Here is a 72,089-nt window from a genome sequence, read left to right on the forward strand (position 1 = left end):
CCTCAAGAAAGTGCTATGGAAGCAAAAATAAGCAAATGGAATTACATCAAACTGCAAAGCTTTGGCACAGGGAAGGAAACCAACAACAAAATTAAAAAGGCAACTTATTGAATGGGAGAAGATATTTGAAAATGATACATCCAATAAAGATTTAAACAAAATATATAAAGGACTCATAAAATTCAATATAAAATTTTAATAACAAAATATATAAAGAACTAGTAAAATTCAATATAAAAATGTTTAAACCTGATTTAAAAATGGGAAGAGGACGTTAATATACATCATTCCAAAAAAGACATGCATGTTCAACAGGCACATGAATAGATACTCAGCATCACTAATCATCAGGGAAATGAAAATGAAATCTCCAATGAAATATCAACTCAAACCTGTCAGAATGGCTATTAGCAAACAGACAAGAAACAGGCAGGAATGTGGAGAACAGGACACCCTCATGAACTGTTGTTGGGTATGTAAATTGGTGGAGCCACTATGGTAAAGCAGCATGGAAGTTCCTCACAAAGCTAAAAAATAGAACTAGCATACAACCCAGCAATTCCACTTCTGGGCATTTATCTGAAGAAAATAAAAACACCAATTCAAGAAGATTTATGTACCCCTATGTTCTTTGCTGCATTATTTACAATAGCCATGATATCAAAGCAACCTAAATATTCATTGATAGATGAATAGATAAAGAAGATGTGGTGCATATATGTACAATAAAATATTACTTAGCCATTAAAAAAAGTATGAAAGGTAGCCATTTGTGGCAACATGGATGGATCTAGAGGATATTATGCTAAGATAAATAAATAAGACAGACAAAAACAGACTCCACACAATTTCACTTATATGTGGAATCTAGGAAACAAAATAAATGAACCAACAAAACAAAACAGAAATACACTCAAGGATACAGAGAATAAATTGGTGGTTGCCAGAGAAAATGGGGGTTGGTGGGGCATGAATAAAACAGGTGAAGAGAATTACACATACAAACACCCAAATATAAAATAAATAAGTTAGACAGAGGGTTCAAGATGGCAGAGTGGAAGGATGTGCTCTCACTGCCTCTTGCAAGGGCACTGGAATCACAAATAACTGATTGAACAATCATTAACAGGAAGACAATGGAACTCACCAAAAAAGGCACCCCACATTCAGAGACAAAGGAGAAGCCACCATGAAACACCAGGAGGGGCACGATCATGAAAAAGCAAATCCCATAACCAATGTGTTGGTGACAGACAAACTGCAGAACACATACCACAGAAGTCCACCCACTGGACTGAGGGTTCTGAGCCTCACTTCAGGTTTTTCAACCTGGGGGTCCTTTATCAGCAGGAGGAAACACAGAGAATCAGACTTTGAAGGCCAATAGGATTTGATTGCAGGACTTCCACAAGATTGAGTGAACCAGGGACTCCACTTGTGGAGGGCACACAAAAAGTAGTGTGTGCACCAGGACCCATGGGGAAGGAGCAGTGACCCCATGGGAGAATGAAACAGACCTACCTGCTGGCATTGGAGTGTTGCCTGCAGAGGTGAGGTTGGCTGTGGCTCACTGGGGGAAAGGGACACTGATGGCTGGGAAGTGGTCATTGGCATGAGCCTTCCCTGAGCCCATAATTAGCCCTGCCAAAGAGCCTGTAAGATCCAGTGCTTGGTCACCTCAGGCCAACCTCCAACAGGGTAGAAATGTAGCCCTACCCATCAGCATACAAGCAGATGAAAGTTTTACTGAGCTACATCCTCCAAAGGAACACCCAGCCCTACCCACCAGAGGTCCCTCCCATTAGGAAGCACACAGGAGGTTGTTAGATAGCCTCATTCACTAGAGGGCAGACATCAGTAGCAAGAGCTATACTTCTGTAGCCTGGACAACAAAAACCACAGCCACAGAAAGATAGAGAAAATGAAAAGGCAGAGGACTTTGAGCTACATGAAGGAACAAGACAAAACCCCAGAAAAACAATTAAGTGAAGTGGAGATGTGCAACCTTCCAGAAAAACAATTCAGAATAATGATAGTGAAGATGATCCAGGACTTTTAAAAAAAGACCAGATGCAAAGATTGAAAAGATGCAAAAAAAAGTTAACAAAGACCTAGAAGAATTAAAGAACAAACAAACAGATAAGCAATAACTGAAATGAAAAATACATTAGAAGGAACTAATAACAGAAAAACTGAGGCAGAAGAATGGGTAAGTTACTTGGAAGACAGAATGGTGAAAATCACTGACACAGAAAAGAATAAAGAAAAAAGAATGAAAAGAAATGAAAACAGCCTAAGAGACTGCTGGGTCAACATTAAACACACCAACTTTTGCATTATAAGGTTTCCAGATGGAGAAGTTAGAGAGCAAGTACCCAAGAAACTATTGGATCACAAATCAAGCCTTGGGTCACAAATCAAGCCTTGGTAAATTTAAGAAAATTGAAATCATCTCAAGCACCTTTTTTGACCACAATGCTATGAGATTAGAAAACAATTACAGAAAGAAAAAAAAAACACCTGGAAAAAAAAAATACATGGAGGGTAAACAGTAAGGTACTAAATAACCAAGAGGTCACTGAAGAAATCAAAGGGGAAATCAAAAAATACCTGGAGATAAGTGACAATGAAAACTTACTGATCCAAAACCTATTAGATGGAGTCCCTCCCATCAGGAAACACCCATGAGCCTCCTAGACAGCTTCCTCCACAAGAGGGCAGACAGCAGAAATAAGCAGTATCAGCAGTACTTTGTCTTTGGAACTGAAAATCAGAGCCACAGAAAAACAGAGAAAATGAAAAGGCAAAAGACTTTGTACCAGATGAAGGGACAGGATAAAACACCAGATAAACAACAAAATGAAAAGGAGATAGGCACTCTTCCGGAAAAAGAATTCAGAATAATGATGGGGAAGATGACCCAGGACTTTGAAAAAAGATTGGATGCAAAGATCGAAAAGTTGCAAGAAAAGTTTACCAAAGACCTAGAAGAATTGAAGAACAAACAAACAGAGATGTGCAACACAATCACTGAAATGAAAAATACACTAGGAGGAACAAATAGCAGATTAACAGAGGCAGAAGGGAGAATAAGTGAGCTGGAAGACAGAATGGTGATAATCACTGATGTGGAAAAGAATAAAGAAAAATGAATGAAAAGAACTGAAGACAGACTAAGAGATCTCTGGGACAACGTTAAAAGCACCAACATTTGCATTATACGGTCCCAGAAGGAGACAAGAGAGAGAAAGGAGCTGAGAAAATACTGGAAGAGATTATAGTTGAAAATTTCCCTAACATGGGAAAGGAAATAGCTACCCAAGTCCAGGAAGCACAGAGAGTCCCAGGCAGGATAAACCCAAGGAGAAACATCTCAAGACATATAGTAGTCAAATTGACAAAACTTAAAGACAGAGAAATGTTATCAAAAGCAACAAGGGAAAAACGACAAATAACATATAAGGCAACTCCCATCAGGTTAACAGCTGATTTCTCAGCAGAAACTCTGCAAGCCAGAAGGCAGTGGAACGATATATTTCAAGTGATGAAAGGGAAGAACCTACAACCAAGAATACTCTACCCAGCAAGGATCTCATTCAGATTCGATGGAGAAATCAAAAGCTTTACAGACAAGCAACAGCTAAGAGAATTCAACACCACCAAACCAGCCTTACAACAAATGCTAAAGGAACTTCACTAAGCAGGAAACATAAGAGAAGAAAAGGACCTACAGAAACAAAAACAAAACAATTAAGAAAATGGTAATAGGAACATACATGTCAATAATTACCTTGAATGTAAATGGACTAAATTCTCCAACCAAAAGACACAGACTGGCTGAATGCATACAAAAACAAGACCCATATATATGCTGTCTACAAGAGACCCACTTCAGACCTAGGGACACATACAGACAGAAAGTGAGGGGATGGAAAAAGATATTCCATGCAAATGGAAATCAAAAGAAAGCTGGAGTAGTGATAGTCATATCAGATAAAATAGACTTTAAAATAAAAAATGTTACAAGAGACAAGAAAGGACACTACATAAAAATCGAGGGATCAATCCAAGAAGAAGAGATAACAATTATAAATATATATGCACCCAGTATAGGAGCACCTCAATACATAAGGCAAATGCTAACAACTATGAAAGAGGAAATTGACAGTAACACAATCATAGTGGGGGACTTTAACACCCCACTTACACCAATGGACAGAACACCCAAAAAGAAAATTAATAAGGAAACACAAGCTTTAAATGACACAAAAAAGCAGCTGGATTTAATAAGTATCTATAGGACATTACATGCAAAAACAACAGATTACACATTCTTCTCAAGTGCACATGGAACATTCTCCAGGATAGATCACATTTTGGGTCATAAATCAAGCCTTGGTAAATTCAAGAAAATTGAAATTGTATCAAGCATCTTTTCTGACCACAATGCTATGAGATTAGAAATCAATTACAGGAAAAAACCTGTAAAAAACACAAACCCATGGAGGCTAAACAATACACTACTAAATAACCAACAGATTACTGAAGAAATGAAAGAGGAAATCAAAAAATACCTAGAGACAAATGACAATGAAAACACAATGATCCAAAACCTATGGGATGCAGCAAAGGCAGTTCTAAGAGGGAAGTTTATAGTGATACAATCCTACCTCAAGAAACAAGAAAAATCCCAAATAAACAATCTAACTTTACACCTAAAGAAACTAGAGAAAGAAGAGAAATCAAAACCCAAAGTGAGTAGATGGAGAGAAATCATAAAAATCAGAGCAGAAATAAATGAAATAGAGACAAAGAAAACTATAGCAAAAATCAATAAAACTGGAGAGAAAAGATGTCGGCGAAGTAGAGAGACGTGGAGTGCATCCCTCTCCACAGATGCATTGGGAATGCAGGGAAGGACACAGTAATTCCCATAGAGAACCAGCTGAACACCAGCAGATGGCCTCGGACACCAGAAAGGACTGCAAGGAGCCCAACATAGCTGGTAGGGAGGCATCTATGAAGGCTCAAAGAGGGTGAAGCGGCGGAGCTGTGGCAGACGGGAGGGAGTGAGAAACATACGGAGGGTCCACAGCGTAGCTCAGCATTGCTGGACTGAGACATCAATCCGCGGCTGAACGGAGGGTCCAGGAGCAGGAGCGTGGGAACTGGAGAGCTGGTTCAGGGTGAGAAACATTGTTGCCGGTAGGGTGACGGACCGAGAGGACAGGAGGGAGGAGGTCTGCAGAGAGGAGTGCCCATCCCAGAGAGCTGCCCGGCCATGATGGCAGCTGGAGGCTGCAGGCTCATGGACGGGGTGGAGGAGCCATGCGCGTATCCTCTCTCTCTCTTTCGGCACCTCTGCAACAGGCAGTGGAGAGACGCCCATGGGCCACCTAAGGCGCTCAGGGATAACAAGCACCCTCAGGTGCTCGGGTGGGGCTAGATTAAAACCCCTTGCAATGCCAGCAGCAGGGAGGCTGCCAAGAGAAAAAAAAACAACAACAACAGCAACAACAACAAAAAAAACCCGAGAGAGGCCCAACTCTAAGACTTTCTGTTTACACCTGAGCCACCGGCGTCCCTCTGCAACAGACACCTCCAAGCCTGACTGAAACAACAGTGCGCCACTGCTCACTCACTCCCAGGGGAAGGAGCCACTATTGTACCCTCTCCCTCCCCACACACCAACGCTGACAGACGAACAATAAAGGAACCTCTGCTGTTCACAGAATAATGCAAAAAAACCCAAGGCAAGGAGAAGGACACTTACAGCTGAGACGCTAAGGAAACAGAAATAGTAGTATCAATACATATTGAACTGGTCCATTCTGGGATCAGTTCTGGATTTGTTTTTCTCTCTTTTTCTCTCTCTCTCTCTTTTTTTTCTTTATTAAATATGATCTTCGCCCTAATGGATCTACAAATTTTATAACATAATTTTTAAATGATATTTTTTATTCTTTTTTTTTTTGCCTTTTTATATACTTCTATATCTAGCTAAGTTTTTGGTAGTATGGAAAATATATCTCTCATACTTTTCTTTCATCCCTATCTTTTATATATTTCTATTCCTTTCTTTTTATTTGCATATTTCCAACCACATTATGCTCTTCTGTTCCCCTTTCTTCCAGCCATTTTAAGTTTATTTTACCTTAACGTACTTATAAGCAACACTATCGGTCTGCTCAGACTCCTTGCTCTATTCTCCAGATGATGCACTGCCTTGGTATTTAATATTAGGCCTTTGTCTTTATCTTAGTTCTTAGTAAAGTTGTCTAATTACATTCTGAGAATCTTCATTCTCTCTGGTGGTACTCTGGCTCATTTCTATATTTGATCCTAGCTTACAAAATCTGCCTGGATTAATGTTTGTATGTGTAAGGTGTTATTTGTTTGTTTGTTTGCTTTTGCTTTTGTCTCTGATTTGTTCTCTTTCAGTTGTCAATTTCTGCAGGGTTTCTCTTTGAATATCTGAGAGCACACTGGCGTTCTGTCAGGTCTTTCTAGAGCCTTATGTCCTAATGGATTCAGTAATTGTGTGTCTTATACATGTATGTGTTTCCTAGACTTAATATTCGTTTAATCCAATATTTGGACATTAGTCTGAGGCTTGGACAGTCTTCTATAAACACCTCTATCGCCAGGACAAGCAACCCCAAAAGTTTGGACAACCATGAGGAAACAAAGAAATACCATGCAGGCAAAGAAGCAGGAAAAAAACCCACAATACCAAATAAATGAGGTGGAAATAGGAAAAATGCCTGAAAAAGAATTTAGAGTAATGATAGTAAAAAGATACAAAATCTTGATAACAAAATAGAGAAAGTACAAGAAACAGTTCATAAGAACTCAGAAAAACAAACAGCAATGGATAACAAAAGAACTGAAATTAAAAATACTCTAGATGCTATAACCAGCAGAATGACTGAGGCAGAAGAAAGAATAAGTGAGTTGGAAGATAGAATGGGGGAAATAAACGCCACAGAGCAGGAAAAAGAAAAAAGAAGAAAAAGAATAGAAGACAGTCTCAGAGACCTCAGTGATAACATTAAGCATACCAACATTCGAATTATAGGCATTCCAGAAGAAGAAAAAAAGAAAGGGTCTGAGAAAATATTTGAAGAGGTTATAGTGGAAAACTTCCCCAACATGGGAAAGGAAATAATTCACCAAGTCCAAGAAGCACAGAGAGTCCCATACAGAATAAACCCAAGGAGAAATACACCAAGACACATATTAATCAAACTAACGACAATTCAACACAAAGAAAAAATATTAAATGCAGCAAGAGAAAAGCAACAAACAACATATAAGGGAAAACCCATAAGGATAACAGCTGACCTTTCTACAGAAACTCTGCAGGCCAGAAGGGAATGGCAGGATATACTGAAAGTCCTGAAAGAGAGAAACCTACAGCCAAGAATACTCTACCCAGCAAGAATCTCATTCAGATTTCAAGGAGAAATCAAAAGCTTTCCAGACAAGCAAAAGTTAAGAGAATTCAGCACCACCAAACCAGCCTTACAAAAAGTGCTAAAGGAACTTCTCTAAGAAGGAAACACAAGAAAAGGAAAACACCTACAAATACAAACCCAAAACAATTAAGAAAATGGTCATTGGAACACACATGTCAATAATCACTTTAAATGTAAATGGATTAAATGCTCCAACCAAAAGACACAGACTGGCTGAATGGATACAAAAACAAGACCCTTCTATATGCTGCCTACAAGAAACCCACTTCAGACCAAGGCATACATATGGACTGAAAGGAAAGGGATGGAAAAAGATATTCCATGCAAATGGAAGTCAAAAGAAAGCTGGAGTAGCAATACTTATATCAGACAAATTAGACTTGAAAGTAAAGACTATTACAAGAGACAAGGAAGGACACTACATAATGATCAAGGGATCCATTCAAGAAGAACATATCACAATGGTAAATATCTATGCTCCCAACATAGGAGCACCTCAATACATAAGGCAAATGCTAACAGCTGTAAAAGGGGACATCGACAGTAACACAATAATAGTGGAAGACTTGAACACCCCACTTACATCAGCGGACAGATCATCCAAACAGAAAATAAATAAAGACACACAAGCTTTAAATGACACATTAGACCATCTTGACTTAATTGATATTTATAGGACATTCCATCCAAAAACAACAGACTACACTTTCTTGTCAAGTGCACACGGAACATTTTCCAGGATAGATCACATCTTGGGTCACAAATCAAACATCGGCAAATTCAAGAAAATTGAAATCATATCATTCATCTTCTCAGACCACAACGCCATGAGACTAGATATCAATTACAGGAAAAAAACTGCAAAAAATACAAACACATGGAGGCTAAACAATTCACTCTTAAACAACCAAGAAATCACTAAAGAAATCAAAGAGGAAATCAAAAAATATCTAGAAACAAATGACAATGAAAACACAACAACCCAAAACCTATGGGATGCATCAAAAGCAGTTCTAAGAGAGAAGTTTATAGCAATACAGTCCTACCTTAAAAAACAAGAAAATGATCGAATAAACAACCTAACCTTACACCTAAAACAATTAGAAAAAGAAGAACAAAGAAACCCCAAAGTGAGCAGAAGGAAAGAAATCATAAAGATCAGAGCAGAAATAAATGAAAAAGAAAGGAAAGAAACCATAAGAAAAATAAATAAAACTAAAAGCTGGTTCTTTGAGAAGATTAACAAAATTGATAAACCATTAGCCAGACTCATCAAGAAAAAAAGGGAGAAGATGCAAATCAACAGAATTAGAAATGAAAAAGAAGTCACAACGGACACCTCAGAAATACAAAACATCATGAGAGACTACTACAAGCAACTATATGCCAATCAATTGGATAACCTGGAAGAAATGGATACATTCTTAGAAAAATGCAATCTTCAAAGACGGAACCAGGAAGAAATAGAAACCATGAACAGACCAATCACAGGTATGGAAATTGAGGCAGTGATTAAAAATCTCCCAACACACAAAAGCCCAGGACCAGATGGGTTCACAGGCGAATTCTATCAAACATTTCGAGAAGAGTTAACACCTATCCTTCTCAAAGTCTTCCAAAATATTGCAGAAGGTGGAACACTCCGAAACTCATTCTACGAGGCTACCATCACCCTAATACCAAAACCAGGCAAAGATGTCACAAAAAAAGAAAACTACAGACCAATATCACTGATGAATATAGATGCAAAAATCCTCAACAAAATACTAGCTAACAGACTGCAACAGCACATTAAAAAAATCATACACCATGATCAAGTGGGGTTTATCCCTGGGATGCAAGAATTCTTCAATATACGCAAATCAATCAACGTGATACATCATATCAACATATTGAAGAATAAAAACCATACGATTATTTCAATAGATGCAGCAAAAGCTTTTGACAAAGTTCAACATCCATTTATGATAAAAGCTCTCCAGAAAATGGGCATAGAAGGAAATTATCTCAACATAATAAAAGCCATATATGAAAAATCAAAAGTCAACATCATTCTCAATGGGGAAAAACTGGAAGAATTCCCTCTAAGAACAGGAACAAGACAAGGGTGTCCACTCTCACCACTATTATTCAACATAGTTTTGGAAGTGTTAGCCACAGCAATCAGAGAAGAAAAAGAAATTAAAGGAATCCAAATTGGAAAAGAAGAAGTAAAATTGTCACTCTTTGCAGATGACATGATATTATATATAGAAAACCCTAAAGACTCTACCAGAAAACTGCTAGCACTCATTGATGAGTTTAGTAAAGTAGCAGGATACAAAATTAATGCACAGAAATCTCTTGCATTCCTATACACTAACAACGGAAGAGCAGAAAGAGAAATTAAGGAAACTCTCCCATTCACTATTGCAACAAAAAGAATAAAATACCTAGGAATAAACCTGCCTAAGGAGGCAAAAGATCTCTATGCAGAAAACTTTAAGACATTGATGAAAGAAATCAAAGACGACGCAAACAGATGGAGGGACATACCATGTTCTTGGATTGGAAGAATCAACATCGTGAAAATGACTGTACTACCCAAAGCAATTTACAGATTTAATGCAATCCCGATCAAATTACCAATGGCATTTTTCACAGAACTAGAGCAAGAAATCTTACGATTTGTATGGAAACGCAAAAGACCCCGAATAGCCAAAGCAATCTTGAGAAGGAAAAATGGAGTTGGTGGAATCAGGCTTCCTGACTTCAAACTATACTACAAGGCCATAGTGATCAAGACAGTATGGTACTGGCACAAAAATAGAAAGGAAGATCAATGGAATAGAATAGAGAGCTCAGAAGTAAGCCCAAACACATATGGGCACCTTATCTTTGACAAAGGAGGCACGAATATACAATGGAAAAAAGACAGCCTCTTCAATTAATGGTGCTGGGAAAATTGGACAGCTACATGTAAAAGAATGAAATTAGAACACATCCTAACACCATACACAAAAATAAACTGAAAATGGATGAAAGACCTACATGTAAGGCCAGACACTATAAAACTCCTAGAGGAAAACATAGGCAGAACACTCTATGACATCCATCAAAGCAAGATCCTTTTGGACCCACCTCCTAGAATCATGGAAATAAAATCAAGAATAAACAAATGGGACCTCATGAAACTTCAAAGCTTTTGCACAGCAAAAGAAACCATAAACAAGACTAAAAGGCAACCCTCAGAATGGGAAAAAATAATTGCCTATGAAACAATGGACAAAGGATTAACCTCCAAAATATACAAGCAGCTCATGCAGCTTCATACCAAAAAAGGAAATAACCCAATCCACAAATGGGCGGAAGACCTAAATAGACACTTCTCCAAAGAAGACATACAGATGGCCAACAAACACATGAAAAGATGCTCAACATCACTAATCATCAGAGAAATGCGAGTCAAAGCCACAATGAGGTATCACCTCACACCGATCAGAATGGCCATCATCACAAAATCTGGAAACAACAAATGTTGGAGAGGGTGTGGAGAAAAGGGAACTCTCCTGCACTGTTGGTGGGAATGTAAGTTGGTACAGCCACTATGGAAAACAATTTGGAGGTTCTTAAAAAACTACAAATAGAACTACCATATGATCCAGTAATCCCACTCCTGGGCATATACCCAAAGAAAACCATAATCCCAAAAGAAACATGTACCATAATGTTTATTGCAGCACTATTTACAATAGCCAGGACATGGAAGCAACCTAAATGCCCATCAACAAATGAATGGATAAAGAAGATGTGGCATATATATACCATGGAATATTACTCAGCTATAAAAAGGGATGAGATGGATCTATATGTAATGAGGTGGATAGAACTACAATCTGTCATACAGAGTGAAGTAAGTCAGAAAGTGAAGGACAAATATTGTATGCTAACTCACATATACGGAATCTAAAAATGGTACTGCTGAACTCAGTGACAAGAACAAGGACGCAGATACAGAGAATGGACTGGAGAACTCGAGGTATGGGAGGGGGTGGGGGTGAAGGGGAAACTGAGATGAAGCGAGAGAGTAGCACAGACATATATATACTACCAACTGTAAAATAGTCAGTGGGAAGTTGTTGTATAACAAAGGGAGTCCAACTCGAGGATGGAGGATGCCTTAGAGGACTGGGGCGGGGAGGGTGGAGGGGACTCGAGGGGGAGGGGAGTCAAGGAAGGGAGGGAATACGGGGATATGTGTATAAAAACAGATGATTGAACCTGGTGTACCCCCAAAAAAATAATTAAAAAAAAAAGAAACAATTGTCCAGAGGGGATATGGGGATATATGTATAAATACAGCTGATTCACTTTGTTGTACAGCAGAAACTGGCACAACGGTGTAAAGCAATTATACTCCAATAAAGAGCTTAAAAAAATCAATAAAACTAAAAGCTGTTTCTTTGAGAAGATAAATAAAATTGATAAACCTCTAGCAAGACTCATCAAGAAAAAGAGGAAGAGGACTCAAAATAGTAAAATTAGAAATGAAACAGGAGAAGTTAAAAAAGACACCACAGAAATAAAAAGCACCATAAGAGAATACTACAAGCAACTATATGCCAATAAAATGGACAACCTGGATAAAATGGACAGATTCTTAGAAAGGTATAACCTTCCAAGACTGAATCAGGAAGACACAGAAAATATGAACAGACCAAACACAAGTAATAAAATTGAAAATGTGATTAAAAATCTCCCAACAAACAAAGTCTAGGACCCGATGGATTCACAAGTGAATTTTATCAAACATTTAGAGAAGAGCTAACAACCATCCTCCTCAAACTCTTGCCAAACATTGCAGAGGAAGGAACACTCCCAAACTCATTTTATGAAGTCACCATCACCCTGATACCAAAACCAGACAAAGATACTACAAAAAAAGAAAATGACAGACCAATATCACTGATGAATTGAGATGCAAAAATCCTCAACAAAATACTAGCCAACAGAATCCAACAACACATTAAAAGGATCATACACCATGATCAAGTGGGGTTCATCCCTGGAACGCAAGGATTCTTCAATAAATGCAAATGAATCAATCTGATACACCATTTTAACACACTGAAGGATAAAAACCACATGATCATCTCAATAGATACAAAAAAAGCTTTTGACAAAATTCAACACCCATTTATGATAAAAACTCTCCAGAAGGTGGGCATAGAGGGAAGCTACCTCAACATAATAAAGGCCATATATGACAAACCCACAGCAAACATCATTCTCAATGGTGAAAAACTGCGAGCATTCCCTCTAAGATCAGGAACAAGACAAGGATGTCCACTCTCGCCACTACTATTCAACATAGTTTTGGAAGTCCTTGCCACAGCAATCAGAGAAGAAAGAGGAATAAAAGGAATCCAAGTTAGAAAAGAAGAAGTAAAACTGTCACTGTTTGCAGATGACATGATATTATACATAGAAAATCCTAAAGATGCCACCAGAAAACTACTCGAGCTAATCAATGAATTTGGTAAAATTGCAGGATACAAAATTAATGCACAGAAATCTCTTGCATTTCTATGCACCAACAATGAAAGATCAGAATGAGAAATTAAGGAAACAATCCCATTCACCATTGCAACACAAATAATAAAATACCCAGGAATAAACCTAACCAAGGAGGTAAAAGACATGTACTCAGAAAACTATAAGACACTAATGAAAGAAATCAAAGAAGACACAAACAGATGGAGGGACATACTATGTTCTTGGATTGGATGAATCAACATTGTGAAAATGACTATATTACCAAAAGCAATTCACAAATTCAATGCAATCCCGATCAAATTACCAATAGCATTTTTCATAGAAATAGAACAAGAAAGTTTACGATTTGTATGGAAATGCAAAAGACCCCGAAAAGCCAAAGCAATCTTGAGAAGGAAAGATGGAGTTGGTGGAATCATGCTTCCCGACTTCAGGCAATACTACAAGCCTACAGTGATCAAGAGAGTATGGTACTGGCACGAAAACAGAAATATAGATCTATAGAACAGGATAGAAAGCCCAGAGATAACTATGGTCAACTCATTTATGACAAAGGAAGCAAGGATATACAATGGAGAAAAGGCAGCCTCTTCCATAAGTGGTGCTTGGAAAACTGGACAGCAACATGTAAAAGAATGAAATTAGAATACTTCCTAACACCATACACAAAAATAAACTGAAAATGGAATATAGCCCTAAATGTAAGGCCAGACACTATAAAACTCCTAGAGGAAAACAAAGGAAGAACACTCTTCGATGTAAATAACAGCAAGATCTTTTCTGATCCACCCCCTAGAATAATGGAAATAAAAACAAAAATAAATAAGTGATACCTAATGAAGCTTCAAAGCTTCTGCACAGTGAAGGAAACTATAAGCAAGACGAAAAGACAATCCTCAGAATGGAAAAAATATTTGCAAACTTATCAACAGACAAAGGACTAATCTCCAAAATATATAAACAGTTTACCCAGCTCAATATGAAAAAAACAAACAACCCAATCAAAAAATGGGCAGAAGACCTAAATAGGCATTTCTCCAAGGAAGACATATGAATGGCCAAGAGGCACATGAAAAGCTGCTCAACATCACTAATTATTAGAGAAATGCAAATCAAAACTACAGTGAGGTATCACCTCACACTGGTTAGAATGGGCATCATCAGAAAATCTACAAACAGTAAATGCTGGAGAGGGTGTGAAGCAAAAGGAACACTCTTACATTGCTGGTGGGAATGTAAATTGATACAGCCACTATGGAAAACAGTATGGAGGTTCCTTGCAAAACTAAAAACAGAAATACCATATGACCCAGCAATCCCACTCCTGGGCATATACCCAGAGAACACCATCATTCAAAAAACACATGCACTCCAGTGTTCATTGCAGCACTATTTACAATAGCCAGGACATGGAAGCAACCTAAATGTCCATCAACAGATGAATGGATAAAGATGTGGTACATACATACAATGCAATATTATTTACCTGTAAAAAGCAATGAAACTGGGACATTTTTAGAGACATGGATGGACCTAGAGACTATCATACAGAGTGAAGTGAGTCAGAAAGAGAAAAACAAATATTGTATATTAACATATATATGTGGAAAATAGAAAAATGGTACAAATCAACTGGTTTGCAAGGCAGAAATAGAGACACAGATGAAGAGAACAAACATATGGACACCAGGTGGGGAAAGCGGGGAGGGTTTGGGGGGGATTAATTGGGATATTGGGATACTAAATTGTACACTCTAAATATATGCAGTTTATTGTAAAAAAAATACAAAAATAAAAAGTTAAAGAAAAACATAAAAAAATGTTGGTGATGGAGAATGGAAGGGAAGGTAGGAAAGTTCAAAAGACATTGTAGTTAACTTTGGGTATGTGGAATGAAGGAAAGAGAGGAAATTCAAGATGACATGAGGAATGATGGCAAGAGATGACAAGAGCTTCAAGATGACAGAGAAGGAAGTGAGAGGAGAAAAATGGGGGCAGGGGGGCAGTGTCAGGGACACTGTCCTATTTGTGTCTTTCCCAGGTCCCTTGTAAATTTGTGTAAAGAAGGACTCACCTGTCTACTGGCTAGATCCATCTAGAGCAGAAAAGTTTAGGACAGGCTTTTCAAATTTTCATGTGCATAGACATAACTTGGAGAAAAATGCAGATTCTGATTCAGTACGCTTGGGGTGGGGTGTGAGATTCTGTGTCCTAGGGGTGTTGATGCTCTGGACCACACCTTGCACAGCCAGAGCTTAGGGTATTTCTCTGCAGATAAACCAGGTCTTTTGCCCATGGTTGTGAGGTTGTGAAAGAGAAACCACAACAAACCATTTCTTTCTCATCCCTAGGGATCATCTTCATGCCAGGGACAACCCAGATGAAGGCCAAGGACATTCTCAACTGACTCTGTCTAAAGCCAAGGGCATCATGACCACAGATACTCCTGCCTCAGAAGTGGATTCTGTGGCTTCTGAGTATCCTGCTCTGCAAACCAAGCTCCTGTTATCTGACCACAGCTGTAAGAGGTGGCTGGACTTCTGATCACTGATTGAGTTTCTTGTCTGATGAATGTGCTTTCTGAGGAATGGCAGGAGAAGACCACTCACTCCCAAGTGCTGGCAGAGAAGCAGTCAGTGGGAGGAAGCTCACCAGGTCTGAGCTTCTCTTCCCAGTTATGTCGCTGATTTGCTGTGGGACCCTAGGTTAGTTCCTTCTCCTCTTTTGGCTGCAATTGTTTTATCTATAAAATAAGGAAATTGAACTTCTTTGCTTCTCTCACTAAAATAGAATCACCCCTGCACAAAGGAGATGTGTAAAGTCAGAGGGGTATTGTGTTGCATTTTCTTTGTAGGTGGGGAATCTGAAATATTTATATAAAAATTAACACTTAAAGAAGTTGAATGAAAGTTTAAGGTGAATTTATTTTTTAGCTCTTTGTTGGAGTATAATTACTTTACACTGTTGTGCCAGTTTTTGTTGCACAACAAAGTAAATCAACTGTATTTATACATATCTCCCCATATGCCCTCCCTCCCATGACTCCCTCCCACTCTCCCTATCCTGGCCTTCTAAGTCATCACCCATCATCGAGTTGATCTCCCTGTGTTATGCAGCAGCTTCCCACTAGCTATCTATTTTACATTTGTTAGTGTATGTGTTCTCTCACTTCATCCCATCTTCCCCTTCGCCTCCCACCCTACGTCCTTAAGTCTGTCCTGTACGTCTGCATCCTTATTCTTGCCTTGCCACTGGATTCATTGGTACCATTTTTTTAAGATTCCACATATATATGTTACCATAAGGTATTTGTTTTTCTCTTTCTGGCTAACTTCACTCTGTATGACAGACTCTAGTTCCATCCACCTCACTACACATAACTCAGTTTCATTCCTTTTTATGGCTGACTAATATATGCACTGAGAAAACTATACACACAAATGATATGTGTACCACATGCTCACTGCAGCACTATTTACAATAGCCAGGACATTGAAACAACCTAAATGCCCATCAACAGATGAATGGATAAAGAAGATGTGTCACATATATACAATGGAATATTACTCAGCAATAAAAAAAATGAATTTTAAGGTGAAATTTGAGACTGAGAGAAAAATGACAGGCAGCCTCGGGAGCAAACACTTTCCATCCCCTAGGGGGTGGGTGCCTATAGGGACACCTTGAAGGGAAAGTTAGAGAAGGGTTGGAGGTAAGAAAGAACTGCTCCACCTCCAAAACTCTGATTCTGCAAGCCTTCAGGCATTTTTCATATCACACACAAACCATGCTAGATTTGTTTTCTTAAAGTAACTCCACTGTTTTTAAAACTCTTTACTTCAACCCCAAAAGGCAATTATTAGTGAAATCACATCTGATGCTAGATTCTAAAGTCAGAGAATTAAATGAAAATAGCTTAAGCAAGTAATACTCATGAAAAGTCCCCTGAATTGCCTAGAGTCAGTATAGGGTCATTTCTCAACAAGAAGCAGTGCTTCGCCCAGTATTGGAATTGCTTGCAGTCTCTCTGACTGAACTCTATAGGAATCTTGCATTTAAAATCATTATAGGCTCAAGAAGGAGGCCCTCAGTCTAGGAGAAGCTCTCCAGCAATCAAGGCAGACAGGGAACTACGGATTCTACCTACCACCTCAAGCTCATACCAGGGCAGACGTGTACATACATTTCCTTCGTTCTCATTCACCCAGCTTTCTCTTTCCCACCCCTCAACATCAAGTTTGTGAGGTTAAATTCCCATAAAGCTAGTCTGTGTATAAACAATGTTAGCAGTGTGACTAAAAGCATATTGTATGGGTCAGGTCATCTGAGTTTGAATCCTGGCTCTGCAACTTGCTAGCTATATGTCTTCAGGTAAGTTACCTAACCTCTCTGAGCCTCAGTTTCCTCATCTGTTAAATGGGCATAAAAGTAGTATTTACCTCTTAGGGTTGCTCTGAAGATTGAATGACTTCCTATTTGTAAATCATTTAGAGCATTTTCTGGAATCATAGGAAATACCATTCCAATGTTTGTTAAATTCAAAAAAATACAACATATTTCCTCATTTCTTACAATGAAGAAATGCCAATCCAGCTATCCAAGTCACCCATAAACTTTATTTAATGCCTAATAATGGGAGCTGCAAACCCCAATTTTCTGACTCCAAGACTCATGTTATTTCTTTTGCTTCCCTAGAGGATGGAAAAACAGGAAACATGACTTCTGTCTTTTGTATTGAATTCCTTTGCAGATCAGCATCCCAAATCACACCTGTATTAAATCAAAAGCCCTGGACCCAATGGTCATCTTATTCACCAGTGGGACCACAGGCTTCCCGAAAATGGCAAAGCACAGCCATGGACTTCAATTGTGATCCTTCTTCCGTTCGTGGAAAGAAAGAGGGCACCAACGTAGAAGCTGGGCCACAGATCTGGGATTGAGTGTGTGCATGTATGTGTATGTGCTGGGAAAGGAGCTGCTGGTGGAATTGACCCCATCCTGTTTATCCCTGCTGCTCTCTTTGGTTCAGACCCCTAGGTGTGTGAGAAGTATAGGCTTTCTTTGAGTGTTTGCTGACAGAGGCATCTGAATGACAAAGGAGGCACATTCGGGTCCTGCCTGAGCACTTTCATAGGAGATATGGAGGAGATGTGGGTGAAAACACCAGGCATTCTGCAAACCACACAAATGACAATCCCCTGTGTCCCTGTCAGTTCCAGCATTTGGTGGGGAAAGATAAAATGCTCCAGGAATGTGACCTCATGGACAGATCCTCTCCTCTCCTCGATTGTGCACAGATCAGGCATGGGATTTCCTAATCCTGAGCTGTTATGGAATAATAATACCTGGAACCAAGCCACACCAAGCCACTGCCTTAACCTGGAACAAACATACAGACTAAGGCTAGGTTAACCATTTAAACAATTTTATACCAAACTCTTCTCCCTTCTCTGCCTCTCCCAACCAGTAATATTCAAACCAGCCCACGTTGAAATAGTTTCTAACTTACTAACCAGACCAAGGGGCAGAGAAGACTTCTTGTAGACAGCTGGTTTCTGTGCTAAAGAAAACAACTGAGTAGCCAAACCCCGAGGGAACAGGGGTGGAGAGAAGGGTAGGATAGTACAGCAGTTAGAATAGTATCTGACACCCACCCTATTTTGGAGTTAGCTGGAAATTACTGCAGCTGAAGATGTCTGATACCTTCTGGTGCCTGTCAGACACAGGATGAGTTGTGGCTATCCTGGCATCCCTTTTTGAACCATGGACCACAGGGTCTACAGTCTTTGTCCACCATCTGCCCCAGTTTGACCCCAAGGTCACTGTACAGGTAAGAAGACTAAAATTTCAATATCAACAAACTCCCAGAAGAAACTCATTTTGAGCTCAAAATCTGGACCCAACTGAGAAATACTTTAGCCTCTTAGCATACCCTGGCTCTGGGTTTCTCAAAGTGTGAAGCACTGAATCAGTCATTGCATCAGAATTATATCAAGATGTAACCTTGAAGAGAACACATGTTCCAAACCTGTCCCTAGACCTGTGGATGAGACTCTGTGGACCTGGGAAGCAGAATATACATTTGAAGAAATGAAAGCAACCAGAATAAGTTCAGGTCTCCTGGACCCTGGATCCTGGCTCTACCAGGGCCAGGTACCTGGTGTGTAAATGTGTGTCTGTAAATGGGTGTGTGTCTGTTAATGTGTGTTTAAATGTGCATGCAAATATGTGTGTATAAATGTGCGTGTAATTGTGTGTGTCTGTAAATGTGTGTGTGTGGCTGCTCAATTAAATGACATGTTAGAAACAGAGGCCTTGGAATATGACAGGTATAGTTTCTTATCCCATGTTTGAGTTTATTAGTCATTTACTTACAACTCTGAGCTTCAGTTTCCTTATCTGTAAAATGGGAGTCAATGCTTACTATCTCCCCAAAATGGCTGGGAATATTAATGTGTTGATACAGGAAAGGTGTGTAAAGTGATTAGCCCTGAAACAGGCACATAGAAAATAAGCAATGAGTGGTAGCTGTTGCTGGCATGCATAGATCATGATGATAACTGGTCACCAGCGTGAACTCCTTCCATGTATTGCATTTGTCTTCACCTGAAAATTGTCTTTGGGTGTCTGCTCACTCCCCTGCTTTCTTTCCCAGAGGCAGACCTGCCCCTTCACCTCTCAAAGACCAGCTCCCTCCTGACAGCTGCTGCTGATCCTGTTCTTGTCCCTGCCCTTCTGTCTGGAGCCCCTCTCTATTAATCTCTAACTCATTAAACTTTTTCTCCTCTATTTTCAATCTCTTACTTTTCATTAGCTTTACTCACTCAGTGCACAAACATATTCAAATTTCCTCCTCCTAAAATACCTTCCCTTTACCCTGATACACATTGAACTAGCCCTGTCTTTGCTCCATTAAGGTCAAATTGCTCCATAGAAACTTCTCCACTTGCTACAGTCACCTCCTCTTCCCCACAGCTTGCTGCTCAACACGGTAGTCCTCCAAAGTTCTGTCCTCCATTTTCCCTCCCTTTTAAGCAATTTCCTTCACTTCCATTTCTCTAGCAGGCACATCCACTGAGGTTGCTCTCAGAACTGTCCAGTCTTCACTCTCTGAGCTAGTTCTCCCACATTTTTCTGCTGGTTGGTTAAGTTCATCTCTTCATCCCTCCAGCACCTGAAACTGTACCTCCCATTTGTCATTCCCTGCCCCATATCAATACCTGCCTCTCCATCATTATTTACTGCATGCATCCTGCCAATCTCTGAGGCATAAAGCTGCGCAAACAACACTGAATCCACCTTTCACCTTTCCCCACCAGGTTTAATTCTCTTTCCCCTACAAGGGGGGGCCCCAAAGTCTCAGTGCATTTTAGACTTGAAATATTTCAAAGTATTAATTCTACAGCTTTACCCCAAACCCTGCATTTGAAAGTTTGTTTAATTTGTTTTATACTTATTTCTTTTGTGAATTTTTATTAAACTTTTTAATTTCTTTAGTTTCATTCTCTCTTACTAAAGATGGGAGATAGTAACTAAAACCAAAATGCTCAACTAAAAATTTACTATTTAAATTCACAAAATAAAACTTTCCCTTCATTCCCTCTCTGCCCACTCCCTCAACTTAGATTTTCTTGTGTTTCCCCAATAGTACCTGACACATGCCATGTAGGAAATTCATGCTCAACTTAGGCAGACTGAAAGAACTAACAAATGAATAAATGGGCTCTCCTAGAGGAGAGATCAGAATTAAAATAATAATAACATATCCGTATTGTAAATCTTAATTGTAAACTAAAATTTCTTCTCTCCTCACATTCTAGACATTCTTCAAATACCCTATCACCCAATGCCTTGCTTCACCCTCTGTATTTTGAATGGTTCTGCAGCAGAATTTCACCAGGTATGCAGAGGGGGCTGGGGCAGATAACAAGAATCTCTGGGTAGAACTTTAACTACCTAATGCACTGCGGTCTGACTGTTTTTAACTAGGGTTCTTTGAGGATATTCTCTGTGTGTGCCTGTGTGTATGTGTGTGTGTGTGTGAGAGAGAGAGAGAGAGAGAGGGGTGGGTAAGTGTTGGTGATTTTAATTAGCAGCCAGTCCAACTGGTTCTTTAAACAGGACTCAGAGAACAAAATGAAACACTCAGGGAGCCTTGCATAACTGTGGATTAGATTTTTAAACATTTGTGTTGTGAAATAAGCCTACAGAAAAGTACATAAGATACACATTTACAGATTACTGAATTGTTGAAAACAAAACACCTATGTAATCGCTCACCCGAGTCACAGAATAGGACACTGCCAGCACCCCAGAGACCAGACCATGCCTCTCCATCTCCACTAAAAGAATCCATTATCTTTGATTTTATGGTGTTCATTTCTTACTTTCCCTCATAATTTACCTCCTAAAGTAATATCCCTAGACAAGTTACTCTATTTTACTTGCTTTGGAAGTTCATGTAAGCATGCATTATTCTGTAATATATGGCTTCTTTTTTCAACATTATGTTTCTAAGATGTGTCCGTGTTGTAACATAATGCCATAGTTGATTTTCATTGCTGGATAATAATACATTTTATGAAAGTACCACATTTATAATCAGTTATATTAAAGGGCATTTGGGTAGCTTTCAATTTGGGGCTATTGATGATTAATGCTGCAATGAATCCTTGCACATGTACAAAAACACATAAACACACATTTCTGTGGAACTTCTCTGGGACAGGATCTGCTGGGTCACACCGACTTTGCACCTACCACCTTATTTTCCAAAGTCTTGAACCAATGTATGCTCCCACTAGCAGGGTAGGAGAATTCCCATTTTTCCACATCTTTGGCAATATTTGTTTTTGTCAAAGTTTTTTTTTTTTTTGCCCATCTAATGGGTATGTAGTATCATAATGTAATTTTAGTTTTGCATTTCCCCATGTTTCCAGATTAATTTTTAACTAACCTGAAATCTGCCCTTTGAACCTTACGGTTGTTTACCTGTCTTTTAGCAACTCTGAAATTGAAATGGCTACTTCAAAATCAGAGCTAACATGTTTTAGACATAAGAGTTACGGTATAAAGGAGTTCAGTGTACGAAGATAACTGAAATACAACTTGATTGCATTAAAGAACCCTCAATCTGGCTGAATTTTTATGTTTCCAGCTGTATTTCAAAGCTCATAGTACAGCCACTTTTTGGAACACCCCTGAGATGGTGACGAAAGCCAGTAGACATTCAACCAGGGCATAACTCCTGACTCTGTTGGAGACTCTGCCTATTTTATGTACTTTGGATTAAGCTCAAGAATGAGGAACATACCCTCAATGAAACCAGCCCTCCTGTCCATCACTACTGGCTCTGTATGTACCAGGAAAAGGTGACAAGGGAGCCTGCCACCTCCTTCATCCCTAAGAGCTGGCCCAGCTCAGCCCCATGCAGGCTGGTACTAAGACCTCAATCAATTCCACCCATTTCCGTCAAGGAATCCATCATTATTTGGTGACAGTTTTTGTAATATTTATGGAAATTTCCATGTGGAAAATAGATGAGAGGATTTTCCTCCCCCAACATACCTACCAAACTATGGCAAATGTTCACAGCAGACTTTTCTGTTCTCTCCAAAATACCTTCTCTCAGGGCTGTTACCTGTGATCTTATTTTCCTACATGAAGCCTAATCTTCCTTGATGTCCTGAGCAATTCATTTCCAACAACTAATTTGCATTCACCAGGCAGACACAAAAGCCTTTCAGTTCACAAAGTCCACTCTCCACATCAGATGGTACGGTTCTATTACCACCCTCACATATCCTTGATGTCTTATCCATCAGTCATTATGGTTTATAAAAATGTTCCTCTTAGTCACATAGAATGGTGAAAGCATGTTCTAAGCACACTTTTCTCCCTCTTTTTACATCAACATCCAAATTCAATCCTGATCTCCCTGATTTAACCCATTAGCCTCACAACCACCACCACCTTCCCCTGCGAACAGTGTCAACAAGGACCAATACAAAGTGAGTGACTTCCAGTAGGACTTGACCATCAGTAAAATGCCCAGAAGGCAAGTAAGAAAGTAAAGAAGCAGAAGGATGAATGATTCAATTGACAATGTTATGAGCCCCAACCCTGGGCCTGGGGCAGAGCACTGATCCCAGTCTGAAGCTTTGTTGACACCTTGCCTTCCCCTCAGTCTCCGGTTCCCCACTCTGCAGCACTGCATATCTAGTGGGGAAGCCCTGAAGCCTGAGGATCAAGAATAGTGGAGAAGACAGACAGGGCTTCTGCTCCACGAGGCCTATGGACAGTCAGAAATGGTAGGTAAACCATCCCTTCTGAGCCAGTCAGGATGCCCCATCCACTGAGCCCAGTAGATGAGCTGAATCATGCTATGAGTGTGTGCAGAGGCCCTACTGTGTGCACAGCATTGCTCAAAGCCAATGGGAGGCTCCAGAGCTCTAGGCTAATTTCTCCCAAATAAATTTGCAGAGAAGACAATTCATAGTTCATCAACTTATCAAAAGTCCAATGTGCTCAAAACTATTGAACAAAACCTTACAGAGCAGTCTAAGGACGTGGTGCCACTGTGATAATTAGCTTCAGGTAGACCAGCAAAGGCTGTGGGATAGAAGGCACTCTCCAGAAACATGGAGGTCACCACAACAAGTCCTGTACACTTCACCATCACTTCCTCAGCAGCCGTCACAGGGGCAGGCAGGAGCTGGCCCCAGAAGTTCACTGGTTCACTTCCGAGTGTTTAGGAGGAGAGCACACAGTTTGACTGTGAGACACTTAGCAGGCAGTGCAGAGGGAACAACCCAAACAATCTTAATAACCTCAGTACAGCTCTGAGAAGTAGATGAGGCAGCTCCAAGTACATGTTTGTTAAATGGACTCATGGCCCTGCCCTGGCAAATCGACACATGTCCGGCATACAGTGGGCACCCCAAAGCCTATGCTACATGCTCACAGCCATGGGCTCACCCCTCTGCCCCTTCTTGGCCACTCCCACTGGACTCCATAGCCCCAGCACTGGGCTCAGAACCAGCCCATGTCAGGTGCAGTGAATGTCTGCTGACTAGAGTTGGGTCAATACCTCCTAGCTTCCCCTCAAGAGCTCTTCTCACAGCATCAAATGACCTCTGTAAGCAAGGATGCAGTGTTTGACTCTCACTGCTTTGTGATTAGCCTGAACTCTTGGCCAACCCCAGGTCTCCTCTTTTGTGAACAGGGAACAACTTGTGGCACTTTCTGGGGGATGAATGTCAAGCCGGGTTCCATGGGGAAGGCCATCCCACCCTATGACATTCAGGTCCAGTGCTGAAGACATAGGCAGAGAGCAGTTAGTTCTCAGCTGGGGTTGGACCCTTGTGTGAAATGAGGTGACAGAACCAGCCATGCCTCCCAGTTGTCCTTCCTCCTCTCTGCAGACTTTTCCTCCAATTTCCTGGGGAGTTTTCAGTTGAGAACTGCAATGTCCTGGGCATGAGTGAAGCTTGCCAGGACTGCCAGGGAACTCACACACTGAGCCTTTCACCATTCTTGAGCATACTATTCAGTAGCATTGAGTAAACTTTACAATATTGCACAGCCATCACTGCTGGGCACCTGCAGAAAGTGTTCACCATCCCCAGAAGAAATTCTGTTCCCGTTAAACAATAGCTCCCTAGTCCCCACCTCTCCAGCACCTGGTAACCTCTAATGGTACTTTTGTCTTTAAGAACCTGCCTGTTTAGTTGCCTCATATACGTCGAATTATACAACATTTGCCTTTTTGTGTCTGGCTTAGTTCACTTAGCACACTGTTTTCAAGCTTCATTCATGTTGTAGCAAAATGTCATTTTTGATACTGAATAATATTCCACTGTATATATATACACCAAGTTTTGTATACTCATGAATCTCTTGATGGACATTGGGCTGTTTCCACTTTTTTGACTGCTGTGAATAATGCTGCTGTGAACACTGGTTGTGCAAATAACTGTTTGTGTCCCTGCTTTCACTTCTCTTGGTGGAAGTGGAATTGCTACATTATATGGTAATTCTGTTTAACTTTTGGAGGAACTGCCAGACTGTTTTCCACATTCCCATTAGCAATGAACAAGGGTTTTGGTTTCCACATATCCTTACATATGCTTGCTATTTTCAGTTTATTTTTAATAACAGCCATCTTAATGGGTGTGAAGTGGTAACTCATTGTGGTTTTGATTTACAGTTCCTTAATGACTAGCACCTTTTCATGTTCTTATTGGCAATTTGTATATCTTCTGAGAATTTTCTTTTCAAGTTCTTTGCCGATTTTCAAAAATTGGGTTTTTCATTTGTTGTTATTGTTGTTGCTAAGTTGTAAGAGTTCTTTACATAATCTGGCTATTAATACCTTATCAGATATGCAAATACATGTTTTGCAAATATATTCCTCCATTCAATGTGTTGTTTTTTCTCTTTCTTAATAGTATCCTTTGACACACAAAGTCTTTAAATTTAATGCAGAACATTTTATCTATTCAATACTTTTTATTTTCTTTCCTGTGCTTTTGGTGTCATATTCAAGAAATCACTGCCAAATCCAAAGGTAAGAAGAATTTCCTTTTTTTTTCTTCAAAGAGTTTTACAAGCTCTGCTCTTACATTTAAGTTTTTTAATCCTTTTTGAATTAGTTTTTGCGTATGATATATGGTAACTGCATTCTTTTGCATGTGGACATCAAGTTTCCCAGAACCATTTGTTAAAAACTGTCCTTTCAAAATGGATTAAAGACCTACATGTAAGGCCAGACACTATAAATCTCTTAGAGGAAAACATAGGCAGAACACACTATGACATACATAAAAGCAAGATCCTTTTGGACCCACCTCCTAGAATCATGGAAATAAAATCAAGAAAAAACAAATGGGACCTCATGAAACTTAAAAGCTTTTGCACAGCGAAAGAAACCATAAACAAGACTAGAAGGCAACCCTCAGAATGGGAAAAAATAGTTGCCAATGAAGCTACGGACAAAGGATTCATCTCCAAAATATACAAGCAGCTCATACAGCTTCATACCAAAAAAGCAAATAACCCAATCCACAAATGGGCGGAAGACCTAAATAGACATTTCTTCAAAGAAGACATACACATGGCCAACAAACACATGAAAAGATGCTTGACATCACTAATCATTAGAGAAATGCAAGTCAAAGCCACAATGTGGTATCACCTCACACCAATCAGAATGGCCATCATCAACAAATCTGGAAACAACAAATGTTGGAGAGGGTGTGGAGAAAAGGGAACTCTCCTGCACTGTTGGTGGGAATGTAAATGGGTACAGCCACTATGGGAAACATTCTGGTGGTTCCTTAAAAAACTAAAAATAGAACTACCATAAGATCCAGTAATCCCACTACTGGGCATATACCCGAGAAAAGCATAATCCAAAAAGAAACTTGTACCTTAATGTTTATTGCAGCTCTATTTACAATAGCCAGGACATAGATTCAGCCTAAATGCCCATCAACAGATGAATGGATAAAGAAGATGTGGCATATATATACAATGGAATATTACCCAGCCATAAAAAAGAATGAAATGGAGCTACATGTAATGAGGTGGATAGACCTAGAGTCTGTCATACAGAGTGAAGTAAGCCAGAAAGAGGAAAACAAATACTGTATGCTAACTTATATATACAGAATCCAAGAAAAAAAATTAGAATGATACTGAGGAACTCAGTGACAGGGCAAGAATAAGGATGCAGATGCAGAGAATGGACTGGAGGACATGGGGTTGGGGGGTGGGGGGCAAAGGGGAAGCTGAGACGAAGTGACAGAGTAGCATAGACATATATACCCTACCAACTATAAAATAGATAGCTAGTGGGAAGTTGCTGTATAACAAAGGAAGATCAACTCAATGATGGGTGATGCCTTAGAGGGCCAGGAGAGGGAGAGTGGGAGGGAGTCACGGGAGGGAAGGGATATGGGGATATATGTCTAAATACAGCTGATTCACTTTGGTGTACCTCAAAAACTGGTATAAGAGTGTAAAGCAATTATTTTCCAATGAAGAGCTTAAAAAATGAGAGCAGAAAACAATCAAATGGAGACTTACAAGACAATAAAACAGATCAATGAAAGAAAGTGCTGGTTCTTTGAAAGATAAACAAAATCAACACACCTTTAGCTAGATTCACAGAATAAAATAAAGAAGGCACTGATAAATACAATAAAAAACAAAAGAGGAGTATTAACAGTGGATACCACAGAAATACCAAGGATTGTGAGACTATTATGAACAAAAAAATGGAGAAACTAGAAAAAATGGAAATATTTTTAGAATCATATAACTTCCTACCAAAGAATCATGAAGAAATAGAAAATCTGGATAGACTGATCAACATTAAGGAGATTGAAACAATAATCAAAAACCTCCCAGTAAGCAAAAGTCCAGGACAACATGGCTTCACTGGTGAATTCTACCAAACATTTAAATAAGGTTTGATACCTATCATGTTCAAACTATTCCAAAAAGGTGAAGAGGAAGGACTGTTTCCAAACTACTTTTACAAGGCCATCATTAGACTGATACCAAATTAAGACAAGGATAACACATGCATAAAGAAAATTGTATGCCAATATTTCTGATGAACATAGATGCTGAAGTTATCAACAAAATACTAATATTAGCAAACCTAATATGACAATACATTAAAAGGATCATACACCATGATCAAGTGGGACTTATTACAGGGATCCAAGTATGGCTCAACATATGCAAATCAAGCAGCATGATACACCACATTAACAAAACAAAGAAAAAATTTCATTTGTTATTTCTACCAATGCAGAAAAATCATTTCAGCAAATTTAACATCCATTTATGTTTTAAAAAATGCTCTGGATAAAATGGGGATGGAAGGAATATACTTCAACACAATAAAGCTCATTTTTGACAAACCCACAGCTAAAACCATACTCTACAGTGAGACACTGAAGGCCATCCCTCTAAAATCAGGAACAAGACAAGGATGCCCATTCTTGCCCCTCTTCTTCAACAGAGTATTAGAAGTTCTAACCACAGAAAATAGGCAAGAGAAGGAAATAAAAGGCACCCAGGTTGGAAAGGTGACAAGTTTTACTTGTCACTATTTGCAGATGATACGATTTTATATGAGAAAATGCTACATTTTTTGATGCAAGTACCATAATCTAGAGTTTTCTCATATAAAATCACACAGGGTTGGGGGGGTGGGGTGAAGGGGAAGCTGGGACAAAGTGAGAAAGTAGCATTGACATAAATGCACTACCAAATGTAAAATAGATAGCTAGTGGGAAGTTCCTAAATAACATAGGGAGATAAACTCAATGATGGGTGATGACTTAGAGGGCCAGGTTAGGGAGGGTGGGAGGGAGTCTTGGGAGGGAGAGGAAATGGGGATATATGTATAAATATAGTTTATTCACTTTGGTGTACCTCAAAAACTGTCACAAGAGTGAAAAGCAATTTTATTCCAATAAAGAGCTTAAAAATAAAAAAAAAATTTAGAAAAAATTTTAAAAAGTTAAAAAATAAAAAAAGAGAAAACCCTAAAGACTCCACCAAAAAACTATTAGAAGTAATAAATGAAAAGAGTAAAATTGCAGGGTAGAAAATCAGTATACAAAAATCTGTTGCATTTATATACAATAACAATGAACTAGCAGAACAATAAATTAATTAAAAATTTTCTATTTATAATCACAAGAAAAAGATTAAAATCCTAAGGAATAAATTTAACTAAGGAGGTGGAAGATCTGTACACTGAACAATAGAAGACATTGTTGAAAGAAGTTGAAGAAGAATCAAGAAATGGAAAAATATTTCATGCTCGTGCATTGGAGGATTCACATGGTTAAAATATTCACTTCACCTAAAGTAATCTTCATATTCATTGCAATCCATATCAAAATCCCAGTAAAATTTTTCTCAGAAGTAGAAAAAAAATTCTAAACTTTTCTGGAACCACAAAGACCCCATGTAGCCAAAGCAATCCTGACTGAGAAAACAGAACGAAGTGGGAGCTATCACACTTGCTGATTTCAAATTATACTGCAAAGTTATACTATTCAAAGTAATACTGGCCGAAAAACAGACACATAGATCAATGAGACATTTGAGAGCTCAGAAATGAATTCATGCATATACAAACAACTAATTTATGACACAGTAACCAAGAATCTACAGTGGAGAAAAGAAAGTCTCTTTAATAAATGGTGTTGGGAAAGCTGGATAGCCACAGGCAAAAAGAGTGAAACTAGACACTATCTTACTTCATACACAAAAATTAACTCAAAATGGATTAAAAACTTGAATGTAAGACCCAAAACCATAAAAATCCTAGGAGAAAACATAGTGTGCTCTTTGACACTGGTCTTAGCAATAGATTTTTTGGAAATGTCTCCTCAGGCAAGGGCAACAGAATCAAAAATAAACAACCGGAACTACATCAAATTAAACTGCTTTTGCACAGCAAAGGGAACCAACAAGAAAGCAGAGAAGGACAAATACCATGATATTTCAATATTACATGAACATTAAAATACACAACAAACCAAAAAAAATCAAATGCATAGATACGGAGAACATATTGATGACTATCAGAGGTGATGGGGGCTGGAGAGCAAAATGGGTAAGGTGGGTCAATTGCACGGTAGAAGATGAAAACTAGACTTTTGGTGGTGAGCACACTCTAGTGTATAAAGAAGTCAAATTATAAGGTACACATTCAACATATAATGTCATAAACCAATGTTACCTCATTAAAAAGAATTTAAGCAGTAAAAGAAGCAAAGCCTAAATATCTCTAGTTCTATAGAGCTTTGTCCCCTCCTTCTATTACTGATCTTATAAGTTACATCTTTATACATTGTGTACTCAATAATATAGATTTACAATTCTTTTTTAGTAAATTTTTCTTTTAAATACTATAGAAAATTAAAAGTGAATCACAAATCCAAATTACTTTAGTATTGGCTTTTATACTTGCCCACACACCTACCTTTTCCTAAGATATCCTTATATGGATTTGACACAGGTCTAGCATCTTTTCATTTTAGCATGTAGGAACCCCTTTACCAATTCTTGTAGGGAAGGTCTGGTGGTAATGAACTCCCCCTGCTTTTATCTGAAAATATCTTCATTTCTCTCTATTTTTTAAGGAGAGTTCTGAAGGCAGGATATAGAATTTTCAATTGACAGCTTTTTCTTTCAACACTCTAAATATGTAATCTCACCACCTCTGGCCTTGAGGTTTCCTGTGAAAATCAGCTGATAATCTTATTGAGGATCCTTGTATGTGATGAGTCACATCTCTTGCTGCTTTCAAGATTCTATTTGGCTTCCAACATTCTGATTATTATGTGTGCTGGTGTGGGTCTCTTGGGATAATCTCATTGGATTTCTTTGAACTTCTTGTATTTGTGAATTCATGTGTTTCATTACATTTGAGAAGATTTTGCCCATTATACCTTCAAATAACATTCCTGTCCATTTCTCTATTTCATTTCCTTCTCTGATAATGCACATGTTGGTCTGCTCGATGGTGTCATGCAAGCTCATTAGGCTCTGTTTGCTCGTCTTCATTTTTTTCTGTTTTGCTCCACAGACCCAGTACATTCTATTGTTCTGTCTTTGATTCTCTGATTCTTTCTTATTCTTGTTTTAATCTGCTGCCAAACACTTTAGTGAATGATTTGTTTTAGTTATTGTACTTTTGTAGAACATCTGTTGGGTTCCTTTTTATAATGTCTATCTCTTTGGTGCTATTCTCACTTTGTCCATGTGTCATTTTTCTGACTTCTTTAAGTGCTTTATCCATTTCTTTCCTTACCCCTTTGACCACATTGAACACACTTGATTTAAACTATTTGTCTAGTAACTCTTGTGTCTGAGCTTCCTCAGGGTGATTTCTGTCAATTAATTTCATTCCTTTCAATGAATCATGATTTCTGTTTCATTGTATGTCATGTAAGTTTTAGTTGGAAATTGGGCCTCTCACTATTACAATGTGGTAACTCTGGAAATCAGATTCTCCAGCTTCTGTGGAAGTTGGGGTTTCTGTGGTTCTGTTGTTGTTACTGGTTTGTTTGTTTGTTTTTGTATTTTTGTTGACCTTTGAAGCATATAATAGTACTTTTGAGAATTCTCCAATTGTTTTTCCAAAGGACAATTATTTCCACATGACAATGTGTGATCACACTGAAGTTTCTGATCATTTTGTTTGTGTTCAGCTAAAGCTTTGGCAGAGACTCTCTTGAGTGCCAAGAGCTCAAACAAACAAAAATGCCAATAACAACAAAAAAGAGAGAACAACAACTGTACAAGTTGGGTGTGTGCTGGGGTATCCATCACTGCTTACCTATGCTTGCTCTGAGCCTAGAGATACATCTGAAGTGAAAGCTTCAGGTCTTCTTAGGAATTTTGTGAGCACACATCTTGCTCAGGTATGTGAATGGTTTTCTAAATTCTGCCATGTACACAGTTGTCTTGAATATCCTAATTTCTCAAAAGAATCTCACCCCAGCTTTTCCTCCAGAACTTGATGGTCTATTGTATACCTCCACCGGTAATTTCCTACCTCAGGCATCTTTCAATTTTCTAGTCTTCCTGGTAGCTTCTAGGAACAGTGCCTGTTGATTTTCCCACCTATATTCTGAGGTATGTGAACTGGGTGCCTTACAGCAGTCCTCCAATTATCCCCCAGACAGGTTAGAAGAGGTGCATACAATAATTTGCAAATAAGAGCTTCTTTGGCCTCTCTGGTTGGAGCAGGGTGACTGGGAACTGGGCTGCCATCTGCTCAAGACCAAAACTGCCATGCAGGAGAAAGGGTAGGGCAAGTGTGAATAAAAAGGTCACAAAAAGTTTCTACCATTTTTAAGATTTTTTTTTATTGGGTAGGTACAAATCAGTTTTAAGCCTTTGACTCTTTTCCAGAGGTGCTACATAGTCTATTGAGCTTCTTATATTATTTTGTGCTTTTGTGGAAAAATGAGACCTTAAATCTTCCGCATATGCCATTTATTGACATTACCTACCAATAGCAGTGTTTTAAAGTGGCTAAGGTTAAGAATTCACTTTGTTGCCTTTGTAGACTATGTGGTAGATACTGTACTGTTCTCCTACCATTCAGGAGATTTTCTATGGCCCTGAGAGTCTACTTCCAAGAAGTTCAGGCCCAAAGAGAGACAGGGATTCCTTTCCTGGATGTGAGAGTCCCATCTTCCATGTTCCAAGCTCTGAACCTTCCTGAGATAATTGGCATCAAGAAATTTCATTTCCTTCAGGGAAGATCTGTCCACAGGGGTGTGTCAGGTCAGTTGTATCACAGTACACTGATATGGACAGCAGCTCAAGTGGTACATGAATGAGACTAGGATTTTTCATTGATGTGGTGTCTCTTAAATTTCAGCCATTCAAGTCCATGTCAACTACTTTTTGCCATATCCATGCACCATCTATATTATTACTTAATTTTTATCTTTAAAACAAATTATTATTTTACTTTAAAACTTTTGTTTACAAAAGAAGTTGATCTGGTATCACAAGTGGAAAAGAGTATCTCTTGCCAAGAAGAGGAGGTAATAATAACCAAAACTATAATACACACAAATAATTTTCTTAAATTCTAGCTAACTTCTATTTTCAATAAAAGCTCTGAAATGGTGTAATAACCGTAAATGGAAAGTTACCTTCAAAATTGTAGAAAGATAAAAAATTAAAGGCAAAAATGCTCTGAAATGGAAACTTATCTTCCTTTTGCTAGTTCCAGAGCCTTTAAAAATATGTCTGAGGGTCTCAATATAATCAGAACAATTGGAAAGGAACCAAATAAGGGGATGCAATTCAAGGTTTTATTTTTTTTTTCTGAAACCTCTTAAAATTATTCCATGTTCTACAAGAAGAAAAACCCAACACATTGCTCAGTGATCACATGCATAGGCTGTAAATTCAAACAGCGACCTTCCCACTGACCAGTTAAGTGATTTTGAATGTTATTGTGCCTCCTTGAACATCAGTTTCCTCTTCTGTAAAATGGGCTATAAAAATGTCAGCCTCACACAAAGTCTGTGAGGTTCATAACAGCTTTATGCATAATAGTTAAAAATGAAACTACCCAGATGCCCTTCAATGGGTGAACAGTTAAACTGTGTTTCATCCATAACGTGAGATGCTGTTCAGCAATACATAAGATCAAACTATTGCTGAACACAGCAATGTGAATGGATCTCCAGAGAATGAGAGTGAGTTTAAAAAAGAGCCAGTGCCAAAGATTATACACTATGTGATTTCATTCATGTAACATTATTACAATGAAACAATTATGCAAATGGAGAGTAGATTAGTCATAGCAAGCGGTTAGAGATGAGAAGGGAGGAGGAAGAAGGAAGAGGAGAGAAGTGGATGTGGATATAAAAGCAACATAAGAGATCCTGGTGATGATGGGATGTTCTGTATCTTGACTGTGGGGGTAGATACATGGACCTACACATGTGATAAAATCTCACAGAACTAAATACACTCACACACACAAATGAGTACAAGTAAGAAACTGGGGAAATCTGAGTGAGATTGGTGGATAGTATCAAAGTCAATATCCTGGTTGTGATAGTGAACAATATTTCTGCAAGATGTCAGAACTGGGAGAAAGTGAGTAAAGGGTACCTAAGACCTTTCTGAATCATTTCTCATAATTGCATGCAAATATACAATTATCTTAAAAGTTTAATTAAAAATATCAGCTTCATAAACTTTCTGTGAGGTTCAAATGAGGTGATATTTGGGGAAGAAAATTCGTTTAGCAAACTTTTATTGACATCTCCCACCTCTCCAGGCACTGTGTGAATGCTGACCTTACAACAGTGAATAAAATAAACACAGTTATGCTCTAGTGGAAATTTTACTCTACTGAAGTGCCACAGGAATCTGAGTTGTGAGTTTTAAAAATTGTTCTTAAAATTGGCTTAATATTGTTCACTAATTGATCAGTAGCATGTATTGAGTGCTTGCATGTAATGAAAGTAGACACAGAGAGGTGATAAGCATTGCCCAGGTTCCAGGCAGAGCCAAAAGCAGGATTCAAAACCAGATCCAAGCCCTATGTTGTAGCTCATCATCTCTAAACTCACTGTTTTCAACAAAGGAGTGCTGTTCTCTTCACAGAATAACCCAGTGAAGACAGCTGAAGTGGAGTGTGGGGATGTTTACAACACAGGGGACAGAGCAACTATTGATGCAGAGGGCTACATCTGGTTCCTGGGGAGGGCTGATGATGTCATCAATGCATCCAGGTAGGTGTGGCTGACCCTGAGCAGAAGGTATCACCCTGACATGCCTGATGGGATCTATCTTGCCCAGACATCCCTTCATGCATTGGTGATGGACTCTCAGCCTGACTCTGAACCATAGTAAGACATCATGCAATTTAAAGTGAGTGGGAAGGAAAACTTAACTTTGGTCCCAAATAGTTGATGGAGCTTATTCTGTGTGCTGCTGTGATGAAGCACATGTCACAGGAAAAGACAATGATGTCAACCCAAAAATATATCCGCAACGTGAAGTTTGTGACATTTTGGGGGGGGGGCAAAATGAGTCCTACGGCCTGTGAGTCAACTTTTCAGATAGCTGTGAGAAACTGCACCGAGGATGCAAGGGAGAGGAGCCAAGATATATAGGAGTTTTGCAACAAATGACAGGTAGTTGGTAAGGTCAAGACATTATTCTTAATTAAAAGAAACCAGATGTCTCAAGTTAAGGAAATTAGCGCTATTCTATGTATGGGAATATCCAAAATTCTGGGTTACTGAAGTCATTCCTTTGATATGCACTTCAGCTATCTGGGCCAGTATCCTGACACATCCTGAGTTTCCTAGGCTTGCAGTCTGATGGCTGATAGAAGGTATGCATTCTTTTCAGCCCTGAGTTAGCCTTGGTTCATGTTGGAGGGCTAAAATCATAGATGACTGTGACATCCTTTGTTTATTGACAAGGCAGGAAATATTCCATTTCTCAGTGACAACAACAGTAACAAAATTCACCTTTTTGGAATAAGTACTATGTGATAGCACTCTCTGTAGTGCTTTATACAATCCTTCTCTTAATGCTAGAGGGTTGATGTGATTATGCTTATTTTATTTTATTTTACTTTATTTTATTTTATTTTATTTCATTGGGGGAAGGTCTGCACTACACTGAATGAAGGATCTTAGTTCCCCGGCCAGGAATGAACCCATGACTCCTGCAGTGTAAGCGTGAAGCCCTAATCACTGGACTACCAGGGAATTCCGGCAATTGTGCCCATTTTATGAGTGAAAACTAAGTCAGTGACCACTGAAAAAAGTTGCCAGAAGTTTCAAAGATACTACAGGGTGCAGCCCAGATTTGAACAAAGACAGTCTGACTCCAAGTCTTTGTAAAGCATGTAACTATTATGATTTATCAAGGAAAATAATGACACATTACACTAGAATAACACGTTTTCTTGGATATTTAAGAAAAATTGAGTTTGTATTATTTTTTTAATTTCTAAAAAAATTGCTGATGTAGTGAGGAATAGGGTGTGAAATTTATACAAATGTTTAAGATAAAGAGTTTTCATGCCAGAAGAAGCTGCTTGAGCTTGAGTCAAGCCCCACTGCTCTGGGAGGACAAAGCATTCACCTCCTCCCTCACCTGGGGGAGTGAGGTGAGCAGCCCTGGGGAACACCTGAGCCTCGTATTTCTTAGCATGGAATGTTCAGGATTTCCCATTTCAGTCCCCCTACACAGCCTTTGCACAGGCCTCTGGATCCCTGTGACAGATACCCTCTGTGCCAAGGGAAGATGTGTCTCCAGAAGTTGAGGCCTGAGGGCCTAGGTTGCCCTAGCCCTGGAATGGGCTCAGAGGGAACCCTTGGCCCTGCAGGTACCGCATTGGGCCGACGGAAGTGGAGAATGCGCTGGCCGAGCACCCAGCAGTGGCTGAGTCAGCTGTGGTGAGCAGCCCGGATCCGATTCGAGGGGAGCTAAGGAGGCGGACACGGTGGTCACTGTGGCAGGTGTGGGGTTGGAAAGGACGGTGAGGGGGAAGTTTCAGGCCATACCTACCCAGCCTTGGACCTGGGGTGGAGGGAGGGCATGGTTGGTGGGCATGTGCACTTACCCGACGTGGTCGGCAGGGGGCACTGTGGCCTCCTCTGGGACTGAAGTGCTGCTGACAGTGGACTCGCTGCTGGCGCCATCTAGTGGTTAATGAAGTCTCACTGTGTGCAGCTCATTCATCCTCCCAGAACACAGTGAGGCCAGGGCTCTGTTTATACCTTTTTCGTTGAAGGAAACAGAGGCGGAAAGAGGGTCAATGACTTACCTGATTACACAGCTTATAAGTGGTGGCGTCAATGGGAGATTCAGCATGCTGGCTCCTGAGCTCGCGGTCCTTGATCGGAAAGGCGTTCACTGCACACCCTCCATGTACAGTCCCTGCAAAATTGAGGACATAAATAATAATATGAACTAATAAGTTATCAACCTTTGTGAAATGCCCACAAGGTTTAACCATTATTAAATGCCCACAGAACTCTCCCTACAATACAGTGAAAATGGTGATGATAACACTGGTAGGAATACACATAAATGTAAACTCGCTTCACGTTTTATATGTATTATCGTGTGGGATCTTTACATAAACCTGATGAAGAATGAACCTGTCCCCGCCCCCGCCATTTCACAGAGAGGGAAACTGAGATTAGGCTAGGTTAAGTGACTTTCCAAGGCAAAGAGTGGAAATTGGAAGTATTGGGATTTGAACCTGGGATTTCCAAAGGCTCACCTGTCACTTTGTTTTTCCATTAACTTAATAAGCCTTTACTCTTTAGTTTTAAATTTTTCTTTCTTTATTCTTTTGGCTGCCTGGTGTGCCATGGCATGGGGAATCTTAGTTCCCTGACCAGGGATGGAACCCGTGTCCCCTGCGGGTGGGAGCATGAGTCTTAACCACTGGACTGCCAGGGAAGTCCCAAGCATTTACTCTTGAAACTCTGCATTTGGTCGTCATTCACCCTGATCCTCCACGCTGGTTCTTCACTGCAGGTAGTGAAGGCATTTGTTGTCCTGACCCCGGAATTCCTGTCCCGTGATCAGAACCAGCTCACCAAGGAACTGCAGCAGCATGCGAAGTCAGTGACAGCCCCATACAAGTATCCAAGGAAGGTGAATGAGAGCAGAAGGAAGGGACTGCTCCCATGAGTGGTGCTGGGGGCTCCACTGCCTCAAGTCTCACAGGGTGGCTGGCATGAAGCTTAAGTAGTCAAGAGAACTAATATTTTTTTTCTCTGCAGAAGAAGTATTTCAGCTTAGGGGTGTGGGGGAGCTAACTGAATCGCATGGAACCTCTATCCTGTGTCAGAAACTCATGCATGCCTGGCTGTCAACCTAAAGGAAAAGAATTGGACAATTGCTCAGAGATATCCAAGAAGATTGTTTATAGTGTTGAAGAATTTGACAAAGACATCCAAATCAGCAACTTCTAAATGGTGAAAAAACAGTATTTGCAGTGAGACATACATTCTATACTGCAACCCAGTACACATATATGTGCATAACAAACAAAAATATACAAAATAATATCTACCCTAACAACATGTAATACATTCTGATATTTTTTAATTCAACTTCCTTTGTTTTAACTGCCAGGCACAACCTGGAAAAAGGTCCAGCAACAGAGAAATAATTAAATTATTCATGAAATTTAATGTTATTCTGTAATTTAAAATGATGTTGCAGATTTTCTATTTTTAACATAATAATATCCCGACAATATATTATTGAGATTTAAAAAATCAGGCTATGAAAAAACTACATAATTCTATCTTATTTGTTTAAAAACAAAAAAAGTTAATATTTCCTTCTTTTGTAATCATGCTTGGCTGCATTGTCTGAATGTTTACAATCAACACATATTATACAGCTATATAACTAACATTTGTTGAGCATTTACTATGTGTACCAGGCTCTGGACTCAATGCTTTACATGCATTATTATTTCATTTAGTCCTCTCCACCACCTGAGATAAACATCCCAGTTTTCAGAGAGGAAACTAGGCTTCCAGACTCAAAGTAAATTCCCTGAAGTTAGAGGACGTAAAAGCTGGAACTCAACCCCATGTGTGTGTGACAACAGAGTTCATGCTTCTAACACTAGGATCTGAAGCTTTATGGAGGGTAGAATAGAGGATGTATACCAGTTAGGAAGGGCTTGATGTTATTGCGGGTAACAAACAATCCCAAAGACGTGGTGGATTGTGACAAGGAAAGAGTCTTTCTTGTTCTTGCCACTTGTCCACCATGGCTTTCCTGTGGCCTTTGCTCCATATCCCTCATCCTGGGACCAGGATAGAGGAGAAGCCACCAGGTAGGTACCCACCAGAGGACTAGAAGAGATGGACACAGAAGGTGGATTGTCTCAGTGACTCCCAACTGCTCTGTTGAGGTGAGGTGGCACATCACACTCCTACGCATATTTCATTGCTCAAAGTACATCAAAGGGCTGCATCCCACTTCAGGGGCCAGAGGAAAATCAGACATGAGTGGTAAACCCCATGCAGGCCCCCACATGGTTCCAGCCTGTCTGGGGGACTGTGAAGGATCAGGGGAGGAGAGCTGAGGGTGGATAGATGATGACGGGGGACTTAGTCAGAATGGGTTTGCTTTATGCTCAGCCAGGTGGAGTTTGTCTCAGAGCTGCCCAAAACCATCACTGGCAAGATCAAAAGCAGTGAGCTTCGGGAGAAGGAGTTTGCTCAGGTGTAACTGGCAATAAATGCAGAAGCCACTGTGTGATCCTGGCCACATCATTTGCTGCCTCACTTTCATCATGATGCTGAGGGTGAGGAGAGGAACGTTGACAGAGGTGACTTGAAAGAGAACCAGGAGTGCCAACAGTCCAGGAGTTTTGTTCTTTGATGTAAATATCAGTCACTATCCTTCTTCCACACTCCCTGTTCCTTTCAGATTGCCCAGGTGCGTTCCCAGAATGGGACTGAAGGAAATAAAATACTGACTCAGCATCAACAGTGATTCTCTTGTGCATATCTCCTGTGAAAGATCCGGTGCTAACTGCTGTCCCTCTGAAATCCCCCACCCCATCAGAGATTGCCCCAGGGCCTGATTCTCCCCCCTGGCCCAGAGACTCTGGGCCACCCTCACCCCAATTCAGTGACCAGGACATAGAGGTCTAGTAGGGACAGTCTCTGTTGCCCCAGGGCTTTGCTCCTGCCTGGCTCCCCTCTACCCGACTGGAGGGTGAGGCGGGAGGCAGGGCAAGTGTGGTTTCTGGTGAATGAGGAAGAGGCAGGGCAGCCTAGCTTGGCATCCACACTCACTGCCTGACCTTCCCTCACCTGCCACCTTCCAGTGGGTCCATGGCCTCTCCTCCCTCCAGGAATGCTGTTGCTGGTGCTTCCAGGTCCCAGCCTGGACCAGTGCAGGTGAGTGAGGCACCTGACCTCTGAGCACCCAGGAATCCTGCAGGACTCCTCCAGCCCATCCCAGGGACCTGGGAGCTGTGTTCCCCAGCCCCTGCCCAGAGGCCCAGAGGCCTCCCCAGACACCCTTGCTTACATTGCATAATCCCCTCTGACATCCATAGCCCTCTGACCCACCCCTGGTCTGTGGTCCTGTGACCTAACCCTTCACTCCACCCATCCTTGTGGCCTAAGATGGAACCACCAGAGGCTGGAAGGAGCAGAGGCAGAAGAGGCTGAGCCTGGGTGTGAGAGAAGCACACATGGTCTCCTCCTCACCCCTTCCTGGGGGTCCCCAAGAAGGAGATCCCCTCTGCAGCTGCCCTCTTCTGAGGTTCACGGATACACACATCCAAAGGGAAATATACAGACACCACCAACACAGAGATACATAGGCACAGAATCACCCCAAGCCTCATCTGGGGACTCAGGTTTAGGGCTCATGGGTGGCTCACACACAGACCAACACAGGCAATGACACCCTGAGGGGAACACACACACACACACACACACACACACACACAGGTACACCTATCCTGGGCTATATGAGTCATCCCACAGGGCAGACACCCACTCCCCACGGAGGCACACAGGCACACTCGCCCATGCGTACACACACACACACAGGCAGAGACAGACACAGAACATGGACACACACACACAGGCACAAAGATGAAGACAAACACACAGATACCAGCAGGGACACCCAAAGGGACAGCAACTTCACACACAACATGTTCACACACATAGAAAACACAGACACAATTCCATGCACACATATGCCCTGAGTCACAAACACACACACAAAGATTTGCACAAATAACATACACTCACTCAGGGACAGAGATACAAACAACACAAATACATACAGAGAAAAACACACAGAGAAGAACAGAGACACTCAATGTCTCAGTGCTGTGCAGTGGGAAATTCATGTTCACAATCATATACTTACAGAAACTCCGACACACAGGTCCATACATCAGACTTATACAGCCACAAGCACACACACGTACTCTGGCAGTCCAGTGGAGACCCCCACAGGCACACAGCATGAGTAGACCCTGGCCTGAGGTAGCAAGTAGATGGGCTCCAGGCTGAGCAGCTGGAGCTTGTCTCCTGCTGACAGTTCGAGGCAAAGAGAACAGCAGGAGCAGGGAGGAGCTGAACTCTGCTTGAGTAAAAAGATAAGACTATCCCGTTTTTCATTCTCGAGGTCAAGGAACCCTCCCTGACTACACATGTGCAAAATGATTCCTCAGGGGTCCAAAAAGGGAGGGACACTAGCCCATAATATGTCCTGCCAACCTCCCAGAGACCCTCATGCTGGAATACATCACCGCTAAAAGATGCTTGTGCATGTTGGAGAGGACCCTGATTCGGACCAAACATGGGCCAAAGCAAGATGAAGCGAGATGATTGGCTAGAGGGAACCTGCAACACTGCCCCCACATAGGTAATTTAAGCCACCCCAAAAGTGCTCCGCTCTCTCTCTAAGCCCATCCCTGAGCCTTCCGCATGTGCTTTTCTTCTAATAAACACTTTACTGCTTCACTAACTTTGGCATCTTTACTGAATTATTTCTTCAAAGAGGATAGGGGCTGAGGTCCTGTTTCAAGCCCACTGGTCCTCATAGTCCTGTGGTTAGAATTCAGCACTTTCAGGGCCACAGCCTGGGTTCAATACCTGCTCAGGGAACTAAGATTCCACCTCAAACCACCATACCCCTGAGATCAGCACGACCTGCGCATCTAAGCTGCATTGGAAGGGGGTATTTTCCTGGTTCCACACTAGTGTTAGGCATCTGCCCCATTGCAAAGCCTTCCAGAGGGCTGTGCCTGTGTCCTGAGACCCAGAGAGTGGCCATGGTCGGGTGGCTCTGAGGACAGGGCACAGGCTACGGCCTGGGTTATGACAGCATGCATTTACAGTGCGGGAGTTGCATGGGGCTTAGCAGATCCCAAGGTCAAGAGAGAGGGAGAAGGGAGCCTTCCCAAATCCCCCACTGTGTGCCACAGTGGGCCGTGCCCTCTCCTACAGTAACAACATTGACAGTAGAGACATCATCAGGACTCTTGTATAAAAATTGTATCCTCACCACAGCAATGACTGACCATCAGTCAAAGGTGGAGGAGTGAGGTGTGACCATGGCTGCCTGGTTTGCTTCATTTTCTGTGCAGGGCTCACCCTGAGCAAAGTGGGACCACAAGCAAACATTGTCTCTGGCCCCTTCTCTCTCCGGAGAGACTCCAGCCTCAGCTTCTTCCTCTCCCAACATCGCCTCCCAGACCCAAATCCCCTCTGCCCCTTTTCTCAACCCGGATACAACACCTCTCCCTGACCACCCTGACCTCATTTTCCATCTGTGCAATGGCGATAGAGATGGTATGTACCATAAGAAGAGGCCTGTTACCAGTTACAGGCTGGTAACAGGAGAGGCCTTTAAAGGCTTCACAGCTTCTAAGGTGCCAGTTTTGGGAGGACAGGTGCCCCTGGGAGAGGATGCTGCTAATGTGCACATGTGCTCAGCACACGGCCTCCCTTTGTCCTCATGGAAGTCTTTGGATGCAGGAATGGACACTCCCATTTTAGGGAGGAAACCCACCCAGGATCCCAGGGCTGGTGAGCAGCACAGCTGGGTCTCAAGCCCAAGGCTCTTGGCTCTGCCTCCAGGGGCCATGGAGGGCTGCCCTGCAAGGGAGGCTGAACCAGCTTTGGGGATGCTTCCTCAGCTGCACGAATGGTCTCACCATTTCCAGGCCCCCTGACTCTGTTCACTTCTCCTTCTTTCCCTCACTCCTGATTGAGCTATAACCAGGGTGACCCTGATACTCTTCATGGAAGTCCCCAGACCCTTAGAGGCTGTGTCTGCCTCCTGTTCACTTCTGGACTAGTCTGGTTTCTACCCTTTCTGTGCCTAGTTTGTCTTTTATAAGCAGACAGCATAGTTCTGGGGCTAGGTAGGCAGGCATTGGCTTCTAAACAGATTTTAACCCTATCATTTTGTTATTCCTGTTGTTGTGTGTGTGTGTGTGTGTGTGTGTGTGTGTTTTCCTTGTTTTTTTGTTGTTGTTGTTTATTTGTATTTACGGTAAAAAACATTAATTTTTCCATTATAACAGTAATAGAATGTTTCCTGTTTACGATAAATTTCCATAATATTAAAAAGCTGTGGAATTAAAGCACCACTTTAAAGTTTCCATGGGCCTGAATGAGCTGGAAAAACTGTCAATTATGCAGAAAATCATCTTTTGGAAGCTCACTTCAGGACAGAAGTCAGAATAGAGGATCACCAGTGGGGTGTGTCTAATCACCTGGGGCCCTGGGGCCCTGGGCCCCGGCCCACCTGCTTGGCTCTCCCAACCCCCAACACTCCTGCTGCTGCCAAGCTGTTTGGGTGCTGTCCTCAGATCCCCCAGAAGAGAAACTGATGAATTTTCTCTATCAAAGTTCTCAATTTCTGGAGGTCCCTGCATCAATAATGAGAGTCAGATTGGATTTGTTCCCCTGCAGAGGTTCATAATCTAAAGGACCTGCTAACAGGTGATGTCCCTAACCCTGTTTCAAGTGTTAAAATATCTCAGTTATTACAGGATGATTGAGACCATACTCAATCCATCTGTCACACAAAGTGGGATTTGCAAGCCAGAAGGAAGCATATTGTATCACCATATGATCATCACCATGTAATTCAGTTCCACTACAATATCTTTCCCTTTGGGATTTCTTGTTCCTCACATTTTACTCATAAGGGTACTTCTCAATTTCCAAACATGGGACATTCTACTTAGCTTTTCATCAGTGACTCTTCTGGCACAATTACATCACCAAAATCATGCTCTGTGTGATTTCATGCCTCTGACATATGTTGAAATTAGCTTTGTGGCCAAAATACATAGGGTTAACTTCTGTAAATATACTATATGTGCCTCCAATTAATGTTTCCTCTACAGTTGTTATATGATATTGATGGATATATGGATATAGCTATACAATTAAAATGCTTTGCTGTTAAGACCTTCTACACCTAACAGATGTTCAGTGTGCTCACTGTACGGCTTGTTGAGGGAGAGGTGTGAAAACCTCCCAGTGTGCTTGTGTATTTGATTATTCTTGTATCTCTGTCACCAATGGCTTTGAGCCACTGCCCATGGGCAATCTAGGGAGCTCTCAAAGAAAGGAAGAAGTGCCCAGAAGTGGGCAACAGGGGACCCGGGTTGAGGAGGACGAGAAGCCATAGGTCTGAAACCTTCCAGAGAGGTCTTGGGGTAGAACCGCGAGCCAGGAGGCAGCAGGTAGGGGAGAGGCATTCTAACAGTGGGGTGGCGCGGCATGTCCATTGTGATGGACCAAGGGCGACGGCAAGTGATTGGCTGAGATAGAGTATAAAGATCCGCGTTTCTATGGCATCGTCCAAACAGGAGAAGACTCAGAGGAAGACGGAGCCTCGTCCCCTCCAACTGCTCCTGCGAAGCCACTTTACCTGCTACCTGTGTCCTGCTGTCCTGCTACCCTGCTGCCCTACTGACCTACTGACCTGTCTGAACCCTCCTTCCTCCCCTCGAGGGCTTGGTTGACCTCCCCGGCACTTTTCCCGACCTACTTTTACTCCACGCAGGTGCCCAAACCTCCTCCCTGCCACACCCCCTCCTCAATCCCATCCCTGACTGATTCCAATCCCAACCCCTCCCCACCTCTCCCCACCCCTCCCCTCCCCACCCTTCCCCACCCCTCTGCTCCCAACCCCTCCCACCCCACCTCCTGCCTGGCGACCTCAGGGCCCTTGAGAGTACCAGGGCATGGAGGTGAAGAGGCTGCTCTTCTGGATCCTCCTGCTGGGGTCTCCTGGTTACTCAAACACAAATGTGAGTAAATCCCAGACGTGGGTGGTTTCTTCCTTTTTATTGGGCTCTTTCACACTGTAGTTAAATACCTGTTTTTTCATGGGGTCTTTGATGGGAACGGGGCCATTGATGGGAACTAGGTCCTTTGTGAGACAGAGGCCCTCAGGGCAGGTTTCTGGACCAGCCTGAACCGGCTCTAGCCACAGCTGTCCTCATCACAATCTGGATTCTGTCACAGCTGCTTGGATCAAACACAGCAGGGGTGGCAGGATGACACCTGAAATAGTAACTTTATTGTGTCAGAGGAGGAGGTGGGAATGGACAAAGGCCATTGACTTGTGTGCCACAAGTGGGGGAATTGTGCCATAGGTGAATTATGTCTCCATAAAACTGTTTTTAAAAAGTAAGGAACTCGTACTGCCATATATGCATTACTAATAAGAAAAAAAGTCAAATTGTACACTTTAAATACATGCAGTTTACTGTATGTCAATTATATCTCCATAAAAGTTCTTTTAAAAAAAAGTAAGGAACTCTTATTGATTAGGAGTCCTGGGAGTTAAACTGGCTTCTGGAATGCTTGTCAAGATCCTGCTTCAAGCAATGAATGTTTAGGGTCCACCCCCTATGTAGGCTGTTTTCCTGTAAGTACCCTCAAGCACCCCGGGAAGAGTGGTATCTAAGCATTCGGTTGGTACTAGTCTGTCAAAAAGTGAAATGTCACTTCTGCTCTGTGCTTTCTGGTTTGTTGACTTTTATCCACTTCTGAGCCATCCTTTTCCTTGTGCTTTGGAATGCTGCCCCCAGGGACTCTGTCAAACCAGGTTGGTGTGGGAGCCCTGAGAGCCCAGCCGAAGTGGCTGCATCCTGCTGGGATGTTTCTAATGGGAAAGCTCTGGGAGTGATGTGACCAGGAGGTGAATGAGTCATTGTCCTCTCTGCAGTGAGGTGTCCATGTGCAGAGTGCTGATTTCCCCAAAGCAGAACGCGTCCTTCCAGGTCTTGGAATTGTTCAAATGTAAAGAAATGCCAGCTTCCTAATGTGAACATCTTCACTCTCAAGAGAACTCTTCTCCACACCCAGGAAAAGAGAGAGAAAGACTGAGAACACCCCATAGAAATGAGTGGGTTTGTTCTGATTGCTGTGCACCAGGTTCTGAGGGATCAGGAAAGGTCCAGTGTCAGGAAGCACCTTTGCACGGAGATGGTGTCATGCCACAGGTATACCTCCAATCAGAGAAGAATCTATTCTGTTTCTTTGGTGTCTACAAAGGAGGACATTTATAGATAATCTTTGCTGGAATTTTTCCCTCAAAGGGGATGAGGCTGTGTTTGCAGAGATTAGTTAGGCTCTCTTTCCCCACCTCATCTTTGGGTACTTGGATAAAGTAACCTGTCTTGCATGTCCCACCTCCACTGTTGTTCATGGACACTGCCTGGGAGCACCTGAGTTTAGGGCTACGCTGGATCAACGCTAGGCAGGAGTCAGTTGCTGATGTCAGCATGTACACAGTTGCCATATGTAAGAAGAGTGCCCATGACTGAGGATATTTTTTACCCGTTTGGGAACAGATGATGTTTGTCTTTTTTGTGCATTTGATCTGTATGTTTAACCTTTGTGCTGAGAGCCCCTACTCTCTCTCAGACAGTGGCCACTCAAAGGCAGTGCATGTCTCCTACCAGCACACGTTTTACTGACCTCAGCTGTGAGGGTTGGCAATGAAAAGGTTATTCATTTCAGAGGCTACTTTCTAAAGAAGTTTTACTTGCACAAAACTGGAGCTTGGTATGTGGATTAGTATGAATCGCATTGAGTTTATTTCCTCCTAAAGTGCTTATAGATCTAGATTTTGAAAGATGATATGCTTGCCTTTTGCTTTCACTATCCAGAAATTCTGATATGTTTTTACAATTTAATGTCCATGGTTGTTGTTATTTTATAGGTGCAATACTATGTCATACAAAAGTGAATTTTTTTTATTGGATTTTGGAATTGTATTTTTAACTAAATTAAATTCTTCTAGTTTTAATCCTAATATACAAGAGATCACACTATTGTGAGAATCCTGATGTACTTAAGAAGTCTGACATTATCTGCTCTGGTTCAGAATCAAAGTGTGCATTGAAAGAAAACCTTAATGGTTTTACAGACTAGGGATAAACAGTAATTTGTAATCAATTTTCGTTAGAAAAATAGTCACCGTTTCATTCTAACAGCAGCTGTTCATCTTGCTCACTTATGTCCATATCTATAAACATTTCTCTGTTAGTCTTACGTCTTTAACATACATTTTTATTGTTACTTTTTCCCCACCTTTTCATATATTTTGGGCTTATTTTGGGAGATGTTCAATAGGAGTTTATCCAGGTACCTCACAAATATACAACAGAAAACATAGGCTTCCCATCCACTCTAATTTTGTATTTACTTATATTTCAATTTTATGTTGTCTCCTACATGCATAAGTTAAGTTCTGCTAACTATTTTTAAAATATTTGCAATGTGTTTGCAGGCAAAATAAAATTTCTAGCAGTTTGTGTATCATATTTTTTTTTCCCTAGAGCTTAAGTGGTGTATAACTTACATATGATAGAAGCACCTCTTTAATGAATACAGTTTGGACTGAAAAAAAAACACCCCACATCCAGAGCCAAAGGAGAAGCCACAATGAGATGGTAGGAGGGGGGCAATCACACTAAAATCAAATCCCATAAATGCTGGGTGGGTGACTCACAAACTGGAGAACAGTTATACTGCAGAAGTCCTGAGGTTTCTGAGCCCCACATCAGGCTTCCTAACCTGGCGGTCCAACAATGGGAGGAGGAATCCCCAGAGAATCAGACTTTAAAAGCCAGTGGGATTTGATTACAGGACTTCCACAGGCCTGAGGGAAATGGAGACTCCACTCTTGGAGGGCACACAAAAATGTATGCTCACCAGGACCCAGGGGGAAGGAGCAGTGACCCCATAGGAGACGGAACCAGACCTACCTGCTGGTTTTGGAGGGTTGCCTGCAGAGGTGGGGGGCAGCTTTGGCTCACCAAGAAGACAGGGGCACTAGCAGCAAGGGTTCTGAGAAGTGCTCATTGGTGTGAGCCCTTCCAGAGTCCACCATTAGCACCACCAGAGAGGCTGTAAGCTCCAGTGTTGGGTCGCCTCAGGCCAAACGACCACCAGGGTGGGAACACAGCCCCACCCATTGGCAGACAAGCAGAATAAAGTGTCACTGAGCTCCAGCCACCAAATAAGATTAAAGTTTTACTGAGCTCTGCCCACCCAGCCCAACCCACCATCAGTCCCTGCCATCAGGAAGCACCCACGAGCCTCCTAGACAGCTTCCTCCACAAGAGGGCAGACAGCAGTATAAAGCAGTATCAGCAGTATTTCATCTTGTGGAACTGAAAATCACAGCCACAGAAAGACACAGAAAATGAAAAGGCAAAAGACTTTGTACCAGATGAAGGGACAAGATAAAACACCAGAAAAATAACTAAATGAAGAGGAGATAGGCACTCTTACAGAAAAAGAATTCAGAATAATGATGGTGAAAATAATCCAGGACTTTGAAAAAAGATTGGATGCAAAGATCGAAAAGTTGCAAGAAAAGTTTACCAAAGACCTAGAAGAATTGAAGAACAAACAAACAGAGATATGCAACACAATAACTGAAATGAGAAATACACTAGAAGGAACAAATAGCAGATTAACGAAGGCAGAAGGATGAAAAAAGTGACCTGGAAGACAGAATGGTGATAATCACTGATGTGGAAAAGAATAAAGAAAAAAGAATGAAAAGAACTGAAGACAGCCTAAGAGACCTCTGGGACAATGTTAAACACACCAACATTCACATTATACGGTCCCAGAAGGAGAAGAGAGAGAGAAAGGACCTGAGAAAATATTGGAAGAGATTATAGTTGAAAACTTCCCTAGCATGGGAAAGGAAATAGCTACCCAAGTCCAGGAAGTGCAGAGAGTCCCAGGCAGGATAAACCCAAGGAGAAACATCCCAAGACATATAGTAGTCAGATTGACAAAATTTAAAGACAGAGCAAAGTTATTAACAGCAACAAGGGGAAAATGACAAATAACATACAAGGGAACTCCCATCAGGTTAACAGCTGATTTCTCAGCAGAAACTCTACAAGCCAGAAGGGAGTGGAACAATATATTTAAAGTGATGAAAGGGAAGAACCTACAACCAAAAATACTCTACCCAGCAAGGATCTCATTCAGATTCGATGGAGAAATCAAAAGCTTTACAGACAAGCAACAGCTAAGAGAATTCAGCACCACCAAACCAGCCTTACAAAAAATGCTAAAGGAACTTCACTAAGTGGAAAACATAAGAGAAGAAAAGGACCTACAGAAACAAACACAAAACAATTAAGAAAATGGTAATAGGAACATAGATATCAATAATCACTTTGAATGTAAATGGACTAAATGCATCAACCAAAAGACACAGACTGGCTGAATGCATACAAAAACAAGACCCATATATATGCTGTCTACAAGAGACCCACTTCAGACCTAGGGACACATACAAACAGAAAGTGAGGGGATGGAAAAAGATATTCCATGCAAATGGAAATCAAAAGAAAGCTGGAGTAGCAATAGTCATATCAGATAAAATAGACTTTTAATAAAAAATGTTACAAGAGATGAAAGGACACTACATAAAGATTGAGGGATCAATCCAAGAAGAAGAGATAACAATTATAAATATATATGCACCCAATAAAGGAGCACCTCAATACATAAGGCAAATGCTAACAACTATGAAAGAGGAAATTGACAGTAACACAACCATAGTGGGGGACTTTAACACCCCACTGACACCAATGGACAGATCATCCAGACAGAAAATTAATAAGGAAACACAAGCTTTAAATGACACAAAAAAGCAGCTGGATTTAATAGGTATCTATAGGACATTACATCCAAAAACAGCAGATTACACGTTCTTCTCAAGTGCACATGGGACATTCTCCAGGATAGATCACACTTTGGATCATAAATCAAGCCTTGATAAATTTAAGAAAATTGAAATTGTAACAAGCATCTTTTCTAAGCACAACACTATGAGATTAGAAATCAATTGTAGGAAAAAAACTGTAAAAACACAAACCCATGGAGGCTAAACAATACACTACTCAATAACCAACAGATCACTGAAGAAATGAAAGAGGAAATCAAAAAACACCTAGAGACAAATGACAATGAAAACACAATGATCCAAAACCTATGGGATGCAGCAAAGGCAGTTCTAAAAGGGAAGTTTATAGCAATACAATCCTACCTCAAGAAACAAGAAAAATCCCAAATAAACAATCTAACCTTACACCTAAAGAAACTAGAGAAAGAAGAGAAAACAGAACCCAAAGTGAGTAGACAGAGAGAAATCATAAAGATCAGAGCAGAAATAAATGAAATAGAAACAAAGAAAACAATAGCAAAAATCAATAAAACTAAAAGCTGTTTCTTTGAGAAGATAAATAAAATTGATAAACCTCTAGCAAGACTCATCAAGAAAAAGAGGAAGAGGACTCAAAATAGTAAAATTAGAAATGAAACAGGAGAAGTTAAAAAAGACACCACAGAAATAAAAAGCACCATAAGAGAATACTACAAGCAACTATATGCCAATAAAATGGACAACCTGGATAAAATGGACAGATTCTTAGAAAGGTATAACCTTCCAAGACTGAATCAGGAAGACACAGAAAATATGAACAGACCAAACACAAGTAATAAAATTGAAAATGTGATTAAAAATCTCCCAACAAACAAAGTCTAGGACCCGATGGATTCACAAGTGAATTTTATCAAACATTTAGAGAAGAGCTAACAACCATCCTCCTCAAACTCTTGCCAAACATTGCAGAGGAAGGAACACTCCCAAACTCATTTTATGAAGTCACCATCACCCTGATACCAAAACCAGACAAAGATACTACAAAAAAAGAAAATGACAGACCAATATCACTGATGAATTGAGATGCAAAAATCCTCAACAAAATACTAGCCAACAGAATCCAACAACACATTAAAAGGATCATACACCATGATCAAGTGGGGTTCATCCCTGGAACGCAAGGATTCTTCAATAAATGCAAATGAATCAATCTGATACACCATTTTAACACACTGAAGGATAAAAACCACATGATCATCTCAATAGATACAAAAAAAGCTTTTGACAAAATTCAACACCCATTTATGATAAAAACTCTCCAGAAGGTGGGCATAGAGGGAAGCTACCTCAACATAATAAAGGCCATATATGACAAACCCACAGCAAACATCATTCTCAATGGTGAAAAACTGCGAGCATTCCCTCTAAGATCAGGAACAAGACAAGGATGTCCACTCTCGCCACTACTATTCAACATAGTTTTGGAAGTCCTTGCCACAGCAATCAGAGAAGAAAGAGGAATAAAAGGAATCCAAGTTAGAAAAGAAGAAGTAAAACTGTCACTGTTTGCAGATGACATGATATTATACATAGAAAATCCTAAAGATGCCACCAGAAAACTACTCGAGCTAATCAATGAATCTGGTAAAATTGCAGGATACAAAATTAATGCACAGAAATCTCTTGCATTTCTATGCACCAACAATGAAAGATCAGAATGAGAAATTAAGGAAACAATCCCATTCACCATTGCAACACAAATAATAAAATACCCAGGAATAAACCTAACCAAGGAGGTAAAAGACATGTACTCAGAAAACTATAAGACACTAATGAAAGAAATCAAAGAAGACACAAACAGATGGAGGGACATACTATGTTCTTGGATTGGATGAATCAACATTGTGAAAATGACTATATTACCAAAAGCAATTCACAGATTCAATGCAATCCCGATCAAATTACCAATGGCATTTTTCACAGAACTGGAACAAGAAATTTTATGATTTGTATGGAAACACAAAAGACCCCGAAAAGCCAAAGCAATCTTGAGAAGGAAAGGCGGAGTTGGTGGAATCAGGCTTCCTGACTTCAGGCAATACTACAAGGCTACAGTGATCAAGATAGTATGGTACTGGCACAAAAACAGAAATATAGATCAATGGAACAGGATAGAAAGCCCAGAGATAAGCTACGGTCAACTAATCTATGACAAAGGAGGCAAGGATATACAATGGAGAAAAGGCAGCCTCTTCAATAAGTGGTGCTGGGAAAATTGATTAGCTACATGTAAAAGATTGAAATTAGAACACTTCCTAACACCATACACAAAAATAAAATCAAAATGGATAAAAGACCTAAATGTAAGGCCAGACACTATAAAACTCCTAGAGGAAAACAGAAAGAACACTCTTCGATGTAAATAACAGCAAGATCTTTTTTGATCCACCCCCTAGAATAATGGAAATAAAAACAAAAATAAGTGGGACCTAATGAAGCTTCAAAGCTTCTGCACAGCAAAGGAAACTATCAGCCAGATGAAAAGACAACCCTCAGAATGGGAAAAAATATTTGCAAACGAATCAACAGACAAAGAATAAATCTCCAAAATATATAAAGAGTTAATCTGGCTCAACATGAAAAAAACAAACAACCCAATCAAAAAATGGGCAGAAGACCTTAATAGGCATTTCTCCAAAGAAGACACATGGATGGCCAAGAGGCACATGAAAAGCTGCTCAATATCACTAATTATTAGAGAAATGCAAATCAAAACAACAATGAGTTATCACCTCACACCAGTGAGAATGGGCTTTATCAGAAAATCTACAAACAGTAAATGCTGGAGAGGGTGTGGAGAAAAAGGAACACTCTTGCATTGCTTTTGGGAATGTAAATTGATACAGCCACTATGCAAAAAACAGTATGGGGGTTCCTTGCAAAACTAAAAATAGAACTACCATATGACTCAGCAATCCCACTCCTGGGCATATACCCAGAGAACACCATCATTCAAAAAGACACATGCACTCCAGTGTTCATTGCAGCACTATTTACAATAGTCAGGACATGGAAGCAACCTAAATGTCCATCAACAGATGAATGGATAAAGAAGATGTGGTATATACATACAATGGAATATTCTCAGCTGTAAAAATCAATGAAACTGGGACATTTTTAGAGACATGGATGGACCTAGAGACTGCCATACAGAGTGAAGTGAGTCAGAAAGAGAAAAACAAATATTGTATATTAACACATACATGTGGACTGTAGAAAAATGGTACAAATCAACTGGTTTGCAAGGCAGAAATAGAGACACAGATGTAGAGAACAAACATATGGACACCAAGTGGGGAAAGCAGGGAGGGTTGGGGGGGGGGGGCATGAATTGGGAGATTGGGATACCAAATTGTACACTCTAAATATATGCAGTTTATTGTAAAAAATAAAAAAATAAAAAGTTTTAAAAAATGAATACAGTTTGGTGTTATTTGACATGTGTGTGCAGCAATGAAATCTTCACCATATTAAGATAGCCACACTCCCAACAGTTTCCTCCTCCTCCTTTAGAATCCATCTGAGCCCTCTCTCCTCCATGAGGAGACATACGAGTGGTGTGTGGCTGCCTCCTGGGGCTGGTTTGTGTTTCCTAAACATGATTCTTTGTGACAGATATACTGTAAATGTCTTTGAGTTTCCTAATATCTCAAACATTATTTCAGCTGGTCCATATTCTGCTTGACCGCTACCATCTGGGGCCTGATGCTTACGAACTTCTGTGGAAGCTTAGCATTATTACTGCCTCCTTGGCAATTTCTGCATTTGTCATTTTCCTCTGGAGGAGTATCCTTGCTGTGAGTATTACTAAAGTACCTTATAGGTATAATTTTAATCATATATAACAGGAATTGTTATAGTCATAGACATTTTATCTGCATTCAGTCCTACAAATTTCCCTCTCAACAGTGCTTGCACTGCATCCCACAAATTTTAATAAGTCCTGTATTTATTATCACTTAGATTGAAATATTTTCAAATTTGTGCTGAATGTCCTCCTTGACATGCATTTTCTTTAAAAGTGTGTTCTTTAGTCTCCATTTCTTTCTGGTGTAGCTTTCCAGTTATCTTTCTGGTACTGATTTCTACTCTACATCCTTTGTGGTCTGAGAACAGCCTATCTATGATGGCTATCACTTTAAATTTGTTAAGAAGTGTTTATGGCTCTGAGCTATGGTCTGACTTAATGAACGTTCTAGGTGAGCCTGAGAAGAATGTGTATTCTGCTGTCATGGGATGAAGTCTTCTACAGGTGTCGTTAGATCCAGCTGATTGATGATGCTGTTCAATTCAAGCATATTCTTCCTGAATTGCTGTGTGCTAGATCTGTCAGCGACTGCTAGAGGGTTTCAATCTCCAGCTCTAATGATGAGTTCATCTATGTATCCCAGAAATTCTGTCAATGTTTGCCTCTTGTATGTTGACACTGTTGTCAATGCAAACACATGCAGGATTGTGGTGTCTCCTTGGAGAACTGACCTCCATCATTCATAGTCTTCCCAGTAACACCCTTCATTAGCTCTGACAATTTTCCTTACTCCATAGTGTATTTTGAAGGATAAGTTCGTGTTTACAGTATCTTGGGTTATGGTTCTTTCTTTGTAACACTTTTAATATGTTTCATTCCACTTTCTTCTTGACTGTATGGTTCCTGAATAGAAGTCTGATGTATTTCTATCTTTGTAGATAGAAAGGAGTTATTACTGCATAAGGTGTTATTACTCCTGCACCCCTCCACCTGGCTTCTACAAAAGTTTCTCTTGGCTTTGATTTTCTGTAGTTTGACTAGTGTATGTTATATGAATATATCAATAACATACAAATATATATGTATGTATTCATCCCCACCTAGGATTCGGTGAGTTCCTGGATCTGTGGTTTGGTGATTAGGATTATTATCATTATATTGGAATTTCTCAACCATTATCGCTTCAAGTGTTTTTCTTTTTCCTTCTACCTGTTTTCCTTTCTTCTTCTACGTTTGTAATGGTCCCACTCTCTTGAATAATCTGTGCTGTATTATTAATTTTTTCTTTGCATTTCTGCTTAAGAAGTTTCCACTGACATTTCTTTAAGTTCATTGATTCTTCCTTAGGTATGTTGAGTGTTAATAAACCCATCTAAGGCATCCCTCCTTTCTGTGATGGTGTTTTTGATTCCTAGGTTTTCCTTGGATCCTTTCTCCTCAGCTCTTCTTGCACGCAGTCCACGTTTCCCATTGGATCCATTACCGTGTGATCATAGTGGAATCATAGATCCCCAGCCTGATGATTCCATCATCTCTGCCATGTTCTGTGTGATTCAAACACTGGCTCTTTGTGCTCAAACTGTGTGGTTTCTTCTTTTAGTGTGCCTTGTAAGGATTTGTTGAAAGCTGGATATTGTGCCCTGTTGTAGTGGAACTGAAGTATGTAGGCCTTTAGTGCGAGGTTTTATGTTTATCTGGCTAGGAGTTAGGCTGAATTTACTCTTAGTTGAGACAGGAAGAAGAGAGAGAACATTGAAATTGGGTATTTCCCTCACCTATGTCACCTAGTCTTTGGGAAAAAACAGTTAGACTCCAATACATTGTTTCTCTTGAGGGCCTGACTGTCTTTGTTGAGGTATAGTTGATGTACAATATTATATAAGTTTCAGATGTATAGTATAGTGATTCACAATGTTAAAGGGTATAATGCTCCATTTATAAGTATTATAAAATTATTATAAAATATCTTAAATCACATGGCTGAAACAGTGTTTGTCAGGTACCCCTGTCCATAGTGTACCTTCTCTTGGATGAAATCACTAAGTGTGCATCACAAGGAGAGGGAAGTTGTATTTCACATCTTTTAGGACTGAGCATCTGCATAATCATGCAGATTTTATTCTGTATGGGAAATATTAATTTATTTATTTCTCTATGGACTGCTTGAAATTTATTTTATATTTTCTAGAATACTGCAACGTATCTGTGTTTTGCTGCTCAAGTAGCTCCAGCTTTGGCCCCTGGGTTCTCTTTCAGGTGGTTGCTTTCTCCTGCTTGCACACCCCATCTTTGCTTTTGTTCTTGTGTTGGTTAGTTTGTGAGAACCACCTTACTTCCTGGCACTAAGGAAAGCTGCTGTGAACTTATTTGCATATCCTGCTTCAGTCATTAGTGTCAGCCTTTTCTTCAAGCAGCCCTTGTTTCTCATTTTGGTACATTGTATTTAAAACCTAAGTCAGGGAGCTAAGTGTGCTCATCCCTACTAAGGTGTCCTCGATTCTTGGCCCTCCTAGCAGACAGTGCAAGGAAAAATGTGTCTATACACTAACCTGTGCATATACATGTTAACAACAACCATTTATATGGGACAAGCTGAGTGTATAAAATCCAAACATGAACTCATACAGATGACTCAACCTGTTACCCATCCACATTCTTGTCTGCTTAACTTCCACTCCCAACTATGCTGCAAAACTTGTCTCCCACCATCTGCTGTCTGTTACTGGTCAATTCTAATATACTTGTTTGATGGTTGTAGAATTCTCCAGTCTACTCTTGGGAAAATACTTTATCAACAAGAATCCATGGCTTGTATACATTTCCTTTGCTTTGATGTACTGCACTCATTTCCACAGCTATTAGGTGAGCAGGCTTCCTCCCATGAATTGCATTGAGTTCTTCTTTTATTGAAGTATAGTTGATTTACAGTAATATGTTAGTTTTAGTTGTATAACATAGTGATGGTATTTTTATAGATTCTGCTGCATTTGAAGTTATTACAAAATAATGCCCATATTTCCCTGTGCTGTGCACTATATTCCTGTTGCTTTTCTATTCTATACATATTCACTTTGTCTATGCACACTTCTTTGTTTCCTTTCAGATTACTAACTTGAACAGAAATTAGTTTTGAAATGGAAATTCTTTGCAAAATAATCTTTTTAGTAAAGACTTCAGTGAGCAAGACAGAATATATTCTCAATGGAAAAATGACAATCTGTAAACCCTTCTCTTCATGATAAAAACAGAAATATTAAGTATTTGGTGAGACCATCCCTCATCCCACATGCTCCTGCCTGTGGGGTTGGGTGACCAAGACAAGGAAGGTCACTGTTTGCTGAGCAATGTGTGAAGTTAAAGGAATATCTTTAATTTTCTGTTTGCCCTCCATGGGTGCATTTTCCTACAATGACATTATTATGATGGACATTTTATCCTACAATGATATTTTAATATCTTGGCAAGTTTTTTGGGCTAGCCTCAGAAAACAACCTCCAGCCTCCGTCTGATCATTGGTAACGATTTTGAATGAGGAAATTTGTTTTAAGGGTCTGGAAAATGTATCCTTATATGATATTACAATGAAGCCCTTACTGAGCTACAATTCCTTAAGTTATAACTTATGTCTGGGAAGCACATTGTGCCTCTCTTGAAACATTTGTTGTCCTTTCTTTTGTTGCTTGTGCTTTTTATCTTGCCACCTCCAATTACTTTCTCATTGATGACCCTCTTTTTCAGTGGTCTGGAAAAATCAAAAGCCCTATGTTTTAATGTTTATCAGTTCAGCAAACAGCCAAGTCTGTGTAAGATTTCAGAAAAGCATCGAGTGAGGGAAGAGGCATATCTTAGCACAACAATTTTGCCTTTTCTTTTCTTTTTTCTTCTTTCTTCTTTTTTCTTTTTGTTTCAGAGGCTTTCAAAACAATCCCAGGTTCTGAACTGCAGTGTGGACATAGAGTTTGAGGGGGAAAAAAAGTCAAGTAATGATGCTTTAGTATGTTGATAAAATTGTATTAGCAAAACTAAATAGCTTGATTATCAAAACTTTTAAAATCAAATACATTGCTTAATCAAAACTGAATAAATTGTTGTTCATTTAATAGAATGTAAATAGTTCTTTTTTAACTATTTACAAGAATAAGTTACTTAACATTGTGATCTTTATCAGAAATGGTGCATGAAATAACATGACTTAAATAGTAAAGTCTAATTTTTTTTATTTTTAATCATATGAAGCATTATCCTGAACCAAAATGGTTATTCTAATTTTCTTGGGTTATTATTTTGATATTTTATTGGGAACTATAGATTGTTAAAATAATATGTTTTGACACCAAAGTTAGTTTTGTTTCTTCCTTTCCTAGGTAAAGCCTCCAGTATATCAAGGTAAGAGTTTCAGCTTTAGACTTCTCTGTAATATTTTCTCAGTACTGGTATCTGATGTCGGTTTTAATTCAACTAGAAGTAAATACAGTGTCTTCTGATGTCTAATTGACTTCAGAAAACTTTGTTCCTCTTGGGTTGGAGTCTAATGTTAATGTAGAGGGAGTTGCCATCCAATGAGATAAGAGACAAGGAGGAACAGGTTACAGGAGCATGGAGAAGAGCATGGGTTTAATTTTGCATAGAAATGCTTAGGAAGCAAGGGATGATGAGTCTGCAGTTTGGAATAAGGACCTGACATGACCTGGTTCTTGGTGAAATGCGAAGATGATAAAAACTACTGAAGAAGCTTCAGGTTCAAGGAAGAATGCAAATATTGCCAGGCAGTGTGTGTCACAACAGAGGTTGAAACCACGGGTTATGAGTCTGAAGTGGAGGGAGACATTCAGGCCACTGAATGATGAGTGGAAATGAGCATGATGCCAAAGAGGCATAATGTATTCTGTATGGGCTTCATAGACTGTGACGATGACGTAGGGCTGTCTTTCGAGAGCAGGGTGGCTGCCTAGCACTTAGTAGGCCCTCAAATGCTGGTGTTTGTCACAATGCATGCAGCAGTGGTGGCAGTGAGAAGAATGATCTCAGCATCTGTGATTTCATGTTGGGCAAACAGAAGATAAGTTTTCACTGTGTGGTCAGATGAGGGAATGCAATGCCTGTTAGAAGAGTGGGATCGTGGGCTGTGTTCTAGAGTTTTACATGTAATTGGATGCTTTATGAATGCTGTCTTCCTGAAACAGTGAGGGGAAGATTGTCATCCTGGGGATGAAAACACTTGTCTTTTAGGATTGTGAGGTATCCAGGTACTCTAGTGCCTAGGTGGTGAAGCCCACATTGTATGCAAGTGTGTTTGATTCTAAAGACTTTGTCCTGCAGGCCCCCAGTGTGGTTTTCATGAAAGCCAATCTGCTGGGCAGCAGGAAGTCATTGGAGGCCTTTGAAGAGCCAATAAGTCAACATTTTGAACTTACCTTCTGTGCAACTGAAAATAGGGCCTGGATGTGGGGTCAATCTGGGTGAAATAAGGATTTTTTTTTTTTTACAGCAACATATATATTTACCTTTGTAACTGGAGGCAAGGAATGGAAGTTGTCAGGGTGTTGGATTTCTCTATTTCATCTTTGGTGATGACACGATGAGTTGAAGAGATTGCATTTTCTAAGCATGGTACTTAGAGATGGAAGAGAATTTAGAAGTCATTTTATTGTGTTTCTTCATCTCTGAAAACACTTTAGATAGGAATCTCATTGAGATAATGTTTCTTACATTTAAACTTCTACTAAATAAAATTTACTTTCTTAGCTATCATCATAAAGATAAAAAGTTAACTAGGTAATGTGTGTCTGCTACTAATACATTGAGATAATTCAGTTTTCCTGGGTTTTCTTACTAATCTTAGCAATTGTTTTATCTTTTTTAGTTAATTTACAGCAAATATCAGAGAAGATCAATAATTTCATGAAGGAAAACAGAGAACTTGCAGAAAATATATCCACCTTGGAACAGAAGGTATCTTTGTCCTTTTGTTATTTTTCATCATTTCACCTTCAATTCCTTCCATGTCTGGGAGTTCAGTTATTTGGCTCTTATTTCTATCATCCTGCCATCTTATTTCATATGTTCAATAAACAGTCCAAAGCTCCATAGACGTAAAGCGCTGTGCTCTGTAGGTGTGGAAGGAGTCACACACAGGAAGCTAGGTTTGGCTAGCTCTGTAATCAATATTTGTGACTCTGTTTCCTTTCATACATATTTGCATAGGTGACTATCTCAAAGAAATGTCTTCATGAAACCACTAAACAAAATAAGATGCTCTCTGATGAAGCACTTAAATTTAAGATAAAAATCCCTTCTCTGCCTGGATTACATTCTGAAAACAGAAGTAAAAGTAATGAGGAATTATCACTGATCCAATATGCTTTTGTTGAAGGATAACATCAAAAGAATTGAGAGAGCTAATGAATATCTGAATGACATCCTTCAAAGTACTTGTGCTAGGCTGCAGTCTGTGAGGGGTCAGAATGTCAAGAATCGAGGCTTGGTAAGAGTTTGGCTTTTGAGGCTTTTGCACGTTGGGTGAATTGAGTGCTCTATCTCCTCTAGAGTGTGGGAGTCTGGGAGCTGAACCTCCTTCGGATCAATGTTACAGAATTTCACGTACTCATACCTCCATGACTTTTCTATTTCAGAGACTAGGAACCCTATGTTTTATTTTCACAACATAGGGAGTTTTCTCAGCATTTGGCACTGCCCTCTAAGATACAGAGACAAAGCCAGGAAATATGTGAGAGGGGAAGGAAGATATCTAGCCATGTTGTACAGCCCCTGCTCCTCTTTAAGCTGAACAGAGACTTTTCAATGGGAATTTGGGAAAGTTTTATGTATACTCCTTAAAGAAGACCCACTTTTGAGCTGTTTGACATGAACTATTTTCAGCCCTTGTCATCCAGTCATCTCTTCCATTAACCAGTGAGCAAGACATTTGTTGAAGCTCTGAAAAACTTAGACCTTAAAAGTCTTTCTTGATAGCTTGCTCCACAAGAGGGCAGACAGCAGTATCAAACAGTATCAGCAGTATTTTGTCTTGTGGAACTGAAAACCACAGCCACAGAAAGATAGAGAAAATGAAAAAGCAGAGGACTTTGTACCAGATGAAGGGACAGGATAAAGCCCCAGAAAAATAACTAAATGAAGAGGAGATAGGCACTCTTACAGAAAAAGAATTCAGAATAATGATGGTGAAGATGATCCAGGACTTTGAAAAAAGACTGGATGCAAAGATTGAAAAGCTTACCAAAGACCTAGAAGAATTAAAGAGCAAACAAACAGAGATATGCAACACAATAACTGAAATGAAAAATACACTAGAAGGAACCAATAGCAGATTAACAGAGGCAGAAGGGAGAATAAGTGAGCTGGAAGACAGAATAGTGATAATCACTGATGTGGAAAAGAATAAAGAAAAAAGAATGAAAAGAACTGAAGACAGCCTAAGATACCTCTGGGACAATGTTAAATGCACCAACATTAACATTATAGGGGTCCCAGAAGGAGATGAGAGAGAGAAAGGGCCTGAGAAAATATTGGAACAGATTATAGTTGAAAACTTCCCTCACATGGGAAAGGAAATAGCTACCCAAGTCCAGGAAGTGCAGAGAGTCCCAGGCAGGATAAACCCAAGGAGAAACATCCCAAGACATATAGTAGTCAAACTGACAAAACTTAAAGACAGAGAAATGTTATCAAAAGCAACAAGGGAAAAACGACAAATAACATATAAGGGAACTCCCATCAGGTTAACGGCTGATTTCTCAGCAGAAACTCTACAAGCCAGAAGGGAGTGGCATGATATATTTCAAGTGATGAAAGGGAAGAACCTACAACCAAGAATACTCTACCCAGCAAGGATCTCATTCAGATTCGATGGAGAAATCAAAAGCTTTACAGACAAGCAACAGCTAAGGGAATTCAGCACCACCAAACCAGCCTTACAACAAATGCTAAAGGATCTTCTCTAAGTGCAAAACACAAGAGAAGAATAGGACCTACAAAAACGACAACAAAACAATTAAGAAAATGGTAATAGGAACATACATATTGATAATTACCTTGAATATAAGTGGATGAAATGCACCAACCAAAAGACACAGACTGGCGGAATGGATACAAAACAAGACCCATATATATGCTGTCTACAAGAGACCCACTTCAGACCTAGGCACACACACACAGACTGAAAGTGAGGGGATGGAAAAAAAAGATTCCATGCAAATGAAAATCAAAAGAAAGCTGGAATAGCAATACTCATAGTTGAAATAGATTTTAAAATAAAAAAATGTTGCAAGAGACAAGAAAGGACACTACATAATGATGAAGGGATCAATCAAAGAAGAGGATATAACAATTATAAATATATATATATGCACCCAATATAGGAACACCTCACTAAATAAGGCAAATGCTAACATCTATAAAAGAGGAAATCAACAGTAACACAATAATAGTGGGGGATATTAACACCCCACTTACATCAATGGACAGATCATCCAGACAGAAAATTAACAAGGAACACAATCTTTAAATGATGCAATAGATCAGGTAGATTTAACTGATATTTATAGGACATTCCATCCAAAAACAGCAGATTACACTTTCTTATCAAGTGCACATGGAGCATTCTCCAAGATAGATCACATTTTGTGTCACAAATCAAGCCTTGGAAAATTTAAGACAATTGAAATTGTATCAAGCATCTTTCCCAACCACAACGCTATGAGATTAGAAATCAATTACAGGAAAAAAAATTCTGTAAAAAACACAAATACATGGAGGGTAAACAATAAGCTACTAAATAACTTAGAGATCACTGAAGAAATCAAAGAGGAAATCAAAAAATACCTAGAGACAAATGACAACAAAACCACAGCAATCCAAAACCTTAGATGCAGCAAAAGCAGTTCTAAGAGGGATGCTTATAGCAATACAATCCTACCTCACGAAACAAGAAAAATCCCAAATAAACAATCTAACCTTACACCTAAAAAAACAGAGAAAGAAGAACAAACAAAACCTAAGATTAGTAGAAAGAGAGAAATCATAAAGATCAGAGCAGAAAGAAATGAAATAGAAACAAAGAAAACAATAGCAAAGATCAATAAAACTAAAAACTGGTTCTTTGACAAAATTGGTAAACCTTTAGCAAGACTCAAAAAGAAAAAGAGGGAGAGGACTCAAATCAATAAAATTAGAAATGAAACAGGAGATGTTACAACCGACAAGGCAGAAATAAAAAGCATCATAAGAGACTACTACAAGCAACTCTATGCCAATAAAATGGACTACCTGGAAGAAATGGACAAATTCTTAGAAAGGTATAATCTCCAAAACTGAATCAGGAAGAAATAGGAAATATGAACAGACAAATCACAAGTAATGAAATTGAAACTGTGATTAAAAATCTCCCAACAAACAGAAGTGCAGGACCAGATGGATTCACAGGTGAATTTTATCAAACATTTAGAGAAGAGCTAAAATCTAGCCTTCTCAAACTCTTCCAAAAAATTACAGAGGAAGAAACACTCCCAAACTCATTCTATGAGACCATCATCACCCTGAAAGCAAAATCACACAAAGATACTACAAAAAAAGAAAATGACAGACCAATATCACTGATGAATTTAGATGCAAAACACCTCAACAAAATACTAGCAAAAAGAATCCAACAACACATTAAAAGGATCATATACCATGATCAAGTGGGGTTTATCCCTGGAATGCAAGGATTCTTCAATATATGCAAACCCATCAATGTGATACACCATATTAACAAATTGAAGGACAAAAACCACATGATCATCTCAATAGATGCAGAAAAAGCTTTTGACAAAATTCAACACCTATTTATGATAAAAACTCTCCGGAAGGTGGGCATAGAGGGAACCTACCTCAACATAATAAAGGCCATATATGACAAACCCACAGCAAACATCGTTCTCAATGGTGAAAAACTGCAAGCATTACCTCTAAGATCAGGAACAAGATAAGGATGTCCACTCTCGCCACTACTATTCAACATAGTTTTGGAAGTCCTTGCCACAGCAATCAGAGAAGAACAAGAAATAAAAGGAATCCAAATTGGAAAAGAAGTAAAACTGTCACTGTTTGCAGACGACATGATACTATACATAGAAAATCCTAAAGATACCACCAGAAAACTACTTGAGCTAATCAATGAATTTAGTAAAGTTGCAGGATACTAAATTAACACACAGAAATCTCTTGCATTTCTATACACCAACAATGAAAGATCAGAAAGAGAAATTAAGGAAACAATCCCATTCACCACTGCAACAAAAAGACTAAAATACCCAGGAATAAACCTAACCAAGGAGGTAAAAACATGTACTCAGAAAACTGTAAGACACTAATGAAAGAAATCAAAGAAGACACAAACAGATGGAGGGATATACCATGTTCTTGGAATGGAAGAATCAACATTGTGAAAATGACTATATTACCAAAAGCAATTCACAGATTCACTGCAATCCCAATCAAATTACCAATGGCATTTTTCACAGAACTAGAACAAGAAATTTTACGATTTGTATGGAAACGCAAAAGACCCCGAATACCAAAGCAATCTTGAGAAGGAAAGATGGAGTTGGAGGAATCATGCTTCCCGACTTCAGGCTCTACTACAAGGCTACAGTGATCAAGACAGTGTGGTACTGGCACAAAAACAGAAATATAGATCAATGGAACAGGATAGAAAGCCCAGAGATAAGCTACGGTCAACTAACCTATGACAAAGGAGGCAAGGATATACAATGGAGAAAAGGCAGCCTCTTCAATAAGTGGTGCTGGGAAAAATGGACGGCTACATGTAAAAGAATGAAATTAGAACACTTCCTAACACCATACACAAAAATAAACTCAAAATGGATAAAAGACTTAAATGTAAGGCCAGACAGTATAAAACTCCTAGAGGAAAACATAGGAAGAATGCTCTTCGACATAAATAACAGCAAGATCTCTTTTGATCCACCCCCTAGAATAATGGAAATAAAAAAATAAATAAATAAGTGGGACCTAATGAAACTTCAAAGCTTGTGCACAGCAAAGGAAACTATCAGCCAGATGAAAAGACAACCCTCAGAATGGGAAAAAATATTTGCAAACGAATCAACAAAGGATTAATCTCCAAAATATATAAAGAGTTAATCCAGCTCAATATGAAAAAAACAAACAACCCAATCAAAAAATGGGCAGAAGACCTTAATAGGCATTTCTCCAAAGACATATGAATGGCCAAGAGGCATATGAAAAGCTGCTCAATATCACTAATTATTAGAGAAATGCAAATCAAAACAACAATGAGATATCACCTCACACTGGTGAGACTGGGCTTTATCAGAAAATCTACAAACAGTAAATGCTGGAGAGGGTGTGGAGAAAAAGGAACACTCTTGCATTGCTTTTGGGAATGTAAATTGATACAGCCACTATGCAAAAAACAGTATGGGGGTTCCTTGCAAAACTAAAAATAGAACTACCATATGACTCAGCAATCCCACTCCTGGGCATATACCCAGAGAACACCATCATTCAAAAAGACACATGCACTCCAATGTTCATTGCAGCACTATTTACAATAGCCAGGATATGGAAGCAACCTAAATGTCCATCAACAGATGAATGGATAAGGAAGATGTGGTACATACATACAATGGAATATTACTCAGCTGTAGAAAGCAATGAAATTGGGACATTTTTAGAGACATGGATGGACATAGAGACTGTCATACAGAGTGAAGTGAGTCAGAAAGAGAAAAACAAATATTGTATATTAACACATATATGTGGACTGTAGAAAAATGGTACAAATCAACTGGTTTGCAAGGCAGAAATAGAAACAAAGATGTAGAGAACAAACATATGGACACCAAGTGGGGAAAGCGGGGAGGGTTGGGGGGGGAATGAATTGGGAGATTGGGATAACAAATTGTACACTCTAAATATATGCAGTTTATTGTAAAAAATAAAAAGTTAAAAAGAAAAGTTCTCTTTCCTCTGTCTCCTGGCTCTCTTATCTTCTCATTTGGCTTCATTCATGGGCTCCCCATGTGATGAAATGATAGCCACTAGCAGCCGCGTCTCACCTTGTCTTTATGCTAATGATCCTTAAAGATAGGACCATGTCTCTTTTTTGGTGGTTTCCACAAAATCTCTGGGAGCTATCTGATTGGTCTATCTTGGGTCACCTGCCCATCTTTTAGCCAATCAGTAGCCAGAAGGATATAGTGCTCTTAGAGGTGAAGCTTGAGTCAAGTGTCCATTTCTGTGGCAGAGACATCAGTGTTGACTCCACCTACATCATATAGATGGGTTTCCCCCAAGAGATAAGTGTCTTGTGGCCAGAAGAAGCAGGGAGGACTGTTTGCCCAAACAGATCTCAGGTTCACTAACACCAGAATCAATCTTCATTAAAAACCCTCCAAATGATTCTTCTGATCAGCCACATTTGGGGACCAGAGTCCAGCTTCTCTCATGAGTCAGCAGGAAAGTGCCTCTTACCAATAGTGAGGGGATGTCATGTTTCTCAATTTTGTTTTTCATTGCTAATATAGCTAAGCTTGTGAACATGTGTCTGTGTTTTAAGGTAGTAGCTTTTTACCCCCTGTAATGAATAAGGGTGGTTGTCATAAACCTAAAGGATGCATTTACCTTAAATTGACTCAGAAAATCTTGAAACCACTGCTCTGTCCTCACTGGAGAGTTCTCCGGTTCAGCTGTGGGTTAATTTTCTGTAAATGAGAGTGCAAGCCTGGACTGTCACCACTTAACAGAGAGCAAAAAGGTTGGCATCAGAAGCAGCTTTAGAAAAATGTGTCTGTTCATCCTCCATGGAGACAACAGGTGAGTGTAACATCTACCAAGCAGATGTGCTGACAGGAATAAGGGCCAAATGGCAGATTTATTGAAAAGGGAAAATCCAATGTAATATAGATGACCTCTTGATGCAAAAGTATTGTACCTCAGTTAGTGCAGCTAGATTTCTCCCTTGTTATTTGTCAGCAGAAAAGAATGTTTTTCTTGGACTGAAAAATAAAACATAAAAAAATAAAAAAATCTAGTCCATTTGTATGTGCTTGTTTATATCAATGCCAAGGAGGGCAAAAAAGACCCAACACAGCCAATAAAAAATAAATAAATAAATTTATTATTTTTAATGTAAAAAAAAAAAGTAATCTCACCTGTTTCTTTTCACTTTTTTTTTTTTTTTTTTTTTTTTTTGCCACACCACATGGCTTGTGGGATCTTAGTTTCCCGACCAGGGATTGAACTGTGCGCCCTGCAGTGGAAGCGTGGAGTCCTAACCACTGGACCACCAGGGAATTCCCTCTCTTTACTTTTTTGGCATAGCTACTAGAACGCTTAAAATTACATATATGGCTCACATATTTCTGTTGAACAGAGCTGTTCTAGAGCAGTGGTTCCCAAATGGGGATGATTTTGCCTGCTCTCCCAAGGGACTTTAGGCAAACATAAACATGCGGTTTGAACTTGCAGGACCAGTCTTTGAGAGGGTTTTAGGTACCATGCCTTGGAATTCATGGAGCTGCCTTCTCCCCACCCCTAGGTGGTTTCTAGATTTCTCTGCATGGTTTAAGAAGTTGAGATTGCTACACATCATAACTTGTTACATTATGGAACCCACAGTTCTGTTTGGGATGTGTGTGTCTGTGTGTGTGTGTGTGTGTACATTTCAAATAAATCTTGAAGAAATGTGACAGCAAAATAAATCACTGATTATAAACAAATGTGATACAAATTTTTGAGCAATGCTTTGGCATGTAAATCAAACCATCATGCTGTACACCTTAAGCTTATACAGTGATGTATGTCAATTATCCCTCAATAAAACTGAAGGAAAAAATGCCTTGGTGTATTGCCAAATTTTCCTCCCCAACCTTTTTCCCTGTTACTACTTTGTTTCATTTAATGTGATCAAAATTTCACTTTTTTTCTTTAATTGAAGTATCATTGATTTGCAATGTTGTATTAGTTTCAGGTGTACAACAAAGTGGTTCAGTTATACATATACATATATATATATATATATATTTGTTGTTGTTGTTGTTCAGATTCTTTTCCCTTATTTGTTGTTACAGAATGCTGAGTATAGTTCCCTATGCTAGGTCCTTGTTTGCTATCCAAAATTCCTTTTCTTACTTTTCTACATTTTTTATTATGGAATATGTTCTTTGTGTTTGTTTGATTTGGTTTGGGTTTGGTTTTGATTTTGGTTTTGGGGCATTTGGGGGGAGAGTTGAGTTGTTTTGTTTTGTTTTATGGCCACACTGTTCAGCTTGTGGGATCTTAGTTCTCTGACCAGGGGTCAAACCCGGGCCCACCGCAGTGAAAGCACTGAGTCCTGAGCACTGGACTGCCAGGGAATTCCCCGGAATATGTTCTTAAAAGAGCAAAAACCATGAGTATCCTGTGTAACAAATAAATAGTAAGCAAATATTCATGTAACCACCACCAAGGTCAAGAACAGAAGATTCCCAACACCCCAGGAGCCCCCAAGTTCATTTCCCCATCATGACCCCTACCTCCCTGTTGGAGGAGGTCATCAGAGAATGTGACTGCCAGTTGACCCTTGAACTGGACCTGGGCAATCAGAGGCCCTCCTTCCTCTCCCATGTCCTTGGAATGTATGTTCCATCCCCCCATTCCCACGCTAGGAGCCATTCCAAAGACGTAGCCTTGAGAGAGTAAGGTGATGAGACCATCTGGATGGGGTATGTGACTAAACACCATTATGGCCTCTATATAAACTGTTAAGATTCTTGTGGGCACAAGTGGAGATATCTGTACCCATCTTGTGGTGTCCAAGACAAGTCTTGTATGTAAGTTCTCTTCTCATTAAACCTAGCACCTACCAATCTGGAAAAGCCTGCCTCTTTCTTCAGTCTCTCCTTGCCCTCCAGGTATGGGGCTAGTTTGGGAACCAACTCTCCACACCATCCCCCCGCCCAGGATTTTGAGGTTTTTCTTGTCTTCCTTTGTAGTTTTACAACCTATAGATACAACCCTCAACAGTATAGTTTCATGCTGCCTATTTTTCACCGTTATATAAATGGAATCATCCTATAGGTATTCTTTTATATCTTGCTCAGTTTTATGTTCTCTAGATTCATCTTCATAGTTGCATGTACTCTTCCATATTTTCACTGCATATGGCATTCTATGAAAATACTATGTTCATGTAATCACTTCATGTAATATATCCATATTATAATGTAGAATCACAGGAATATGCCATGTATGTATCTGCTGATTAGGCACATTTAGGCTGTTTCCACTGCGGGGCTATCTTTTTTAAAAAAATAAATTTATTTGTTTACTTGGCTGCATTGGGTCTTCATTGCTGCTCCTCTAGTTGCAGTGAGCAGGGGCTGCTCTTCATTGTGGTGTGTGGGCTCATGGTGGCTTCTCTTGTTGCAGCACATGGGCTCAATCTTTGTGGCACACAGGCTTAGCTGCTCCAGGACATGTGGGATCTTCCCAGACCAGGGATCAAACCCGTGTCCCCTGCATTGGCAGGTGGATTCTTAACCATTGCACCACCTAGGAAGTCCCTGTGGAGCTATCTTGAACCATGATCCTATGAACATTCCAGAAAATAAATGTTGAGCTCATGTGCACAGCTTTCTCTAGGGTATGTCCTCACCAAATTTTAATTTTTAAAATCTGTGAAGAATCTAAATCTGCATCTGTGTTTGAGGTTGGATAAAAGCAACTCCTCTGAATCTCTTGTTAGAGCTGAGAGCTACCTGGGATAAGGGACCCTTTCTTATTTATCTCTGTATTTTCAGCATTAAACATGATGCCAGATGCTTGGTGTGACAGTTAATATTATGTGTCAACTTGACTGGGCCATGGGATACCCAGATATTTGGCTAAACATTATTGCTAGGTGTCTCTGGGAGAGCATTTCTGCATGAGATTAGCATTTGGATCTGTAGACTGAGTAAAGCAGATTGCGCCCCCCACCCCCGCCCAGTGTAGGTGAAGCTCTTCCAAACCACTGAGAGAGAGAATAGATCAAAAAGATGGAGGAAGGAAGAATTTGCCCTCTCTCTGCCTCATTCCTTGAGCCTGCCCTTGGATCATGACCTACAGCATAGGTGCTCCTGGTTCTCAGGCCTTCAGACTTGGACTGGAATTACATCACCAGCCTTCTTGGGTCTCTCCTTCTCAGCCTCCATACCCAGTGAGTTTCTAACACACTTGATAAGTGCTAGATAAATATTTGTGAAGCTAAATTAAAATTGGCATTCAAACCTGAACTTGGCTTAGATGGAAGAAAGCCTGCACAGCAAAATGCTAGGGAGTCCCATTCAGTATGTTGCAAATGACTGTGCTACAAATAACCTGTCCTAAAGTTGTGCAGTATGCAACCCTGCTAACCTCCATTCCATTCCTCTTGCTATTGTTATTATCTAATCAAAAAAAAAATTTCCTCCATGTGACCCACTTTTCTTCCTGATTTCTATCCTCCAGCCCCTAGAGTTGCTATCTCAAGTTAATTAGAATCAAACACTTTAGAATCACCTAATGCCACTCCGGTAAGTGACTATATCCTTAAATGAGTGTTCCCTCCTTAATACAAGACACTCTCAGCCAAGAACATATATTTTCAACAGAACACAGCTTGGTGTTTATATAGATGTAGAGTCTATCCTTAAATTATCCAGGGATTTTTTTGGTAGCTTAGAGTCATCTTTCAGGATATAAAGGAATCAACTTATGATCCTCTAAATAAAGTGTAGCATATCAGTTTAAAATTTAACTAGCTAAACAGAAATGTACTGGAAGAGTCTCTTTTTGAATCCTGGTTTAATTTTTCTTATGTGCCTCTGTCCTAAAAGTCAAAAGCAAGACATGAAGTCCAGTTAAAGATTTCAGCTAGTTGGGTATATGAAAACAAAAATGTTATTATAATTTGCAGAGAAAAGTATGGAGGAGAGAAGTCAGATATGTAGGCTATTCTTCCTTGCTCCTCCTATACCTGTGGCAGACATCACTAATTGATTCCAGCACTCATTTACTCTGAGAGTGTCAGAGACTCAAAATCCTTTTCAAGATAGCACTCCAGGAAGAATTGACCCAACAGGTGAAACACATGTGCTATTTCACATCGAAAAGATTCCAAGAAATGTTTAGGCAAAGGGTCATTTCTTTGTTTTTCTAAATTGGATAAGTGTGTATTCTAGTTGACACTAAGGATGGTGCTAACATACTGAATGTCAGTGTGATGCTGAAATGATTTTCTCCCCCACTGTTCTTCTCCCTGAAGGTCTTCCTGGTTTCTCCAGCCTATGCTGGCTTTTCTCTTCTCTCATTGTTCATGGTCCTTAGAATTTGTGCCAGATAGTTTAGTATCCAGTTAGATTGCTAAGTTCCTTGGGAGCAGGGGCAACCTCTTAACTTACAGTAAACATGGCAGAATCCTGCACACATTCACCATTCTTCAAAGCTCACTTAAGTAGTCCCTGTTTTGATTGTTGATGTATAATGAGAGGAAAGCAGAAAGAAGGTCTTACCCACTCCATAAGGTTCAAGAAAAAAAATCTAAATAAAAATTCAAGTGAGAGATTAAACTAAAACAACAACAAAATATTTCCTCTACCCTTTCAAGCCAAACATCTTCAAACTATTTCTAGTCAAATGTGGAGGGAAATCAATTCAGGGACCACACTACACAAAATTGAGGAGACACTCTGTTAACGCTGGGTTGAATAATTTAGTATTTCAAATAACCTTTCCACACCTCGTGTTCAACAAGATTATTAAAGCTAGATCTTTGTAATGCTCTGAATTTAAAATTCTGCTGCAGTCCTTCCCTGGAACACTCTCTTCCATCAGTGAAGCTACTTGGTCTTCCTGAGGTTTGCTTGTTCCCTCCCTCACCTTTGCTCAAGTTGTTTCCTCCATCTGAAATTCTTTTTCTCTTCCGCTGCCACATGTCCTGATACTGCCTGGCCTTTGAGATCGACCCAGGGACTCCCTCTTCCTAAAACCTCTCCTGACTCCCCTGTGGAATGATGAGGCTTTGCCTCTGGATGTCTACACTTTCTGCATCACACTTAGGGTTCAGATCCCAACACACAAGAGCGTGGGCTTCAGGGTCTGGCAGACACCAAGGGCAGAATCCTGGCTCTGACACTGGCTGGTTAAGTGACCTCTGGCAAAACTCTTATCTTCTTTAGGCCTCAATTTTTTCATCTATAAAATGGACATAAAAAGAGGACCGACCTCAGGACTTCCCTGGTGGTGCAGTGGTTAAGAATCTGCTTGCCAATGTAGGCAACATGAGTTTGAGCCCTGGTCTGGGAAGATCCCACATGCTGTGGAGCAACTGAGCCTGCACTCTAGAGCCTGCAAGCCACAGCTGCTGAGCCTGCACATCTAGAGCCTGTGCTCTGGAACAAGAGAAGCCACCACAATGAGAAGGACACTACAAAGTGTCGCCCCCACTCACCACAACTAGAGAAAGCCCATGTGCAGCAATGAAGATCCAATGCAGCCAATAAATAAATAAATAATAAATAAATTTATTAAAAAAAAAAAAAGAGCACCGACCTCAAAAAGTTCCTGTGAGGACTAAATGAAATAATGACTGCAAAGTAGTTCACAGCCAGGCACATAGTAAGCACTTATTTAAATATAAGTTATCATTATTATTATGCAATCTGAGAGTGGTTTATAATTTTAATATCTGGCCTTATACATTACAGAGTTTTTATGTTTAATAATATGTTGTCTCCCCTAATGAACTTAAAGCATCTCAAGGCACTGGTGAGCTCCTCTTCCACACCTGTATTAGTTAGCTTCTGTTGGGTAACAAACCACCCCAAAACTTAGTGGCTTAACATAACACCATGTATTTAGTGGTTCTCAAACTTTAGCATGCCTCCCAAGCACCCAGATGGCTGGTTTAAAAAGGTCACTTGGGCCCACTCCTAGAGTTTATGATGATT

At 40.0% G+C, this 72,089-nt stretch overlaps 1 pseudogene; it reads left to right on the plus strand.

Annotated features, from left to right (window-relative positions):
• The first annotated feature begins 14,841 nt into the window (after positions 1-14,841).
• LOC130860987 (acyl-coenzyme A synthetase ACSM1, mitochondrial-like) lies at positions 14,842-38,813 on the plus strand (annotated as a pseudogene).
• Positions 38,814-72,089: the final 33,276 nt, after the last annotated feature.

This window comes from Hippopotamus amphibius, chromosome 9 (assembly GCF_030028045.1).
Source record: "Hippopotamus amphibius kiboko isolate mHipAmp2 chromosome 9, mHipAmp2.hap2, whole genome shotgun sequence".
In the NCBI taxonomy this organism is placed as follows: Eukaryota; Metazoa; Chordata; class Mammalia; order Artiodactyla; family Hippopotamidae; genus Hippopotamus; species Hippopotamus amphibius.